Source organism: Macrotis lagotis, chromosome 1, assembly GCF_037893015.1.
Source record: "Macrotis lagotis isolate mMagLag1 chromosome 1, bilby.v1.9.chrom.fasta, whole genome shotgun sequence".
Taxonomy (NCBI): domain Eukaryota; kingdom Metazoa; phylum Chordata; class Mammalia; order Peramelemorphia; family Peramelidae; genus Macrotis; species Macrotis lagotis.
In genome coordinates, this window is record NC_133658.1 from 252,506,972 (window position 1) to 252,560,736 (window position 53,765).

Consider the following 53,765-nt stretch of genomic DNA (forward strand, 5'->3'; position numbering starts at 1 on the left):
TTTCTTCTCCAGCTCATTTTACAGATAAGGAAAAGAAGACAAACAGAGTTAAGTGACTTGCCGAGGGTCACACACTAGTAAGTATCTGAGGACAGATTTGAGTCTTCCTTTCTCCATGTCCAGAACCCTATCCACTTTGACATCAAGCTGTCCCTTGCAATTACTTTCTAAACACTTCAGTGATTGACTTGGGAGCTAGAAAGGAAGAGGAATATATTGAGAAAAATTAGTGTTGTAAAAATACTTTAAGACAAATGAATATAAAATGAAATAGATATTTTATTGATATTTTTTAAAATCTCAAAGACTTCCTTGTGATTCTTCTCTGCCCTTCTGGGGCTCTATACTGGACCTGGAGCTGTTGAATACAAATGCTTACACTGCTTTGGACCAGTAGAGGGCAATAAAGTATTACTAAGAATGTGAGTTCACCCCATAGAGAGAGACTGGGCAGTAGTCTGACCCTCACTTTGAAAAGCACCTGACTCCTTGATCACTAGTTCTGGGGATGCTTCAGGAGGGTATTATCATTGGAAGAACTGACATCTGGCCAGGCTGGACCAAGGTCAGAACTTACAAGTCAGTGGCCAATCTCCCCCTCCTCCCCCAGCTCTGGGAAGCAATTCATTTCCTGTCCTTGGACATCCACGCAAATGACCCACCCCCTCTAGTGGATTCACCTTGAAAGAAAGTCAAATGGCCCTTTCCTCTTTCCCAGGAAGTTGTGAACTAGGCCCATTGTTAGGGGCTACTTTACAAGTATTCAATCAAAAGAGGTAGGGGCTTAAGCTTTTTGCTCAGGTATCTAATCTTATCAGCCCCTAAGGTTACTTTACAAGCAGTCCACTCCCAGACCTAGGTCTTGTGAACTTCTGAGCATTTGGGGAGATAATTGGTTTTTCTATGATTCAATCAAAGGAGAATCTCCTGTTCCAGACTTCAAAGAGCTCCTAAGGTGGAGTGCTAGCCAGGAGGGTGGGGTGGGGGTAGGGGAGTACTTTCAGTTTGTTTTTAAAAGTTTGACTTTACACCTAACATTTGGTAACACCTGAGTTCTATTAGTCAGGGGTTCATGAATCTGGATCCCAAAGGGCCCTTCAAAAAACATCCAGTTCAACACCTGAATTTTACAAAGTGGAAACTGAGGTCCAGAGAAGCTGAGCGACTTGCTAAAGATTCCTTCCCCCAGCTAACCAGTGACCAAAATGGGATGGGGAAGGTGAATGAACTGTGGCAGAGTTATCAGATAATTTGAGGTGTGCTGATTTTACAACTCATTTGTAATCCCAAGGGCAGAAATGTCTTTGAAATCTGACCTACTACCTGAAATATGGTAGATAGCTCTAAAGACCTTACCCTGACCCACCCATCCACCTGTGTAGCCCTAAGAATATCATTCTTCTCTCTTGAATCTCTATTTTCCCCTCCGTAAAATATTCAAGAAGGTCCTTTCTAGCTAAAGAATTCAGAGACTTTAAGAATCACATGCTGTGGGGGCCAGTGGCTGATGGCTTAGGGAACCACTTGTCAGAGCTCACCCAAGTATTAATAGCCTCATGTTTATATAGTACTTTACTCAAGGCAACATGAGAAAAAAGTCGTTTAAGGATCATTACTCCCATATTACCTGTTGAAGAAACTGAAGATTAAGGGGGTAAAGGAATTTCCCTAAGCTTGCATAAAAAAGGGGAGGGCTTTATATGTTATCTTGATGTGACTGTGTAGATTCCAAATAAAATTTTGTTCTGCTTATGATTTAATTATGTTTAATATACCTCATACAATAGAATTCAGAAAATGCCTACTCATTTCCGTTGTCCTATCCTTGCTGTCCTATAGGAAATTCAACCTCTTTACTCCTAGGAGAGGGAAAAGTGAGAGAGAGAGAGAGAGAGAAGAGAGGAGAGAGCCAACCTTGCCCATAAGTGAATTCCTAGTATATAAGGCATATAGGATTCAGGAAGTGACCCTTGGAGAGCATTTTGTCCAGCTTTCCATTTAGAGGAATACTTAATCAACCTCTCTACCCACTCCATCCCACTTACACACACACACACACACACACACACACACACACACAGAGTCGTTTAGCCCAAAGAACTTCTTCCATCTTAGAGTGGGGAGAGTGGATGCTTCCCAATTTGGGTTCTTTCAGTACCTCATCTCCTTAGATCTTTCTCTATTTCCTTTTATGAAAGAAAAAAGGGTGTGTATATCCTGCTTGCAGGCTTCCTCGGTGTGTAGTGAAGATGAGGTGAGAGCAGGTGTGAGAGGCTATTGTAAACCTGAGAGGACTGTAGAAAACTCTCCCATTTAAGGTGAATGTGATGTTTTCCCTCCCAGGAGCCCTTGACAGTTGAGTGAAATTATCATCACCCCATTTTACAGACTGAAGCTCAGGAATGGGAAGCCACTTCTTCAGCGTCCGCAGCAGGCAAAACGAGAGTCACAGCTAAGACTACGAACCCAGGTTTCCCTTTTCCCTTCTTTTCACTACTGCGCTACGTGATGCATTCCCACTCAAGCGTTCGTTTAGGATTAGGATCAGCTACATGACTGTGGGTAGGTCATTGCCATTTTCGATGTCGGGTTGCCCCGCTCTCTACCACCCTCCTAATTAGCAGAGGAGCTTGGACTCTAGTGTTCGTTCCCAGGTTCTTTCTAGTCTCGACTTGGTCATTTGGATTCTGGGTGAGTGCTGTGTGCGTGTGTTTGGGCAAGGGCGTGATGGGGTGAGGGGAAGGAAGGTTTCCTGACACCTTCTGGGCTCCCCTTTCTCCTTCCCCTCCCAGGAGAAGATCAAAGGCCCAATTAAGGAGGTGCTAAGAGCAGAAGCCGGAATTTCAGGTGTCAGCCCCCCGGGCTGGGGGAGTGAGTCCCTGTGGATTGAGGAAGGGATGGGGGGGAGCGGGGTGGAAGCGGGGGGCTCTGGCTTGGTGTCCCGGCCCTAGCACTGACTATCTGGGGGACCCCGAAGATTCGTTTCCCCATCTGTAAAGCCGGGGTGGGCATCCTCTTGTTCGCTAGGATCCTGCCATGGGAGGGTTTAGCCAAACTCAGAGCCCTTGTGCTGGGCGTTGAAGGGAGCGCGGAGCCAGCCCCACCGGGGCCGCCAGAGGGCGCCCCCGAGCGGCCGAGAGGCGGGCACGGGCAGCGCCGGCGGGCACGGGCAGCGCCGGCGGGCACGGGCAGCGCCGGCTCTTCTGGGCCCCCGCACTTCATTAGGTCGCGGACACCCGAGGTCTCGAGGAGGGACAGACGGGACCCCAGAAGGCGCGGCCCCCGGCCCCGCGCCGGCCCGCGCCCCCGGCCCCGCCTGCACCTGCTCGGCCCAGGTGCAGAGGAGCGGGCGCTGGGGGGGAGGGGCGCGACCCCCAGTCGCCACGTGTCCCGGCCGGGGGAGCGGGGCGCTCTCGGGCCGCCCGTCCGACCGGGCCGAACCCCAGCGACGCAAGCGTCCCCCGGGCAGCCGGCCCGGCCCCCCGGTCCCCCTCCCCCCGCTCAGAGGCCCGGGCCGGGCGGGGCCGAGCGGGCCGGACCGCGCCACGCGGAGCCCGCGGCGCCCAGCTCAGCACCTGCCCCGCGGGGGCGGGGGCGGGGCCCGGGCCCGGGCCGGGCGCTGATTGGCCCGGAGGTGACAAGTGGGCGGGACGCCCCGCCTCCCGCCGGCCCGGGCCCGGAGCCCCTTTATTAGGAAGTGCCCGGAGCGGCGGGCTCAGAGCGGCGCCGGAGCAGCGGCCCGAGTCCCGCAGCCCGCAGCCCGGCCCCGCAGCCCGGCCCCGCAGCCCGGCCCCGCAGCCCGGCCCGCTCACCATGCCTCGCTCCTTTCTCGTCAAGAAGCACTTCTCCGCCAGCAAGAAGCCCAACTACAGCGAGCTGGAGAGCCAGACAGGTGCGGGGGCGCGGGGCGGGGGCGGCGGCCCGCCAGGTGGGCGGAGAGGCGGCGGGGGGAGGGGGCCCCGGGCTGAGCTGGGGGGCAGGAACGAGGGGGCCTTGGGAGAGAAGCGTTTGGAGGCCAGGATGCCGAGTGGAAAAGGCCCCCCCGAAGTGTGTGCAGCTTGGGGACTCCGTTTCCGAGAAGCCCAGGACTGGGGCGGGCCGGGCCGGTAGCCCTGGGAGAGCGCCCTATTTAGCTCTTCTCCCCTGTTCTTCCTTACACTCGCAGTGATCGTGTCTCCCCAGCTGTATGACCAGTCCTACCCGATGCTGGCCATCCCGGCGCCAGAGGTCCTCAGCCCGGCTATCTGCTACCCTCCCCTGGTCTGGGACAGTGGGTTGCTCTCTAGCTTCTTTACTCCCATGCCAGCGACTGCCCCTGGACCCCCAGAAGAGCCCAAGGCCCTGGACCTGACTTCTCTATCCAGTGATGATTATGATAGCGGCAAAGGATCAGATCCCCCAAGCCCAGTCTCCCCAGAAGAGGAGGCGGAGAAGTTCCCTTGTGGTCAGTGCCCCGAATCCTACACCACCTTGCCCAGCCCCTCCAAACACCAGCAGCTCCCGCACAGTGAAGATACCCAGCCTAGGAAGTCCTTCATCTGCAAGGTCTGTGAGAAGGAGTACGTGAGCCTCGGCGCCCTCAAAATGCACATCCGAAGCCACACGCTTCCCTGCGTCTGCAAGATTTGCGGGAAGGCCTTCTCCCGACCCTGGCTGTTGCAGGGTCACATCAGGACCCATACAGGTAAACTAAGGGACCCACAGAGTGTTTTCTATCCCATCCTCTTTCGTTTTGGGTCTTTTTTTAGTTTTTTTCAAGGCAAACGGGGTTAAGTGGCTTGCCCAAGGCCACACAGCTAGGTAATTATTAAGTGTCTGAGACCAGATTTGAACCCAGGTACTCCTGACTCCAAGGCCGTGCTTTATCCACTACACCACCTAGCTGCCCCTAGCCCATCCTCTTTCTTCACATGTTTTTGGATTATAGCATTTCAAGTGGGACCTTAAAAACAACTAGGGAATAGGAGGACGCTTAGAGATCCATTAACCCAGCTTTTACTCATGGGCAAGCAGTTCCCCCTCGAGTTTTTGCGGTGTAAAGTGGAACTGGTGATGGTAGTTCTCATTCGTGGGTGAGGGGTGGGGAGGATGGCTTGGCTAAGGTCACCAGACTTAATGCTTTTCTCCTATAGGCTTAGTTAAGCATGCTCATTTCATTAATTTTTGAAAGAACAATGTGTCAAGTACCCAGGCTGGAAATAGGCTTGATACTATTCACCACAGTAAACCCTTATGAGGTCCTGCTGTATACAGAATTTCATGCTAGTGGCTAGGGGGGTAGAAAGTGGTCTTTATTGTGTCTTTGCATCTTGTTTTAATTTGCCATTTTGCTCTGGGAGAGGCCTCCTTTGGATAAACAAGGGCTCTCCTGTCTCAACCAAATGGAAAATGAAGCTTTGAATATGTGAGAGTACCTTTTAGAAAGGGAGACAGAGACATTAGCCATCCACCTGGCCCAAACGTGGATTTAGGTGGAAGACCAGGAAGTTTCCCCCTCCTCATTGTTCTAGGTTCTCCCTTCTCTCACCCATCCCCCTCACTAGTGCTTTTATATGCAAAGAGGCCTCACCCCTTCCAGCATCTGGCTACTTAATTTAGTGAAAAGAACTAATTGATGGGATACAATCCAATATTAGACCTGTAACCTTTTTAGCAGAGTGACCTTGGGTAAGTAATTCTCCTCCCCCCCCCCCCCCCCCCCCCGTCTCAATTAAAATGTAAAATGTGGGGTTTGGACCAGATGACTATTTGGTTCCCCTAAAATCTGAAGATCACACTGTCTACCTGATGAAGTCTTAGGTAGTAGGGAGTCTTATCAACTCTTATGGAGCCTACTCATCCCCCCCTCCCCAGATTTCCCCTACATATATATTTTTAAAGGGATATTAATTTGGGCTGAAGCCAAAAAACCTACTACAAAAGCTGCTTGTGAAACAAATTTCAAACCTTGATTTTCATTGTCTGTTTTGATGGCAGCTTTAGGGTGTTGGTGGGAGGGGGGTTAGACCATGAGGGCTGGTGGAAGGAAGGGTGAGCAGGTGCTGTGATGGAGCTATGTCTGTGCACCTGTTACTGTGGGCCGGGCAGCTGCTGGGCCCAGGGTGCCTTCCCCTTTTAATCCAAGAAGTATCACATATACAATGCAGCCTTCCCCTGCCTTTATACTCCACACAGTTCCAGGGCAGCCTTGCCGGTGCTGATTTCACACTTGCTTAGCATGGTATAAAGATGTCTGAAGGAAGTTGGTTCGAGAGGCGGAGACAATCCACTGGGGCATAAGGCTTGAAGGCCTCCGGAAAAAAAGCCTTCATTCCCTCCCCCTAAACACCCCCCCCCCCAGCCTTTTCTTTTTTAAAGTCTCTTTCTGAATGAAGTTTGCTTAGGAAAGTCCATGGCATCAATAGTGATTCAAGAGCCCCTTGGAGATTCCTGTTATGAACCCTCAATTATGATCTCCTCTTATTCCATTTATATCCCTCCTTGCTTGTTCCCCCAGAGAGTTCCCTACTATCCTAAGATTTATAGAAGGGACCTTAGAGATAATTTTATCTAACCCTTTCATTTGCTAGAGGTGGAAAATGATCCTCAGAGTTTGTGACTCCAAGTAGTCAACTCTGCTAGGATCCATTCATTCATTCGTTTAACAAGCCTATATTAAGTACAAGTACCTGTATTTGGCACTGAATATCAAAGAAATTACCTTTTACTTGGGGGGGGGCAGTGTGGAGGTATAAGTGCCTACATACAAAGATCAGTACAATTGAAAGCAGGGGGTGGGGGTTGGGCATGGGGCAAAGGAGACATTCAAAACAAAGATGTCCTGGAGGAGAAAGAACACTTTCAGAGGGAAGAGATTAGAAAAGATTTTTAAGATGGAAGATGGCATTTGACTCCAGGACAGGAAGATGGAAATGTATAAAAATGCACTGAGGAAGTGGATATAGCAGCTGGAAAAGGCATGGAGTTTATCTTTTTCTTAAGGACAGAAGGGAGCCCCTGAAGGCTTTTGAGCAGGAGGAACATTATTAGACTTCTTCCCTAGTAGAATTCTCCCTTGAAGGTGGCTAAGCAAGTTCCTTGGTATAGAGTTGGTACTTTATAAATATTTGTCAGGGAGATTATTTGAAAAGACTGGAAGAGACCCAGACTTTAGGCAATGAAACCAATGAGGAGGAGGCCATTATAGTCATCCAAGAAAGTGGTGAGGAGAGGCCTAAAACAGGTGGAGTAACTTGAATCCAGGACCTTTGACTTCACCTCTCAGACTCTTTCATCTAAATCATGCCTGCCCTTCCCTGGGTGGCTAGCTCAGCTTTCTCTGGGCTACAATTTTTTTTCCATTGGGTTTTACTTGTTTTGAATTCCCTGATAGTGTATAACAACATTTTCTTTAAAGCTTTGAGGTTTATAAAGTACTTAGCTTACTGTAGTCTGGTGAAAGGAGTAGTACCATTTTAAGGATGAGGGAAACTAACTCACCTGCCTTTATAAAGTTATCAAGAGGTAGAGTCTTGCCATTCAGGTGTTACAGTGCAAAAAAGATCCAGGATGCTAAAGTCAGAACATTTCATTTCAAATTTTAGTTCTTCCATTCATTATCTCTTCCTTTCTCTGTAAAATAGGGGGACTCCTAGAGTTTACTAGAAGGGGCCTTCATTGTCATTTGTTCCAATCCCCTCTCATTTCAATAGATTGAAAAGTTTGGTCCCAGAAGTTGTGGCCCTGCCTAAAGTTACACAAGTAGGATTTGAACCTATGTCTTTCTGACATAGCACATTCTTTCCCCTGTACCACAATGGTAGGCTTGATGAGCTCCAAAGTCCCTCCAGTCCCAAATTTTGTAAAACCATGATGAGTTTAATCAGTACTTTTCTAATATCTGAAGAGATAATAGAGACAGGCACAACAGTCCAGATTCCTGGGCTTTTACTGGTCATGCCCAGGTTATCTAGACTGCAGTGAAGGGTGGTGGTGGGATGATCCTTTAAGCCTTAAGAAGAGGAGTGGTTCCTCTGGTGTCTCACTCTGCCTTGTCTCTCCACAGGGGAAAAGCCCTTCTCCTGCACACACTGCAGCCGAGCTTTTGCTGACCGCTCCAACCTCAGGGCCCACCTGCAGACCCACTCCGATGTTAAGAAGTACCAGTGTAAAAGCTGTTCCCGGACTTTCTCTCGAATGTCCCTGCTCCATAAGCACGAGGAGACGGGCTGCTCAGGCTCCCGCTAAAGACTGGGATATGCACAGGGTGCCCCCATGCTGTCTGGATTCTCCTTTCTCCCCTGCCAGGAACCCTTCCAATGTTGTGAAAGAGCCAAGTGAATATTTGCTATTTTGATTTTCAAGGAGAGAAAAAAAAAAGTTTCTATAGGAAATAGCTCCCTCTGTGTTAACTCCAGTTGTGGAGCAACATTCCCCTCATAGTCCCCCCACCTCTTCACGACCCCCCCTCCCCACTTGCTGCTTCAGTCCTTACTGAAAGGAACTGGTGACAATTTTCATTGCATCCACCCCCTTTTTGGACTCTGCCTTTTTTTTTTTTTAAAGGCCTGTTCGGCATTTCCTGACTGTAGTTTACAATTTGAACCGTGACAGTTGCAGCTGGTGCCTGAAATGGTTGCTTGCAGTCAGTTTTGTGGGGGGGTGTTGTCAACCTCCTCCAGTAAGTGGGGTGTGGAGGTGGGGGGTTGTTATTTTTTTCTTTTTTCCTCTTTTGGTGCTTTTAAACCAAGTCTGGTCACTATTCCTATTGAGTCCTGCGAATTTCAACTCCACATCCCCTTCTTCCCACCCCCATCTTTCACCAGGATGAAAGACAAAAAAAATCAATCAGGGGGTGTCCCAATGAACCTTTCCCAGTGGGTTCTAAGGGGCTGTCTGCTTCTATCTGGAGGAAGTCATTGAATGATGTCAACTATGCACTTGGCCGGCCATGGTCCAGCTGCCAGTCACAATAATGGACCCTTGGGATGCCTGGGCCATTGACAACCTCCCTAAGAAGCATGAGGAGCCATTTCAAGTCTGAATCTCTATTTCTAGGGTAGTTCTGAGCTGGAGCACCTGTTAATATGACTCTTAACTGCTTTTCAAGAGAACTGTGACTAATAGTAAGCACTTGTCAAGCCATACAATAAGGGGGCTGTGCAGGGCCTGGCCCACTGACAGGTGTGTCCTCAGCTATTTATGGTGCCAGACAGGTGCACCAAATAGGCATCTCTGCCTGTTTCTTTTTTTTTCCACATACTCAGAAGATGTTTACATTTCAAAGGTACACTGGTATTTGTATTTTTATGCCACATTTTGTACTGATGAAACATTTTTATAATTATATACACACAATTTATTGATATTCAATAAAGTGCTTAATTTATAAAAATAAGTAATCATGTGGATGATCTGGCTTTAATTTCGAAATATGTTGGCAAGGGTTAAAAAGGCAAGTGAGTGGTTTGTTGGGAAGGAGACAGCTGGTAGGAGAGGTCTTTTCCTCGAGGTCCTCTCCTATCCTCTCTTTTTGGTTTGGAAATGATCAGTTGAGCTTTAAGGAAAGAACCAAAAACTTGGTTATAGTATGACCTTATTCAAGTTGCTTCTCTGATCAAGGACTCTAACTATTAGCTTTCAATCATTCATATTTTATCAGCTTCTAGTCCTAGTCCCCTAAGTAGGCAGGGGAGTGAGGGTAGTATAGTAGGAGCTTTGTGCTGGCCTGTTTCCCAAATATGCTACAATGAATCCATTCCTCCCCAACCCCCTTTACTCCAGAATCACAGGCCTAGGAAGCTCTAATCTATACTTCGAAAGGAAAACACACTGTTGACTTTTGACTTTTGGTGGATACAGGAAAGGTTTCCCTTCTCCAACCCCCACTCACATCTCATTCAGGGCCTCCTGGAATTTGTCTTTAGAAGGCATGGAGTTGGGGGTGGGATGGGAAGAGAAAGGTCTATTATTCCCTGAAATCCAGTTCAAGTATGTGGTCTTCAAGGAAGACTGAAAGCTTTCTTTGCAGGTCTCCCTCTTTCTACACAGAAAGAGCTCCTTGTGGGATAGACTGGCTGACCCACCTCCTGGGTGATGATAAGCATGAAATGTATTTTGATGGGAGGAAACTGGATGGGATCTTGCATTGGAGGAAGTAAGGTTGAGTTACAGAGGCTAGGGTCTCTCGGCTTCCTGTCTTCGGGTCAAGAGAAAAGAGTTATCTCTACCAACAGAATGTAATTTTTTTTCTTTTTATATCTTCAATACTTTAAAAGCACATGTGAATTAGCATCTATTAAGCACCATTATGTACAAAGAACTGTACGAGGGATACACAAAAAACAAATATTCCCTGTTCTTAAGGAGTTCACATTTCAACAACAAAGAAACACTTAGAAGAGCTCCAAGTCAGATGAAAAAAATCTTGCCATCTTTAGGGTACAGTAGCAAAGCAGATGATAATACCTCTTTGCAATTTTCATTGATGAATCCACATATCCATTTCTGATGCTGAACAATTTAATGCCACGGACTTTGATTTGACAAATTTCTTTTCTAGGTCTTTCAAAACTGCCTACAGCCTTCTCAGAAGAAATTGCCAGGCAACATTTCTACAGGGTCTGCTTTCTTTGTTTTGGGGACTGGGGTAGAATCGAAATTATTAATCTAGGGATTTATCAGGTTCAGGGATAATGGATTTGCCAATTGGTGGCAATTGGTCATCAGTTGAAGGTAATGATGGCCAGAAAGTGAGCCTCCTAGCCACAGTAATTGCTCCCTTCAATGATAGCTGTTAATTATTCTAGGATAGGAAACAATACCAGGGGACTGAAGGGAATTGTTATTCCCAAGGCTCTTGGATGCTGCTATCTCCATTGGGATCTAAAGGGTTGAGATCTGAGTGGTAGTTATTCTGACTCTTGATTTGGGGCATTTTCACTGGCTAGTTCCCCATGACTGGAATGCCTTTCTTCCTCATCTCAGGCTCCTAGCTTGCTTCAGGTTCCAGTCAAATTCCTATCTTTTATAGGAAACCTTTCCCTATCCCTCTTAAATCTCATTCCCTCCTTCTCATTCATCCAGAGTGACTCGTGTTTACACTTCTTGTATACTAGTGCCTGTTGTTTACATATCTTCTCCCCATCAGATTGTAAGCTCCTTGAGGGTAAGAATTGCCTTTCTCCTTTCTTTGTTTCGCCCAGCACTTAGTGCAATGCTTAGCACCTAGATGATAGATGATATCATAGGTTGCCTCACTTGAAGGTACTTAATACATGATTATTGAATCAAATAGAAATATTCAACAGTAGCAGAATTTGGTGGGGAGAACATTGGATTTGGGGTCAGAAGACCTCCATTTGATCCTGACTGACACTTACCTTGTATAAACTATTTCATCTCTTACCTCAGTTTCCTCATCTGTAAAATGGAGATGATAATTCTTGAACTACCTAGCTCATGGGGGTGTTGGAACCAAAAAGTGTTATTCTGTTAGCTACTGTCAATGGAAAACAACTCTAGAGATAGCTTGTGTCCTCACCTTGAGACCTGCTGTTTCTTGTAGTCAAAAGGAAGGGCTTCTTGAAGCATTATTTTGGAACATTTTTTTCAATGGCTTCATTGCTCAGTCTCCCGTTTCCATTTCTCCTAGTCTACCTTTAATGGACTTGAGCCTTCTTTTTTTTTTAGGTTTTTGCAAGGCAAATGGGGTTAAGTGGCTTGCCCAAGGCCACACAGCTAGGTAATTATTAAGTGTCTGAGACCAGATTTGAACCCAGGTACTCCTGACTCCAAGGCCGGTGCTTTATCCACTGCACCACCTAGCCACCCTGAGCCTTCTTATTTTCATAGATTTTTAAGATTTTGAGCTAGAAAAGATTAGCAACTCAAACTCCTTTATTTTATGGATGAATAGAGGCCTAGAGAGATCCAGTGACTTGTCCAAAGTCACACTAAGTAGCATAATCAGGATTAAGATGCTTTTATTTAGTTATGTCATTCTTCTTGACCCCTTGTGGAGATTTTCCTGGTGGAGATACTGGAGAATTTTGCTGTTTCTTTCTTTAGCTCATTTTACAGCTGAGGAAACTAAGGCAAACAGGATTAAGTGACTTGCCCGGGGTCACAGTATCTGAGATTAGATTTGAACTCAGGAAGATGAATCTTCTTCATGCCAGACCTAGCACTCTATCCATTATATCTCCCAGCTGCCTTTCAAGTACTCAAGATTCAAGTACCTTATTACAAATCCAGTGCTTCTTTCTTTACATCATGGTGACTGCCATCTGGACATTGGGTGAATCTAGATAGAGGATTTTTTTTTAACAACTGAAAGTTACAATTCTAACAACTGTTAGAAGCCATCTAAACTAACTCCCCCATTCTACAGAGGAAGAAACTGAGGCCCTGAGAGAGAGGAAGAGACTTGTCAGATGTTATATAATGATTCAATGGCAAAGAGAGGAATACAAGCAATATGTTATAGGGGAAGGATTGGGAATTAGAGGATATGAGTTCAAATCTCAGATCTCCTATTTACCATTTGTGTGATCTTAGGTAAGTCATTTAGTCCCAGATTCTATTTTTTTCTCCTGTGTAAAATGAGTTGGAAAAGATCAGGGGCTCCTAACTTGGGGTTCATGAATTTGTTTCTAAAAAATATTTTGGGGGCAGCTAGGTGGTTCAGTGGTTAGTTAGAGCACTGGTCCTGAAGTCAGGAAGACCTAAATTCAAATCTGTCCTAGACATTTACTATGTGACCCTGGGCAAATCATTAATCTTGATTGCACCCCCTACAAATAAAAAAAAATATTTTGATACCTGAATTTCAGTATGTTTAGTTTCCTTTGCAATCCTATGTGCATTTTATTATATGAATGTAAAAACATTATCTTGAGAAGGGGTTCACAAGGTTTCATTAGAATGCTAGAGGGGTCCAATTACACACAAGATGAAGAGCTGGGGTTCTACTCTAGGAGCTCCTACTTCTGTGATCTTATATTCACTAATGTCTGTTTCAGCCATAGAACTGTGAAACCCAGGTCTGATGTCCTTTCAGTTCAGTTCTCTGCACCAATGAAACCAATACTTCTGATTGAAGGACCCACCCAGTTCAAACCAATCCTCCCCTGGGAGTCTTCTCTTCCTTTCCCCCCAACCTTTAGTGTTTAGGAAGGGGTGGGTAGATGTGTATGTGTGTATGTGTGTGTTTTTTTTCTCTTAAAACAGGAAATGGTGAAACACAGGCAAGAAGTAGATCTTAATGACTAGCACATTTCATCCATAAAAGCCCCCAGATTCCCAAGCTTTGGCAACTATCCTCAAAGGAGGGGTCACCCTAGGGAGGAGAGAAAAGTGAGATGGACCTGACTGATGCTTTTACCTAGTGGCACAGGACCTCAGGTGACTTCCTCCAACCTGGGCATTGAACCTAATTGGTCCAACAGGATCCTATCCCTGCTTTCTAGGAGCTTTGTTTCATGATAGAAGGTCATAGATAGAAGGTAGAAGGTCAAAGCTAAGAGAGATCTTAGAATAGAGAGTATCAGAACTGGAGTAATTGGTGTTTGGTCTCATTGTCAGAGACATTCTTGCAGTCTTTTCTTATCAATATGAAGAGTACTTCTCTTCTCAGACATTCATACATAGTGGATCTGCTTACATATTCTACAGAAAGGAAGCTCTTTGACTTCAGGAACTGTTTTTGTATTTGTCCTTTATTTCTAGTGCCTGGAAATGCATAGCAACTAGGCAGGTACTTAATAAGAATTGATTGGGGGCGGCTAGGTGGCACAGTGGATAAAGCACCAGCCCTGGAGTCAGGAGTACCTGAGTTCAAATCCAGCATCAGACACTTAATAATTACCTAGCTGTGTGGCCTTGGGCAAGCCACTTAACCCCATTTGCCTTGCAAAAACCTAAAAGAAAAAAAAAAGAATTGATTGGATTGAATTAAAATGCATTATTGGGCTTCTTTGACTAGAGAATAGCAGAGCTTTCAAGGACCTTTTTTTTTTGGATCATGTCCAACTCTTTATGACACTATTTAGGATTTTGTTGTCAAAGATGTAGGAGTAGTTTGCCATTCCCTTCTCCAGCTCATTTTATAGATGAGAAAACTGAGACAAATAGAATTAAATGACTTAACAAGGGTTACATTACTAATAAGTGTCTGAGGCTTATTTGGACTCAGGAAGATGAGCTCTTTGCACTGTGTCACCTAGCTGCCCTTCAAAGACCTTAGGGATCAACTAGGGCAAGCCCCTCATTTTACAGAAGAAATGTCTTACTAGTAAAGGTCAGTCAGTATTTGAAATCATGTGCTCTAACTCCTAATGCTCTTAAAAAACTAATGAGTGCAAATCTATTTTCTCTGCCATCCTTCGCCTAATTTGAAAAAAGAAACAAAATCCTTGAAACATATATATGTCTATATACATATATATATAAATATAGACATATATATGCATGTGTGTGTGTGTTTGTATCAAGCAAAATAAATTTCTCCATTGACCAGGTACAAAAAAAAACCCTACATTACATTTTATACTCTGAATCCATGACCTCCCTCTTAGGAAATATACATATTATGTTTTATCATCAATACTCTGGAATCATGGGATGGTCATTGTATTAATCAAAGTTCTTACAGTTTTCAAAGTTGTTTGTTTTTTCATTACTGTTGTAAAAATTGTTCTGATTCTATTTACTTCGTTCTGCATCAGTTTATATATATATCTTTCCATATTTCATTAAAATCATTCATTTACCCATTTTTATATCATAATAATATTCTATCACTCAATTTATTGGTGGGCATTTATCTTAGTTTCCTTTTTTTTTCCACCATAAAAAAAGTTGCTATTGATTTTTGGGCAAGGCAATGGGGTTACATGACTTGCCCAAGGTCACATAGCCAGGTATTATTTAAGTGTCTGAGGCTAGATTTGAACTCAGGTCTTCCTGACTCCAGGGCTGATACTCTATCCACTGCACCACCTAGCTGTCCCAAGAGCTGCTGTTGATAATTGTGGACACACAGGAACTTTTCCTCTTTCTTTGGGTATAGATCAAGTACTAAAGGGTTGGGTCAAAGGGCATGTACTGTTTATCAACTTGTTGTGTATGCAGCAATTCTAAATTGCTTTCCATAATGGTTGGACCCATTCATCACTTCAAGAGTGCATTAATACTTCTGTTTTCCCATGTTCCCTCTCACTTTTATGATTTAGAAATAAATGGTCACCTCAAAACCAAATTAGATAAATAAGCAAAAAAAAAGCCTCTCAGATTTGTAAATTGAAAAAACAAATTGTGACAGAACAAGGGATAGAAAAGATTGCAGAAGATAAATTTCAGTTACTCAAAATTAGAGAGGATTTATATGAATAAATCCAATAAACTAAGATTAGGGTGGCTAGGTGGCGTAGTGGATAAAGCACTGGCCCTGGAGTCAGGAGTACCTGGGTTCAAATCTGGTCTCAGATACTTAATAATTACCTAGCTGTGTGGCCTTAGGCAAGCCACTTAACCCCACTGCCTTGCAAAAACAAAACAAAACACCAAAAACAAAAAACTAAGATTAAAAGGAAACAATAACCTAAAGGAAAAAATCTTTGCAGCAAATTTTTCCTGTTAGTGGTCTCATTTCCAAGATGTACAATGTGTCTTATAGGTATTAAAGTTTAGCAGATTTAAACTGCAGTAAGACTTTTGAGAATACTGTATTTAAAGAACTGATTCAGATTTTTAAGAATAAGAGCCATTTCCCAATTGATAAATGACTTAAGGACACAAATTAGCAATTCTCAAGAGAAGAAGCACAGTTTATCTATAACCATATGAAAAAATGCCCCAAATAATTTATAATTAGAGAAATGCTTTTCATTTTATCATCTATCCAAATCTAAGTAAGTAGTACTGATTTCTACTGCTGATTCTATCAATAACTCCCTGTGATCTGCTACTTGTCCATCTCTGGGCAGACTTCAAAATAAAATATTTGAACTAGATGATACCTAAGGTCCCTACCATCTCCAAAATTGTATGATCCAAAGTCCTATCCAGTTCACTCCAAAACAATTCAATCAACATTTATCCATCAATAAGTATTTACTAAGTGCCAGAGCCTGTTCTGAGGGCTCGGCATATAAAGACAAAAATGAAAGTATCTACTTCATCTACTTCAGACCATGTTAGGGGCTGAAAATATGGAGATGAACTAAAAAAACAGTTCTTGCTCTCAAGGAACTTAACATTCCACTGAAGGGATTGGACACATAAACAGATAAGTAAATACATGGTGGGTAGCTAGGTAGCACCAGGCCTGGAGTCAGGAAGACTCATCTTCCTGTGTATTTAAATATGGCCCTAAATACTTACTAGCTATGTGTGACCCTGGTCAAGTCACTTACCCCTGTTTAACCTCAGTTACTTCAGCTATAAAATGGGCTGGAGAAGGAAATGGCAAACCATTCCAGTATCTTGGCTGAGAAAATCCTGAAATGGGAGTCACAAAAAAATTGAACATATTTGAAATGACAACATACATAAACATGCTAATTTGAGGAGAGAGACAGAGAGAGAGATAGAGAGAGATGGAGAGGGAGAGAAAGAAAAAGAGAGAACATTGATAAAAGGACAATCTGCTCCATAAAGTGTAGAACTTGGAAATTATAAGAGGCAAAGGTGAGAAGTGAACAAAGAAGTGAAAAATGTGGGAATTCTAAGAGGCAAAGGTGAGAAATGAGCAAAAGCATAGAGATAGGAAATAGAGAACATCAAGTATGGGGAGCAATAAGTGGGATGGTTTGGTTGGAATACAATGTGCCTGAAAGGGAGGTTAAAATCAGACAGTGGAACTGTCTAACTAGAGTTTGATTGGGTTATTGAAAGTTCTTGGCAGAGGATTGCAGGATAAATAGCAGAATAGAAAGATACTTCGGCAGATTTGTGGAGAACTAGAGAGGAGAGGGCCTGGAAGTGGGAGGATCAAGGAGAAGACTGATGGAATAGTCTGCCAAGAAATGATAAGGGTCTAAATGGAGGGATAGACCCTATGATCTGAAAGAAGAGAATGGATGTGATATATGTTGGAAAAGTATAATTGACAAAACTAGGCAGCTGATTGGATATAGAAGATGAAGGAGAGGAAAGATTTGAAGACTTCAAGGCTGTGGACTTGGGTTCATACAAAGGAAGATGATGCATTCTGTTTTGGACAGATTGGATTGAGAAATCTGTAGAACATCTTATGGGAAATGTTCAACAAGGTCATGTTCATCAGTGGGAACAAGAGATTAAAGCTCGGGTGGGAGGTTAAAGGTGGATAAATATATTAGGGAGTTATGTGTAAAAGAGATCATAACTGAACCAACAGGAATCAATGAGTGTAGTGAAAGAGAAGATAGGTCTCAGGGCATAATCTTGGGGGATGATCATGGTTAGGAACCAGCAAATGTATGATGATCCAGTAAAGGAGAATGAGATGGAGTAATCACATAGGTAGGAAGAGAACTAGGAAAATATCTTGTCTTGCTATGAGCAGGTTGAATTTATACCTGAAAGGCAGGGTTCCCTCAGTTTAGGAAAATTATCAACCATAATAGACTATATTGATAAGAAAACCAACCAAAAAAAATCCTATGATTATATATAGTAATAGATGCCAAAGTTGTTGACAAGATACAACATTCATTCATACTAAAAACCCTAGAAAACATAGGAACAAGTGGACCTTAATATAAGCCAAATTAATATTATATGTAATCAAAATAAACTAGAGCCCCTTTTAATAAGATAAAGGGTAAAATGAAAATGTTCACTATCATCACTACTATTTATTATAAAAAGTACTAACTAGAAATACCATAAGAAAAAGAAATTGAGGGGAAAATAATAAGCAGAGAAAACTAAATGATCACTTTTTGCAGATTAAAAGATAGTTTAGTTAGAGAAACCTAGAATGCCAACTAAAAAATTAATTGAAAAAATTAACCTCAGGAAAGTTGCAGGCTATAAATTAAGCTATGTAAATCATCAACACTCCTTTTGTATTATCTATAAAATCTAGCGCAAAGAGAAATTCCATTTAAAATAACAAAATTATGAAATACTTGGTGTCTATCTACCAAGATACACATAGGAAATGTACAGGTATAACAAAATATTCTTTACACAAATGTTAAAAACTTAACTAACTGAAGAAATATTAATTGCTTGTAGGCCAAGCCAATGTAATAAAATGACAATACTATTTAATTTACTTATTTAGTACTCTACTAATCAAACTATTAAAGGATTACTTTATTGGGCTAGGAAAAAAAATGAAACTTACCTTGATGAATTAAAAGTCAGGAATCTCAGAGAATGATGGGAAAAAAAAGAAACCCCATATTTCAAAGCAATAATTATCCAAGTGATTTGAAACTGGTTAAGAAATAAGAGAGATCTGTTAGGGGAACATATTAAATTCATAATATTAAGGAGTAAATTATTACAGTACTGTAGTGTTTGGGGTAAGAGCTCATTATTTAACCAAATCTTCAGAGAAAACTGGAAATTCATATGGCAGAAACTAGACAAACAGCTCACACCTTCTATGAAGATAATGTCCAAATAGGTATGTGTGACTTTGATCTAAAGGCAGCTAGGTGACTCAGTGGTTAGAGCAGTGGCCCTGGAGTCAAGAGGACCTGAGTTCAAATCCAGCCTCAGACACTTAATAATTGCCTACTGTGTGACCTTGGGCAAGTCACTTAACCTCATTGCCTTAAATAAAAAAAATATTTAAGAAAGACTAACACATCTGACTTTAAAAAAAAGGGGAGGTATCACAAACAAATTTAGAGGAGCAAGGAAGAAATTACCTATTGACTGAAAGGATAGGAGAAAAGTTCTTGCCCAAATAAGTAATAAAAGGAAGCTAAATGGACCATTTGATAATAAAAAAATTATGAGGTTTTTGTATAAATTAAAACAATAGAGTTAAAATTAGGAGGAAAGAAAGTATTTTTAAACACTATGCTAAGTACTTTAAAGATTTTATCTCATTTGCTCCTTACAACAGCCCAGAGAGATTATTATTCTCATTTTACAGTCTAGGAAACTAAGATTAAGTCACTTGCCTAGGGCTACACAGCTAGTAAGTATCTGTGTTGGATTTGAATTCCAGGCTTCCTGATTCTAGGCCCAGAGCTTTATCTACTGTGCTGCCCAATTGGCTGGTAGTCACTTAAAAAAGAAACAAGTAGCCAGGTAAAAACCTTTAGAGCAAATCTTTCAAAAAGATCTCATTTCCAAGATATGTGTTAGGAACTGATTCAAATGAATAAAAATAAGAGCTATTTTCCAGTTGATAAGTAAATATGAATAAATATATGAATAGGTAACTTCCAAAGGAAGAATTCCAAATAATCTTTAGCCATATGAAAAAAAATTCAAATCCCTATTAGAAAAATACAAATAACATTTTTTCTGAGTCTCTTCTTCACACTTTTCATATTAGAAAAAAGGGAAAATAACAAATTTTGGAGGGACTAGGGGAAAGCATGCACATTACTATCACACTAATTGTTGATCTTTAAAATGTTCTGGCCAGTCTGGGAAGCACTTTGGAATTATGCCTAAAAAGATGCTAAACTGTGATTAATATTTGACCCAATGATAATACAATTAGGGCTATGCCTTAAAGAAATCAAAGAAAGAGGAAAAGATTCATATGTACAATAGTATTTATAGCACTGTGTGTGTGTGTGTGTGTGTGTGTGTGTGTGTGTGTAAAAACTGGAAACTAAAGGAATACTCATCATATGGGGAATAACTGAACAAATTATGGTATATTAATGGTATGAATGATTTTTAGAGAAACCTGAGAAGACTGTATTAACTGAAATTTAGTGAAGAGAGTAGAAGTAGGAGAACAATTTATTCAAGAATAACAATATGTAAACATAAATAATAAGTAACTTTGAAAGAATTAAGACCTAATCAACACAATGATCAATTATGATTTCAGAGGACTGACAATTAAGCATGGCACCTACCTTCTGACAGAGAGGTGATGGACTTAGAATACAGAGTGAGATAATTTTTTTGAATATGACCAATGGGATAATTATTTTCCCTGATTATACATATTTGTCACAAGGATTTTTTTTCTTTGTGTGTGTGGGAAATGGAGAGGTGTTGAATATATTGGAAAGAATATAGAATTTTGCTGATAAAAAATTAATTTTTTTCTAAAAAAAAAATGAAGCACGCTTTCATAAAAATAAAGGGAGGAGAGAATATCCAGGAGGAAAAGATGATCAAGAGTTATATCAGATGCTTCCTTCACTTCAAGAAGGATGCAGGTTGAGAAAAGTTTGTTGAATTTAGCAATTAAGAGTACCTTGGTTACTTTGGAGAAAGCAATTTCTGTTTCAGCTCTAAAGTTCTATGATCTGTGTTCTTTTGCTTTTTTGCTTTTACTTCTGTTATATAGAATACCAAAAAGTCAAATATGAAAAGGACTATGGAATACAAAACATGAAATGTTATAGCTGGAAGCATTGTAGAGATTATTTGGTTCAATCCTTTCATGTTACAGATAGGAAATAAAAGGTCTACCAAGTAGAAAAGTCCTAGATAAGATCACACAACTGATAAACAGTTATTTAGAACTGAGGGTTCTTGACTGCTATAGAATGAAAAAGTATTAGAGTTGAAGGAATTTCTGCAACCATCAATTTTAATTCATGCCTGAAAAAATAATCTCCATCAAGATGTATTCAACAGGTGTGGCTAGGTGGCTCAGTGGATAAAGCACCGGCCTTGGAGTCAGGAGTACCTGGGTTCAAATCCGGTCTCAGACACTTATTAATTACCTAGCTGTGTGGCCTTGGGCAAGCCACTTAACCCCATTTGCCTTGCAAAAAAACCTAAAAAAAATAATAAAAAGATGTATTCAACAAGTGGTTATTTGGATCTACTGGAAGGCCTCCATTGAGGGGGCTCCCACCATCTTCCAAGGTAGACTTTTCACTTTGGGACAGCATTAGTTGATAAGAAATTTTTCCTGAGATCAAGCCTAAAATCTGTCTCTTTGTAACTTCTTCCCATTGCTCCTGGTTCTGAACCAAACTGAGGAAGTCTAATCTATCTTTCATCTGGACTGTCTTTCAAGTACTTGCAGTCATCTATTATGTTCTTCTTGGTCTTCTCTAGGGTAAACATGTCCAATTCTTTCAATAACTACAGTCCAGGATTCTCTGCCATGGAATTAATAAAGTATTCTCTCTGACCCCAGGATTCAGTTTTTTAAAATTCAATTAGACTGCAATCTCTTAATATTACTTGAAAGGTGAAGTTTATTAAAGAGACTTTCATAGCTAAGGTCTCACTATGGTCTTGGTGAGGGATCTAGGGAGAGGTTAGGGGTCTGGGAGAGACCACTAAATACCTTCTCCTCCCTTCCCCTCCCTTCTTTTTCTTTTAAAAAATGCAGGAAATAAACAGATTGTAAAGCATATCCTTGGGTGTTCCAGGCAGGTAGAGTTGTGAGCAGAAAAGAGAGAAGGGGTAATTCTGCCTTACTGGATTAATGTACCACCTCTGGGAACATCTGTAACAGATTAGCTGGGCCCCACTAATCACTAGTCCTCATTCAATCAGCTGGACTCCAGGGAGAGGGAGGGGTCCTGGACCCTAAGAGGAGGAGGGGAATAGATCCTGTGACCTTAGGGACACATCATTGCTTTGTTTCATCTTGCCCAAGTCAATCCTTCTAGCAACTCCCTAAATCTAAAGGGGCTGGAGGAGGAAGACAGACCTGAGCCTCCCAAAGTCTGTCTGGCTAAGCAAAACATCTCTCCTCCAGGGCAGCTATGACCAATGAAAAAAGGCATTTCCTCCATCCTTCCTCTTTCCTCAAGCCCTAATTTTACCCCACCCCCCACCTTTCTCTGGCCCCATGGAAGCATTTCATTAAAGTGACTAGTCAGCCCCAGAGGCTGCTGCTAGTCCTTGGAGAGGGAACAAAGGGGATCTCAGGAGAAGGATCAGGATAAAAATAGATTCATGGAATGCCCCAGTTGGAAGAGACTGAGAACATGAAATATCAATGCTATGAAGAATCGAGGAACAAAGAAAGACCTTAGAAACCATCTAGTCCCCTAAACAACTGATAACTCTACTTTTTAAAGCCTTAGGTATTTGGTAGTAAGAGCATTACAACTATCAGAGGCTTATCATCAGATCCACAAAAATGGAGTGGGCAGGTTTAGATCTTGGTTGAATTCTGTTCTCTCTCAAAGATGAGGTTCTTCAAATGGCTCCCTAGAGAATATGCTTGATGAACCTAGGGACAGAACACTGCATCCGCATAGTAATCATGGGAGGTGGTTACTATTATTATTTATATTTTATAGTTAAGAAAACTGAAGCAAATATAGGTTAAATAACTTCCTCAGTCACACAGTTAGTATATGTCTGAAGTCAAATTTGAACTCAGTTCTTTCTAATTCCAGGCCCAATGCTAACTGCCTTAGAATGCTAAAGACTTGGGCATAGTGTGTTGAGAAACAGAGATATAATGGAAATATAACTTTTCTTCAAGCAAGAGTTTCTCAGGACCTATAAATTTTCTCCAAACTCTGGGGTGGGGTGGGGGGAACAGGACTAGAAGATGGAATTTCCCATTCCCAGCTCAGATCTGTCTGTAGCCCCTCCTTCTTATTTTTTAAATTAATATTTTATTTGTTTTCCAATTATATACAATAGTAGTTTCTACCCATCATTTTCTGTAAAATTTTGAATTTTTCAATCTTTCCTCCAACCTCCCTTCCCTTCCCCATCCCTCCACAGAAGGCAGTCTAGCAATCTTTACATTATTTCCATACTATACATTGTTAGAAATTGAATGTATTGGGAGAGAAATTATATCTTTGGGGAGAAAATAAAATATTAGAGATAGCAAAATTATGCAGTACATAAGATACTTTTTTATAAAAAATTAGGAGGGCGGCTAGGTGGCCCAGTGGATACAGCCCTGGAGTCAGGAGTACCTGGGTTCAAATCCAGCCTGAGACACTTAATAATTACCTAGCTGTGTGGCCTTGGGCAAGCCACTTAACCCCATTTGCCCTGCAAAAACCTAAAACAAAAAAATTGAAGGTAATAGACTTTGGTCTTTGTTTAAACTCCACAGTTCTTTCTCTGGGTACAGATGGCATTCTCCATCCCAGGTGCTCTAAAATTGTCCCTGATTATTTGTAGCTCCTTCTTCTTAGAAGACACTGATCTCAGGACTGTTAAACTGGTAACTTGGCTAATTTATCTTAAGTCTAGCCTTTGGAAATCACTTATTAGCATTTAATTCAGGACATGACCCTTTCATTCTCTGACCACGTGACCTCTTGCTTACTGCCCTGATGCTACCCTGCTCAACCTCTGATCTCTGCCTTCCCATTTTCCATTCTGGAAGCATGATCAAATCAACTGTTATTACTTCTAGAAAGGGTCCTCGGCAATCATTTATTAAGCTCCTACTATGTGACAGACACTGTACTTAAGCCTGAGGATACAAAGAAAGGCAAAAAAAGGTGTCTAATAGAGCCTAATAGAGAAGATAAGCAAACAAATACATATAAACAAATACAGAGCAAGGGCACCAGAATTTTAAAAGGCTTCCTGTAGGAGGAGGTACAGGAGTAAGGAGAAGAAGACTCTTGTTTGCAGAAGGATAAGGAAGGCAGTATCATTGGATCAAAGAATACATTAAAGGAGGTGGGATATAAAGTATAAAAAGATTAGAAAGGTGGGGAGTGGGAGGGAAGGGTTATGAAGGGTTTGGAAAGTCTAACAGTGGATTCTATAATTGATCCTGGAATAGGGATAGAGAGTCACTGGGGGTTGAATAGGTAGTTGGGATGTTTGGACCTAAGTTTCAGGAAAATCATTGAGTTGAGAGGATGGACTGGAATGAGAATAGACTTGTGGCAGGCAGATCAAATAGTAGACTATTGTATTAGTCCAGACATGTTGGGATCAAAGTAGTAGCAGTATCAGAGAAAAGCAGCCAGCTTAGGAGAGATATTGAAGAGGTGAAGTCAACAAACAATAGCAATCAATTGAGCAGTGGGGAGGAAGTGAGGATGACACTTAGGTTGTGGGCACTGTGAAGATGGTGGTGCTCTTCACAGTAACTGCAAATTGCAATTGGAAGGGTAGAGGATTTATGAGAAAAGAAAATTAAGATTTGGACATGCAAAGGTTGAGATATCTACTGGACATCTAGTCTGAGGAGGTAGTTGGAGATTTTGCTTTGCCTTAAGGTCAGCAAAGAGGCAATTTGAGAGTCATCAGCATAGAGATGATAACCAAATTCATGGGAACTGATGAGCACCAAGTAAAACTGTCCTTTGTTTTTTGAAGACCATTGACATCACAGAGTCTTGTTGGTGATGACTTGGATGTAAGCGAGGCAGCCTTATTCTCTCCTTCTGAGTCAACAAAGTCCAGTGGCAGGACAAAAGTCAGGACCAAATGCAACAGATGACTTTGGCATCTTCTTACAAATTGTTCTCATCTGCCTGTTTCCCTGGGAAAAGGTCTTCACATGCTTGGGATAGACATCCCCCAAGTCACCATTCTGTTTAAGGTCTGTCATTTACCCTCAACCTGGTTTAGCCCATCTGTCAATATAGTTTTTATCAGGGTATGGCCATTGTACATGCTACAGCTTCTTGCAACTACAGGTGAGGGTTGGATGGCAGGTGGAAATCAAAGGTGGATGATCAGCCCTGAAAAGGATTCAACAAACCATCACTCAAACAAAACCTCAGGGAGCTGCTAGTCCTCCCAGAACAAGTCATGTACCCTCACCAAGTAGTACACTGGGTGGGGAAGAGAATAAAATGCAGAACAGAAACTGATTGTAATGCTAAATTCTAATTCAGCAGGTGTAACTTGAAGATCCAGCAAAGGAGACTGAGATGGAGTAGTCAGATAGGAGAAAGTGATGTCCTGAAAACCAAGAGAAAAAAGAATAGTAAGGAAGAGAGGGTGATTGACAGTGACAGAGTCAAAGATTCCACCCATCCTCCCCACCCAATATCCCTCCCTGACCATCCTTCCTCTATAAGAGAGGTCTGCAACCAAAAATCAGTTTTTTGAGGACAGGGATTATCTATGTTTTAGTGTTTATATTTTCAACATTTAGTACAATGCTAGATCTAGTAAGTGCCTAATACACTCATGCATGTAACTAATTTTCTTTGGTTCAACATCCTCCTTTATAAACCTTTCTTATCCAACCTCAAATCTTGTCAGTCCTTCCCTGAAATCTATCCACCCCTCTAATTTCCATTGCCATTCCATTAGCTCAACTCTCATTGCCACCTGCCTGAATGATTGCTATAGAGAAGGGGAAGGGAACAGGTGTACATGAAGCCATCCATATATTAGGCATTGTGCTAAGTATTTTACAGATTTCGATTCGTTTTGATCTTCCTGAGAAATAATTTTTTTGAGTTGTTTGAGTTATGTTCCACTTTTCATGATCCTATTTTGTGTTTTCTTGGCAGATATCCTGAAATGGTTTGCCATTTCCTTCTCTAGATCAATTTATAGATGAGAAAACTGAGGCAAATAGCTCCAAAGCCACAGAGCTAGTAAGTGAGGATTTGAACTCTGTTCTTCCTGACCACAAGGCTAGTACTTTATCTACCCCTGCCATTCACTGTTTTCAAGATCTTTTATAATCAATCTCATGAATCTTAGTTTTCTCTATCAAATTTATATCTTATCTAGGGAATTCTTGCCTTGCTGGAAAGTTCTGTAGATTTGGAGATGAGAGAGAATATAGACTTCCTGAGGTTTCACCCTAGTTTTATCAGAAACTGAATTATCAGAGATTGAATTATGCAGGGTTATAGTTAGTTAATAGAATCAAGATTTGAATTTAGGATTCTGATTCCAAATCCCATTAGTATGTAAACTCTCTGAAAGCAGGCATTGTTTTTTCTTTCTTTGCATTCCTAGGGTTTAGCACCCTGCTTAGCACAATATAGGAACTTGTTGGTTAATTGAAAATCTAATGGACTTATTATTTTTGTTCTGTCTTTTTGTTTTTGTCTTTGCCAGGCAGTGGAGTTAAGTGGCTTGCCTAGGGCTACACAGCTAGTGTCTGAGGCAGAATTTGAACTCAGGTACTCCTGACTCCAAGTCCAGTGCTCTATCTATTGCGCCACCTAGCCACCCCCTTCTCATTGTTTTTTGATAGAGTTTAGATAGAAATATCCCAGGGATAAGTTGCTATCTTTCTATTCTTATTATTTTTACATTTGATGTTCAGTGAATAATTGCACAGATGGATAAAGTGTTTTTTTGTAAATAAAAACAGTATTTGAGATGCAAGAGCTCATTGCAAAGCATCTTTTGGACATTTCCATAGCAGACAGAATTAAGGGGGTGAAATGTACCTTATCTAGCTGCCATAATGATGTTGATTTCTTCTTTCAGAACATCTAATGTTAGATAGGTTCCAAATATATACACAACCCAAATATAAGGTTGTATGGTAAACAAATTAGAGAAACAAGGAAGAAATTTCCTTTCAGGGCTATGTACAGGAGAAGATATACGATCAAACAAGAAAAGGAATCATATAAAACAAAATAGACGATATTAATTATATAAAATTAAAGAGTTTTTGCACAAACAAATCAAATATAACTAAAGTAGAAGGGAAAAAGTTAACTAGGAAAACAAATTTTTTAGTACATTTTTCTGATATAGATCCCATTTCTTCTTTTTTTTTTCCCTTTTGCAAAGCAATGGAGTTAAGTGACTTGCCTAAGGTCACACAGCTAAATAAGTATTAAGTGTCTAAGACTGGATTTAAACTCAGGTCCTCCTGATTCTAGGGTTGGTGCTCTATCTACTGTACCACCTAGTTGCCCCCCAGATCTCATTTCATATATATATGGTAACTTGTTCAGATTTATAAGAAAAAGAGCCATTCCCTAATTGACAAGTGATTTAAGGCTATAAACAGTCAGTTCTCTGGGGAAGAAGCCCTGACTATAAATAACTATATGAAAAAATGCTTCAAATGCAAGAAATGTAAATTAAAGTCATGTTAAAGTTGAACTCCCTGCCTGTTATCTTGGCAAAGATGGCAAAACAACATATACCCTCTGTCCCTTTACCAATAATATACCTAGACTTCAAAGAGTACAAAGAAAGGAAAAAGTCCTATATATGTACAAAAATATTTATAGCAGTTCTTTTTTTGTCATGGTAAAAAACTGGAAACCAAGGGAGTGCTCATCAAAGAAGGAATGACTGATTAAATTGTATATGAAAGAAAGGGAACATTGATTAAGTGACTATGATATTCTAAACATTGTGTTAAGCCCTTTATAAATATTATCACCTCTGATCCACCTAACAATCCTGGGATGTAAATGCTATTATTAATCCCATTTTACAGATTTGGAAGTTGAGGCTGATGGAGGCTGAGCTGAGGCTGTAATTTATCAGTGTGGTTGCCCACTAAGTGAGGTCACATTTGAACTCAGATCTTCCTGACTCCATGCTCAGCAGTCTATCCACCTAGCTGCCTCCATATGAATGTGTTGCAATTCTATTATGCTGTTAGAAATGAGGAAATAAAAATATTTCAAAGAGAAGTGGAAAGACTGGGATGAATTAAGCATAGTGAGGTGAGCAGGAACAGAAGAACAATTTATACTATAACATCAATATTGGGAAAAAAAGAACAATTCTGAAAAACTTAAGAATTAAATGATCAATTATATGATCAACCATTATTCTAGAGGGCTGATTAAAAAGAAAACTGTTCACCTCATGATGGAGGGGTGATAGAACTAGCATGCAGAGTATGAACACATTTAACCAAGGTAAGAATTTGATTTTGTCTAACTGTGCTTATAGGGTTTGATAATAATTATAGAAATTAATTTAATTATCTTTTTTTCCAGGGGAGAGGGAGAAAAAATGAAGGCTTAATAATGATTGCTTTTACTGTATTTTTTTCTTTTCTTTTAAATATTGGTTATAAATTATCTGGGCAAAGGAGGAGGAAGTGATGTCTTACAAATGAATAATATAAAAAACAAGAGATCAGTAAAGATGTATTATGAAACATCCTGTCTTGTTTTAAAAGTTGTATGTTTTTTAGGAGGAAAAATATTTATTTCAACTTCTTTCATAAACTTGTTTAGGGAACACAGTCTTGCATAATTAGAGCTACATTTAAAACAATTTATAGTCAGCCATACATCCTGTTTCAAAACAAAGCAAATCTGATCATCTTAGTAGAGTTACCAATTTGGATGGTCTTGCTTCCTGTAATGCCTTTTCCTAAAATGCTGATTGTAAAAAAAGAAACTTTTTATTCCATACTTTAATTGCATATAAAAATTTTTCTTAAAAATGAAAAAAATTTCCCTAAGAAATAAGGGTTGATTTTACATGAATGACATGTCTTTGTGGAAAAAATAGTTGTGTTAGGTAAGCTTACCTCTTAAATGGCACCAAGAAAATTTCTTTCAAAGATAGAATAAATTTTTTGTATTTTCATCAGATCTTGTCATTGTATATTGATTGATATGTTGAGTTTGAGATAGTTATCATCTAGTTCATGGTATCAAACACAGATACAGTTTTTCTATGCTTTTTCCTGAGGGACAAGTTCAACCTTTGAAACATTATTAAAAGAAGAAAATTCAATTTTTCTTCATTTCTTCACAAAAAATATGCTGGGGGGGGTGGCTAGGTGGCACAATGGGGTGGCTAGATAGCACAGTGGATAGAGCACCGGCCCTGGAGTCAAGAGGGATCTGAGTTCAAATCTAGCATCAGACACATAATAATTACCTAGCTGTGTGGCCTTGGGCAAGCCACTTAACCCCATTGCCTTGCAAAAAAAAAAAGTGGTACAGAGGTAGTTAGGAGGACCTGAGTTCAAATAGGATCTCAGGCACTTGACTCTAATTGTGTGACCCTGGGAAAGTCACTTAATCCCAATAGCCCTGGGGGGGTGGGGGGGGAAGACAGTAACTTGATTTTCTCTAGCCCAGAAGAAACTCAACAAAACACAGATAAAACTCATGAATAGAAGAAGAAATTTATTGAGCTTAGGAATGTTTGGTGCATTCAATCAAACTTGGATTACGAAATCTAAACCTCCCATTGTAATTGGGAAGCTGAATGCCATTCCTTCCTGATTATATTGTCAGTGATATGCAAGAAAACCAGTGGTCTTCCTGGCCCTTCTAAAGGGCCTTGAGATTATGTTCTATGAAGATCTTTAGAAGACAAAGTTCAGCCTAGATTTAGAAGAATTAAGTTGAGGTACAAGATAACATTCAAACCTTGTCAAAGAGTTGACCTTGTCCAAAGCTGTTCATATTCTGTTTATAAATCATAAAGGCTACTTTCTTCTAGTGTATGCCTGTTGTATTTCAGTTATGACAGAGTCATGGTCCAATGGAGTTTTCTTGGTAAAGATACTGGACTGGTTTGCCATTTTTCTCCAGTGGGTTAAGGCAAACAGATGTTAAATGGCCTGCTCAGTATCATATAGCTAGAAAGTGTTGGAGGCAGGATTTCAACTCAGGTCTTCCTGATTCTAGGCCCAGAGCTCTATTCACTAAGTTATTTAGGGTATAGCCAGGTACCCATTTATTTATGTTTCTGAAATTCCAACACAAAGACCTAAATTTATCTAATCCTTATGCTCTGCATACAGTAAGCACAGAATAAATGAGGGATCAAATGAAACAGTGATTAAGCACCTACTATGGGCAAAGAGTTAGTGATTAGCCTTGGGAGAAGGATTATAGAACACACATATTTAAAAAGTTTACAGTATTACTGGTGGGTGTGGCAAAGGAGATATTGAAAGGGAATAGTTTTTATTAAGCTCCTACAATGAACCAAACACTTTACTAATGGTTGTCACAAATATAATCTCATTTAATCATCACTATATCCCTGACCATAGGTACTATTATTGTTCCTATTATACAATTGAAGAAACCAGCAAAGGTGGGTTAAATAACTTGCTTGTGGTCATACAGCTATAAATTTGAGGCCAGATTTGACTTCATATTTTCCTGACTTCAGGCCTTGTCTTTATTTTTAGTTTTTATTTTTTTAAGTTTTTGCAAGGCAAATGGGATTAAGTGGCTTACCCAAGGCCACACAGCTAGGTAATTATTAAGTGTCTGAGACCAGATTTGAACCCAGGTACTCCTGACTCCAAGGCCAGTGCTTTATCCACTGTGCCACCTAGCCACCCCTGGCGTTGTCTTTAATAAGACATTCATATGATTAAGATATAAGGAAGAAAATGATGAGAGCAGAGAAGGAACCCAGGATAAGTGCTATGAGAAATTCAGAGGTACATAGAGTTAATCTTCATGCTATGAGCCCCACTCTGTTCCTAAGGAAAGAAAGTACATAGAGAAATAAAAGAGACCCCTTGTCCTATAGGCCAGCTAAGTAGTACAGTGTCAGACCTGAATTCAAGGAAGACTCCTCTTCCTAATGCAAATCCAGACACAGACACTGATAAACTGTTTGACCCTAGGCAAGATACTTCACTGTTTGTCTCAGTTTCTTCATTTATAAGATGATCTGGAGAAGAAAATGGCAAACCACTCCAGTATCTCTGCCAAGAAAACTCCAACTATGGTCATAGAGAGTCAGAAGAGTCAGAGTGGGACTCAAATGAATAAAAAGGACCTCAAAGGAGATAAGAATTACCCAGGAAATAGAATAACAAAAAAGTGCTGTTATTCATCAGATTCTAAATGATTAAGAGTCAGGTGAGCAATTCAAATAATTGCCAGAGGATAAGAAGATTTGATTTGAGAGATCATCTGGTCCAACATCTTCATTTGATAGTTAAGGAAACAGGTCCAGAGAGTCAGGGACTAGACTAAGTCATAGAGCCGATAAAATTGCAGTCTGGATTGAAACCCAGGTCTCTTAGCTCTATGTCCAACTTGCTTTCCTTTACATTACATTTTTTCTCCAAGACAGAATTTAGAGAGAGACCACTTGAAGGCTGGGATGGCCAATGAAGGTGGAGATGGTCCCTGAGAAGATATATGAGCTCTGTAGAATGACTAGGATTTAGAGACTCGGGAAAGAGAAAGGGGAAACTCTAAATGAGATAGGTGCTAACTAGGGGTGGGGAAGATTGAACAGAAACTGGCCAGATCACATTAAAATAGAGGATTAGGAGACTTGAGCAATCGATAGAACCAGTTGGAGGGCCTAGAATCCATGGGAATGTCTTAATGGTTTTTATAAGGTCACTAAAATTTAGGTCTCAACTCCCTACTGCATTGGGATACTTGCTTCATTACAAAATCTGAACTTGGAGACCTGACCTGCTTTGGATTGAAGAGAAGGCCAGAAGCTACCAGTCCACTATCATCAACCTTGAGGAAATGGGTTGTCCTCTTTGGTTAATACAGTCATTTACCTATTTGAGGGCTTGACACCTAAATCAATACAATTCAGTGAATCAAATATTAAAATTTTATTATATACTTACTGGTTCAAAACTGAGGAGAGATACAAAGTATAAAGTCAAGGTGCCCCCCAAACACACACACACAAACATACACACACACACACACACACACACACACACTACAGACAGTACACTACAGAGACTGACAATAGGCAATAATAAGTAATAAATGCTTCTGAGGAGAATGAAGTGTTATGTGATATCCGAGGAAGAAAAGTTAATTTCTAAATATATTAGGACAAGACTTTGAAGACCTCAAAGGTGACTTTCTACAAAGTTCTGTTTTGAAGCATAGGTAAGATTTCTCTGACTGGGGTTATGGAGTGATGCCTAGAAGATAAAAAGGCTATGTTTGTAGATATAGGAAAGTATGAATTATTCTGGTGGCAGTGTGTAGTCCAATTTGCCTTCAATATAATGCCTGTCCAGCACCTGCCCACAGTAAATAATAAAATCTCTGTGAGAAGTTTGTTCATTTTTAAAAATCACTTTATTCTCAGTTCTTTTCACTTTTTAATATCACTCCTACTTCCTAAAGACTACCCTCCTTTCTCTCCATTGTATTCTTTCTTGTTTTTTAAAATTAGATGAAAAAATATGAATGCAAATAGATCTTCCTTTCCTTCTCCCTGCCTTCCCTATTAGGGAAAAGAAAAGCAAAATCCTTTGAATAGAGCCCTTCCTTGTTACAAATAAGTGCAGGCAAGAATAATAAATGTGTACACTGACTGAAAATGTATGTTTTATTCCATACTTGTGACCGTAGTTGGGTTTTTCTTGGCAAAGATACTGGAGTGGTTTGCCATTTCCTTCTCCAGTTCCGTATTCATCAACTCTATGTTGGTAGGTAGGAAGCAGGCTTCACTATTAAGTGATCTCTGATTGTGTTGATGCTACATTAATCAACATTCTGATGTCTTTCATTGTTGTTTTCCTTTACCTTACTGTGGCCATTGTATACATTACTCTCCTGCTTCTCTGAATTCATTCATAGTCACTTTCTCTGTGGTGGTGGATAGAGGACTGGACCTGGAGTCAGGTAGACCTGACTTTAAATCTAGACTTTCTCAGATACTATGTGATAAGTGGGTTGGTGACAAGTCATTTTATTGCTATCTGCCTCAGTTTGCTCATCTGTAAAATGGAGATAATTTACTTAACTCACAGGAAGGTTGTGAGGGTCAATTGTGATATTTGTCAAGTGTTTTTCAAAACTTAAAAATACTATGTAAATGCTATTTGTTATTTCTCACAGCAGAATAATATTACGTTGCATTCATATACTTCAAATTGTTTAGTTGCTCCCCCAACAATAAATAACCTTGTTGATTCCAGTTCTTTGCCACCACAAAAAGAACTCCTCTAAACATTTTTATACATAAGAACCCCTTCACTTTATTGTTCCCCTCCATAGCAAATATATGTGATCTAGATATTGCTAGGTCAAATTAATTGACTTTTTATGTTGTAGCTCCCATGGTATACATACATTATCTATCCCCTGGAGGCATAATTATGGAGACATGGTAGTCCAGAAGAATCTCTCAGTTGGTTGTCAGATATTACAGAAGTCTCCAAGTTCTTGTGACTTTGAAAGACTTCCTCAGAGGAGTGATAGTCTTGAGGGACTGATGAGGAGTAAGAATAGTTCATCCTCAAGAACTCTATTCTGGACCATCTGAGAATGTTCCAGAATGATGGCCAATGTGGCAATTGCTGCTCTGATGGCTCTAAGCTAAGGACCAGATTGAGAAAAGAGGAGAGTTGTTGACCAGATGTGATAGGGAGGTGGATGAGCTGGGTCCAGCCAGAGGAATAGGAAGGAGATCAGGCCAAAACAACAGAGGGTGATGAGTGAGATAGCCTAACTCCTGTTCATAGTGCCATCTGCTATACTCCTTTATCCTTGAAGAGATGGACATGTTTCTTTGACCTGTCAGACTACTCACTTCCTGTTTCCTCCCCAATTTGGTAGGAGGAAGAATAGGAAAGAGAAAATTATTTGTTATCTCGACTATTTTTAAAGTTCTTATACTTTAATTACTCACTTTTGTTTTTATTACCATGAATTTGTTTGCTTACAAATGTGTGGAATGGGATTAATAAATAAATTTTAATCTAAAAAGGATGAAAGAAGCACAATCTAAATGGAGTTAGAGTTTAAGAGACTATGTTTACTATTAATAATAATGTCCCAGAATATATATGCATATTTATATATTCAGATAATATTCCTATTGGATCAAGAGAGACAGAAAGACTAATGGGAAGATGAGGTAGCCTGTAAGTATGCAGAGTCTAATGCTATTTTACTGAGGCTTGTTGAGGCTGTTAGTGTTGCCAGATGTTGAGGTCCCCCAACACACACACACACACACACATACACATTTACACACTCACCATAAGGTTCCTGTTTCTTATGGGTTCTGCTTTGCACTGTGGGGGTATTAGATTCTAATAATTCAAAGTTTATTTCCATAATAATTGGATCAATTCCCAGATGCACCAACATATTTGTACAAATATAGACATCTTTCCACAGTCCTTTCAACACATCATTTTTTTCTTTAGATATTTTTGCTCATATGATGCAGAGGTAAAACTGCAGAGTTATTTTAATTATGTTTCTTTTATTATTAGTAACTAACTGTTGATAGCTTATATATCATTGCTGAAAATTGTTTATCATATCCTTTGATCACATAACCAGTGGGGAATGGTTCTTGTGTATGTTCATATGTATATCAATATATACCATAGTTTCATATGTACTATAGTTTATACATATACTAAATATATGTAGGAACTATAGTTCATATGTAAAATGCATATGTTTATAATATATTACAAATATATATCAATATGTATGTGAATTCATTCCTTATATATCTTTGTTATCAATCTTTTATTTTTGGCAAAGATTTTTTTCCTCAATTGGTTGTTCCTCTTCTTATTCCAGCTGCATTGATTTTGTTCATAAAAAAATGTTGAACAGCTCCTGGTATGTATGGGAGGAAGAAATAGGCAATGACCTATGACTAAGGTCTAAACCACTTCTACTGAAAATCTTATTACCTAGAAGAAGTCTTCTCTGACTAATCACATCCAGATAAAATCACTTTATAGTATCCTAGACTCATAGACTATCTAGAATGGAAGGACATAAGAGGACATAGGTGTAGGATATAGAATGTGGGAATTGGAAGAGAGAGCACAAAACAGAATGTCAGTAGGAGAGTGTGCAGGATAGGGAATGTAAGGGCAGGTGTTCCTTAGACATAAAGACATTGACAGCTAGGTAGCTTAGTAGATAGAGTGCTTGGTTTCGAGGTCTGAGTTCAGATTTGACTTTAATATTTACTATGTGACTGAAACTTAACTTCTGTCTGCCTCAGTTTCTTCAACTCTCTCCTGGGGTGGTTGTATGGAGCAGATGAGATAATATTTGCAAAGCACAGCGCCTAGTATATATCTTTTAGCATGTTTTTCCCTCGCTTCCCTTAGAGACAATTTTGGCCAATTTCCTCATCTTACAAAGGGGAAAACTGAGGCCCAGAGAGGTTGAAAATGCTTTATTAAGCACTCTAGAAAGGTATTATTATTATTATTATTATTATTATTATTATTATTGTCATTATTATTACTTAAGGTACCACAGTAAGCTAATGGCTTAGGGGGACTAGAAACCATGTCTCCTGACATTCATTGCAGGGATTCTTTTACTGAATCATCTTGATTTTTGCTTCTTTTGTGCCTACTAATCAGGGCTTAGGGGAATTAGGTGATATAGTGGTGAGAACACTGGGCTTGAAATTAGGAAGACTCATCTTCATAAGCTCAAATTTGGCCTCAAAGGCTTAATAGCTGTGTGACTCTGGGCAAGTCACTTAATCCTCTTTGCCTCAGTTTCCTCCTCTGTAAAATGAGCTGGAGAAAGAAATGGCAATCACTCCAATATCTTTGCCAAGAAAATCCCAAATGAGGTCATGAAGAGTCAGACTTGACTGAAACAATCAAACAACCATCAGAACTTGGGAAAGTTTCCTAAATTTTATTCAGATTTATTTTATTGAACAATAAATCATTGAACTTTTCTGTTGCTCAATAATTTATTGTTCAATAAAATAAATTATCAAAATAGTTCAACAGAACTCAGGTTATGGTCCCTCAGCTATAGAAACTTCTTCAGACAGAAACTTATCTTTGTCTTACCCTCCTTCACTCATACCATTGCCCAAAAGAAAGGTGTCTAGGCAAACTCTATGCATACATTGGAGTTCTATGCCTAAAGGATTTCAAGGACTGAAGCTGCCCATCGACCATCCATAATCTGGAAGACTTCTAGGAATATTGAAGAAATTGTTCCCAGATAGTTCCCAGAGACCCCCCTTTAAACCTTTTCCAGTGATAGGATGCTGAGAGTAAATCTGGAAACTACCCCATCCTATCTTCATCTTGGCCAAGATTCTATGCACAGCACTGCAAGGGAATAGAGATAGTTTGGAGGTGGTCTTAGTTATCCTAGACTGGCATCCAAGGCTCTTAGCCATAGGGTTTAGTCCAATTTCATCAGCCTCTGCCACCTGTTTTAATAAACATCACCCCTCTAGAGAAAATGACTTGATCCTATCTTCTAATTTGTCATCTCCTCAAACCCCTTCTCTACTGCCCAAAGGATGAACAGTTATCTCTCTGATCATGAGTATCAGATGTCATTTATCTGGTTTCTCTGTTTTTCTAATCCTATTACACAGAATCATAGATTTGGAGCTGGTAGGAACCTTGGAAGAGATTGGGTTTTACAAATAAGGAAAATAAGACACAGAAGAGTTAAGTGACTTGACTTAGGGTTAACACAGGTGCTAAGAAATTCAAACCCATGTTTTCCTGACATCAGTTTCAGTGTCCTATCTGTCACAACTATGCTGTCTCAACACTATCCTAAGGTTTCTTTATGTCTCTATACTTCCCCCAGGGCAGATTGGTAGCACAATGAATAGAGCACTGGGTTTGGAATCAGTAAGACTCATCTTTCAGAATTCCACTCCAACCTCAGACCCTTACTAGCTGTGTGACTCTGGGCAAGTCACTTAACCCTGTTTGCTTCAGTTTCCTCATCTGTAAAATGAGCTGGAAAAGGAAATAGCAAACCACTCCAGTATCCCAACCAAGAAAATTCCAATTGAAGTCACAAAGTCTCAGACACAATTGAAAAGACTCAACACTTTCCTCACCCCGAGTCTTCAAAGTTTCCTGGTTGTCCAATGCTTTTGCTATCCCAAATACCTCAACAGCCCTGCTCTCCCCCTCCCAATACCCCAGTCCCCAAAGGGGTCTAGGTTTCACTTTCCAGATCATTCACCATTCCTGGATAGGGGTAGGGCAGGAGGGTGGGAAGGAACTGTATTCCTTGCCTTCATCCCCCAAAATCAGTAAGGCAGGGCCCCCCAGGTAACTGGCATGCTTCCTCTGGCCTGAGCATGGAGTGAGAGACTGCTTCACGTTAGTATCCTGCCCCCCAATATCCTCTGTACCCCCAAACCTCTTGCCTGGTAGGTCTTCAGTCACTCCAGGTAGAGGCTTCTCTAGAGGGACTCCCTGGAATAAGGTGTTTCTAACCTGGCTGCTATGTTAGGAAACAGGGCCTGGGGAATTAGCAAGGCCTCTGGCTGCCCCCTATGAAGCAGCTCACATTTCTGAGCTAGGCCCTGGCCTAATTATCCTGCCTCTCTTTCCACCTCCAAATTTTCCACGCAGGGTTAGCCCGGCGACATGCTGTCTGTACCCTCCATAAAGACGGCCGTGTTGAACATTCGTCTCGCTGGCTGACAGCATGCTTGGATGGAGGCAGGCAGGCGGCAGGCGGCAGGGGGCCCTGGAGGCTGAGCTGGGGGTGGGGGGGAGCTGGGCAAGGTCCTGGGCTATGTCATGACTCAATTAGCTTTCTGCTTCCTTCCAGGACCTCCCCCAAATCTCTGGACTTTTTGCCTCCACCCAATGATACTGATGCCCTTTTCTTCCTGGGAAAGTGCAATTTCCACCCATGTCTTTGGGAAAATTTCCACCCTCTGGAAGAGTCATTGAACCATAGAATTATTGCAAAGGACCATAGACCTTAGAATATAGAACATTAAAGCTGAAAGGGAATTAGAATGTCGGAGTTGGTATGGTTCTTAGAAATCCACTGGTTCAACACCATCTTTATAAATGAAGAAAATGAGGCACAGAAAAAGAAAGAGAGTGGCCTAGGGTCATTTTGAAGACTAGAGGAATTATGATCATTTCAGTTTCAAGAGCTCTTGAACTGTTTGATCCAGTTCCATGGTCCTTTAGGGTAGCAGGAAAGGGAAAGAAGATACTTACTTCCATTTTACAGAGAGAGAAACTGAAGCCTCATCCAAAAAAGTTGGGAGTTTGTGAGCTAGGGACTTGACTTGGGAAGAGAACCCAAGTTTCCTGAGGTCTGGTAGGGTAATTAAAGATGACTCAGTAGGCCTGGAAGAAATGAGTGGAAGCCAGGTATCCTGTCTTAGGTAGGAGGTCCTTTCTTATGGGCCAGTAGATCAATGCTCTTTCCTTGGAGAAGCTTTGGGCAATAGAGGAGAGGTGGGAAGGATTAGGGGGTGATAAGGGAAACCTAGGGGGACGTTGAGGGGGAAAAGCCAATATTATTTAAGGAATTGGATGGGATGGAGTGCTGTTAAAGTTTTGTTGGGGATAACAGGACTGGGGAGCAAAAGTAGGGGAGAAGTTAGCTGAGGGAAGGAAAGGGAAAGATGAAGCAATGAGAGGTCTCAGAAGCTAGTCCTTCTTTCCCCCCCCCCCCCCCATCTCAGGGCCTGGTGCTGTGGAAAGTTTATTTCCAATTTGATGGGAAAACCAAAGTTCTGCTTGGGGAGTGCAGGGAAATAGACCGGAGCCAAGTAGGAGCCAGGAGGGTGAGAAATCTCTCACATTGTAAAAGGCTGTGGCCCAGGGCCCTCAGTTTAAGCCCTGGGACTGGAGCCTGCAACTGCTCTCTGACTTCTGGGTTTGGGGGGAAGGGCTGGGAGTTTGGCTTTGCTTCTGTCTGGATTAGCCAGGAAGATCCCAGGACTAGGAGGAGGCCAAGTATCCCTCTGGGTGAGACTGTGTAGGGATGGAGGAGGTAGTGATGATGATGATGATGGAGGTGTTTGGTGGTTCTGATTCAGTTAGTGGAAAAAGAGGAATCCCGATTCACATAGTCCAGGGTTTCCTACATTCTACCACAGAGCTGCCATATTATATGTATAATCAATTTTGTTCTACAGATATCACTAATATCTTCTATGAAATCAGTTTCCAAGACAGATGATACTGATGCAGATACAATAAATGACATAAATAACATTTGATAATATAATAATTATATAATAATAACATAAATAACATTTGATACCCTTGGAAGATTATTTTTGATTTAATATTGCATAGTATGCAACTAAAAACTACTTCAATATGGAAAACTAAAAACAAAGTGTGTGTGTGTGTGTGTGTGTGTGTGTGTGTGTGTGTGTTTGTATGTATGTGTAACTGACCCATAGAGTTTTCAATACAGTAATTTATCATTTGTACTTGGAAGTTAATAATCTGGGCAAAGATGCTGGAATGGTTTGCCATTTTCTTTTCCGACTCATTTTACAGAGAAGGAAACTGAGATAAATAGGGGTAAGTGAATTGCTCAAAGAGGCTGAATTTGAACTCACTTCCTGACTTCCCGACCCTGACACTATCCACTGAACCACTTTACTGCACCATTGAATATCTACTATGTGTATTTAAGAGGCACAGAAACTATGTGAAAGGAAAAAGGATCTGAGTTCAGAGTAGGGCCACTTGGAAATCATAGGATGATAGAACTGGAAGGGACCTCTGAAGCCATCTAGTCCAATCTTATTTTATGGATGAGGAACAGAGGTGTTCAGGGAGATTAAATGATTTGCCTCAAATCACAAAAATAATTAGTCTCAAGTACAGGAGTTGAACCCATCTTCTTTGACTTCAGAGTTGGTGCTCGGTTTTTACACTATTTTGCCTCCCCAGTAGGGTAAGGTAGGGATTAAATTTTAGTGTTGTCAGAAAGGGCTGGAGTGAGAAAGGCAGGGATTAAAACTCTGCCTAGTTGGATGTTCCAAAATAATAACAATAATAATTGACAATGATGATAGCTTTAAAATTTGCAAAGCACTTTACATATCTTTTTGATTTAGAGTTTGAGCTTTAGGACAACTCTATGAACTAAGAGCTATTATTATTCCCATTTTATAAATGAGAAGACCAAGGTCAAAAGAGATTAGATGACTTGTCCAGAGTCACACACGTATGTGTCTGAGGCAGGTTTCAAACATGCCTTCCTGACTTTACATCAAGTGCTCTATCTACTGAACCTCAATAATAACAGCTGATGTTTTTATAAGTTTTTTTGATTCCCCACATTACCTCATCAGAACCCTATGAGTGAAGAAGGGCAGGGATTATTATCCCCATTTTATATGAATGAAATAAATTGAGGGGGGGAGTAGACTATAATCTCATTCAAGATTTCATAGCTAAGATGCAGCAGAGCCCCAATCCAGGTCATCTAATGCAGAGCCAAGGACCCTTTCCAAAAGATCACTTGGTTGGTCTCCTGACTTGTCCTCTAGGAGAAGACAAATTCCACTCCCCAGGTAGAAGTTATGAGAAAAATCCCTTGAGTCCCTGCCAGGAGGCTAAGGAGTTGCTAGGTGTCCAGGGATCATAGGTGAAAGCCAGGTGGCATCAATAGGCTGGTAGCTAGGTGCTGAGAAATGGGAAAAGGGAGAACCCCTGCCCAACTAATTTCCTATCACCCTCCTTGTAATCAGCCATTCTGTTCTCCCTAAGGCATCCCTTTGATCCACATTTCTGAGGTCATCAAAGTATTTTGCAACTAATCTGCTTTAGTAAGCAGTGTGCTGTTAGCCTCAAAAGATCTGGTTTTGATTTAGAGTTGTGTGACCTTGAGCTAGTCATTTCTCTTCCTCAAGGCCTCAGTTTCTCCATTTGCAAAAGAAAGAAGAGAGAGGGCCAGATTGGTTTCTAGGTTGCCTCTTCCAGCACAAAATCCTGGGAATGTACGTTATCAAATAAGTAGTTGGGAGAAGTTGGGGAGCTGAAGGAAGGGGGGAGCAGCAGGGAGGGGGAGAGGGAGGCATGCCGGCTCCAGGCTGGGGTATATAAAATTAACACCCTAGCAGGAGGGAGGCTGCCCAGGGAAACTGGCTTTTAAACATGGGAATGGAAAGCAGATGGTTTCTGATTGAGCCCATATGGGAGGGAGGGGGAAGGGAGGGGAGGGAAGAGAGGAGACATTCCTCTCTGCAAACAGGCCTTTCAGACTAACAGGAAGCAGGACTCTGCCTCCCCCTAAATCCCAACACCCCCCCCCTACCCCCCAGCCACAACCCCCAGCAGCAGCAGGAGCCAGAGGAGCTGGGAGACTTAACAGCAATAACAAATGTGCCCGCAGTCACCATGGAGCCAGGGAAAGAAAGGGCCCCCAACCCCCTCCTACCTCACAAGCTGGAGGGGGCTTCAAGGGAGGCAGGGTGGGCTGGTGGAAAGAGCACTGCTCCCAAGGAGTCTGACTGTGGAGGCCCTGCCATGAACACCTGCATGACCTTGGACAAGTCACTTCTTCCTGGGCCTCAGTTTTCCCGTATGTAAAAATCAAGGGATTATAGGTGAACCTCTAAGTTCCCTTCCAGCCTTGCATTCACTTAGTATGCCTTAGCCTATGTTCCCTTCTTGCAACAACATTCTATGATTCTCTAAGGGCTCTGCAAATACCAGACATCCAGGCAAATAGGATGCATTTGCCTAGCATGGCTGGCAGGGACCATATCCCAGTGAACACTGTGAACATAGAGCATTAGAAGGTCCCCCTGCATCTCTGCCAGAAGGGATGCTCAGATCACAAGTGATTGAATGTAGGTATCTCTGTGTATCAGAGTTGGATGGAAGGGGTCCATTACAAGTTTTCCATTTTAGTTGGGGAGTCTGGGGCTGAGAAGAGGCAGTGGGCTTGTCCAAGGAGCAGAGTCAAGGAGCTGCCCCTCGAACCTGTTATCACCTTAGATAGGTCACAGAATTCTAATGGTTCATATATGATCTTTCATTTCCAGGACTTGAATTTTAAGCCCTACTCTGTTATTTAGTAGTCCAATTCATTCTTTAATAAAAGGACCTGTGTGCAGCTAGTTCAGGTCTGAAATCCAAGAATAAGAGGTAACTTGAGGAGGGTGTATAATGGATTTTAACCTTCTAATGTCCTCTCCAGCATACATTTCCCATTTTAATCAGGCTGGGTTTCTCACTGTTTTCTTCAGCCTTGATTTCCATCTCCCTTCCTTTATGTTAACCCAAATTTTGGCCATTCCTTAAAATAGACCTCATGGTCCTTCTCCTCTAGGAAGTTTTCTTTGACCAAACCAGGTCTCCTGGGGATCTCTCTTCCCTCCAAGCTCCAGGGTCAAGGAGGGTCATGTACATAAATTTTCACACAGCATTTTTAAGATGAGGAAAACGAGGCCAAGATGAGAGCAATGGGTTGTCTACAGTCCCACAAGTAGGGAACAGAGGACTCAAGTTAAAGCCAAATCTTCAGATTCAAAATCCAGTACTGCACAAATTCCAGGTGTTATCTGGAATAACCAGGAAATGGAGAACCCCCAACCCTCTATCTTCCTATTTTACCAATTAGAAATTCTTGTAAAAAGTAGATAACCTCTGTTAAGGGCAAAGTCTAGGGGCAATTATAAATTTTATTGTTGATTCATTTTAGACAACTGACAATTAGAACACCCAAGCAAGATAAGCCTCACTGGAGGGGAGGTATATTGGTTTTTGTTTTTGTTTATTGTGTAGTGTGGTAGGATGCAGGAGGAAAAAGACCTTGAATCCTAACTATTTGTACTTTTTTCTGTATTCAATGCTTCCTGGCTTTGTGAGTAATAATAATAGCTAGCATTTTTATCTTGGCAAAGTACTGTACAAATACTATCTCACTTGAATCTTTTAGCAACCTTGGGAGATAAGTGCTTTCAAAATCATCTCCATTTTAGAGATGAAGAAACTAAGGCAGATGTGTGTGGTGAAGCAACTTGTTCAAGGTTGCTTACTATAGCATTGGTACTTTGTTAAACACTGGAGTTACACATAGAGAAAAAAAGGAAAATAGTTCCTGCCTTTCAAGGAACATACTTTTTTTGATTGACATTTTATTTTATTTTTCCAATTATATGTTATGAAAGTTTTTCAACATTCATCCACATACATATGCATATTTTTAACAAATTTTTTTTTGGTTTTTGCAAGGAAGTAGGGTTAAGAGACTTGCCCAAGGTCACATAACTAGGTAATTATTAGATGTCTGAGGTCAAATTTGAACTCAGGGCTGGTGCTCTATCCACTGTGCCACCTAGCCACCCCCAACATATTTTAAAGTTACATAATTTCCTTCCACCCTTTCCTTCCCACTCTCCTTCCCTCAGTAGTAATCAGTCAGGGGAATAATAGACATTTGTGTTTAACATGTTTACAGATTAGTCATTTTTGGTATGAGGAATTAGGAATAAGGGAAAAGAAAGAAAACTATGAGATAGGAAAGAAATTTCTAAGAGAAATTTTTAAAAAGTGAGTGTAGTGTTCATTCAGATTCTAATGGGTTTTTGTTTTTGTTTTTCTTCCTCTGGATTGTCCAAGCTGGTCTATCTCAAGCTCAACATTCCTAGTTCCTTTAGTTGATCCTTATATGATATAACCTACTCTTTCTCTCTCTCTCTAAATGATTTGAGGCCATACAACAAAGTATCTGAGGCTGAATTTGAACTCAGACCCTCATAACTCTGGGGGCCTAATCTCTATCCACTGTGCAACCTTTGCTGCCCCCATATGATATGATATCTGAGGCAACTGGTAGCACAGAGAATAGTGTTATAGTTCTGGATTCAAGAAGATCCAAGTTTAAAATCAGCCTCAGATACTTACCTTCCCCGACTTTGGGCAAGTCACCTAACAACTATGCCTCAGTTTCCTCAACTGTTGGGAAGAGTATCAAATGATACAGTATTTTCCATAGTTGGTACTCAATGTTTATTTTGTCAATTGTTGTTCAATTGTTTTTCAGTTGGGTCTGACTCTCCTTGACCCCATTTGGGGATTTAATTAGCAAAGATCTGGAATGGTTTGGCATTTCCTTCACTAGCTTGTTTTATGGAGGAGAAAACTGAAGCAACTTGTAAAAAAACTGAAAACTGAAGTGACTTGTCCAGAGTCCCATAGTAAGTTTAGGAGACTAGACTTGAACTTGGAAGATGATCCTTCCTGGTGCTATCCCCTGTGTCTCCTTCCTAAAGTGTTGCTCCCAGAAAACAATCCTCTAAAAGAGGTGCATACAGAGCAGAGGAGAGTGGAACTAGCCTGTTCTCATTCTGGACGTTAGACTTCTAAGCCTCTCTCTTGCCCTGAGTGTTATCTTCCTAACTGAAATGCTAATACTTTTGGACCAGGGTCTTCTTTGTCCTTTCCACCTATGGCACCTTGGACACCATCTTTAAAACTCCACTTCCCTGCTCCCTGTCCACCTTCCATTTCCTTTCCTTCCCTTGGAGAGAGTCCCTCTGTTTCTTCTCAAACACCCACTCCCAGGACTTTGGTGGGAATTGTCAGGGGAGAGAGATAAGGAACAGGATGGATGGTTCTCACAGGAAGTTGCACCAAGAGTCTGGACCTGTTTTAATAAGTAAGAATAAAGCCTTAGAGGGAGAAGGAAGGAGGGAAGAAAAAAGGGGGATGGGAGGTGGAGATGAACCCACAAGCATGATTTATCAGGAACAGAGAAAAATCTTCTTCCACCACAAGTCTGGCAGTGGCACCTTGAGCCCCACACCCCTAATTCCTTCTGCCCAGGGCTTTATCTGAGGCAGGAAACGAGATGGCTTGCCAGGATTCCTTCTCCTGCTCAGCCTGCACTCTCTGAATGCAAAGAGCTGTTAGGATGTCAGAGCTGAGAGAATCTGAAGGAGGATTTAGATTCTAGAATGTGAGAGTCCCTGGAGGCCTCCCACTTGATCCCCTTCATTTCCAGAAAGGAGGAAACTACATCCTGGAGAGTGGATGGATCTATTGTTGGTCTCAGACAGATCCAGGACTAGACACAGCTCTCCTGTCCCCCTGCTTCCACTACATGAGCCTGAACCCAGGTCATCCTGGCTCTTTGGTATCCACCCTGAAGCTGTGCTTTCCTTTGAAAAAGACCCTTCCTAGTAAAGATCTCACTCCGCTCTGTCTTTTGTTTCTGCCCCCTTCCCCTCCAGGTCCCACTGCCTTCCTCAACAGTAGTCAGAAGAGTCAGAATGAGAAAATTAAAAAAGGAGGGAGCAGCCAGACCCAGGGACAAGCTCTCCAGGGCTCTTGGAGTGCCTTTCTCCTTCCCAAATTGTTCCTCTCTAGTATCTGAAGGCTTTGATAGTTCTGGCCTTCCTCCAGGGACAACGTCACTCGAAGGACATATGGAATGTTTCCTGCCTTCCACAGCAGGGCCGTAGACTGTCAGCCAGAGGGAAAAAAGCCCAGGGCCCCCCAAAGAAGGGTTTACATCTTTGCTTTGTTTTTACATGCCGAATGTGTGTGTGTGTGTGTGTGTGTGTGTGTGTGTGTGTGTGTGAGAGAGAGAGAGAGAGAGAGAGAGAGAGAAAGAGAGAGAGAGAGGGATTCCAGCTTGTGACCAGAGGTGATAATGGAAAAAAATGAAAAAGAAAGAAAAGAAACTTGCTTTAATTGCAGCCAAACTTCCTCCCTGTGTTTATACTCTTGGCTCTGCCTTGGAGTTATTTCAACAGGCCCTGCTCCCACCAGTTCTGTCTCATTTCATCGGCTGGCCTCAGCATAATGTCTTATAAACTGGGATGCTTTTAAGCCTGGACCAGCCTTCTTCCAGGAGAGCCAGAACACTCCCCTCCAACCCTGTCTTGGCTCCTTTCTCCACTCCTATGGTAGAGGGCCTCTTTCTAAGACATCAAGTCCTCTCCACGAGAAACTCTAGTTCTAGTTCCTCAGTCAAAGACCAGGAAAACCTAGAAACCATGTCAAATGACAGAGTTGGGGGGGGGGGACTTTAGAACATAGAACATTGGCTGCTGGGAAACCATGACTTAGCACAGAATTGTTAAGCATGTGGCCTTCAACACACCTGGAGTGTAACCCACACCAGATAATTTGGGAATATTTAACAAAATAAGTAAAAAATACAGTAAAACATAGATAATGTTGCGATATATGGTTTTCTAAGTCAATAACAGTCAAAATTCTTTATGCAAAATTTATTGATAGCTTTGACTAAGAACATAGAATGTCAGTCTTAGAAGTGACTTTAGAAATCATCTTCAAAGTTACCAATGATCTTTTAATTGCCAGAACTAATGGCATTTTCCTCAGTCTTGATCCTTAACATATTTGCAACATTGTTGACCAGCTTCTTTTCATCCTGGCTTTCTTATCTATTCTAAATGTTGTTATCTATCTATTATTATCTTATCTCATTTTAAGCTCCTTCTTAGCTAACTTAACTGATTCTTCATCCATGCTAATCATGCCCACTCACTATGAATCTCCTTATAGGGTCTCTTTTACCTCTGTACTATCTCCAGTGGTGATCCCATCAGCTCCCCTGGATTCAATTATCTCTATACAGATGATTCCTGGATATATATATCCAGTCATAGTCTCCATTCTGAGTAGCAATCTCACATTACCAGTTGACTTGGACCATTTTGAACTTGATGTCTTATATGAAATTCAAAGTATCCCAAACTATATTCATTATCTGTTCCCCATCAATCTCTCCCTTTCCTATTACTATTGAGGGTATTATAGATATCTCATTTGTACTCATTCCTCCTCCACCCAATTCACTGTCAACTCAATCATTCAATGAATATTTATTAAGTGCCTGCTGTGTGCCAGGATAGTTCCTTCCCCCCAGAAGCTTACAATCTTTATTTATTTGTTTGTTTGTTTGTTTATTTATTGCTTTTTGTGGGACTATGAGGGTAGGTGACTTGTCCAAGGTAAGTATCAAGTGTCTGAGATCAGATTTGAACTCAGGTCCTCCTGACCCCAGGGCTGGTGCTCTGTGCATTGCATTACCTAGCTACCCCAAGGAGTTTATAATCTAATAAGAGGGAACAAATATATACAAAGCAAAATATATATAGGATAAATAGGAAAGAATTAACAGGGAGAAAGGCACTAGAATTAATGAGAATTAATCTTGCCATTCTTACCTTCACAGCATCCCTCAGAAATTGTTATTTGTCTCCACTCACAGAACCTCCATCCTAGCTCAGGCCCTCCTCATCTGAACTACTGTAATCGTTTTCTAAAGTATTTCTCTACTCCAGTCCCATCCTCCATTTGTCAGAGAAGGTGATATTTTTATAGCATAGGTTTGTCCATGTCATCATCCTGTTCAGCGAGTGCCAGTGGCTCCCTATTGCCTCCAGGATTAAAACCAAAGTTCTTTATCTGGCATTTAAAGCTCTTTTTAAGATGGGCCCTTCCTTTATTTGGTAATGAGGTAGTACAGTATATAGAACTGAACCTGGAGTCCAGGAAGACCTGAGTTCAAACTTACTAGCTGTCTGACTCTGGAAAAATCACTTAACTCTGTTTACCTTAGTTTCCTTGACTGTAAAATGGGGATAAGATCACTAACAAATATGAAATGAGACCATATTTGTAAAGTGGTTAGTCCAGTGCCTTGCATAATAAGCACTATATAAATATTATTATTATTTCTTTTCCAGTCTTAATTACACTTCACATTCCTTAGTTACACTATCCTTCTTGCAAAAGGCAGCTAGATGAAGCAGTGGGTAGAGTGCCAGCCCTGAAGTCAAGAGGACTTGAGTTCAATTCTGATCTCAGATACTTATTAGCTGTGTGACCTTGGGCAAGTCACTTAATCCTGATTACCTCACATGTCCAGTCTTCCTAATTCATATCTGGCCATTGGACCCAAATGGTTCTGGAGAAGAAAGTGAGTCTGGTGACAGCACAGCATTCCCCTCACTCAAATCCAATTCAAATTTTTGTCATGGCTTTCCTGATACCACGGGTTGTCTTCTTTGAGAGATCAAAAGGCAAACATCATCCTACTGCTGTTTTCCCAAATATGACACTCTATTTCCCTATCTCCCTTTTCCAGAATTTTTCATTGTCTGTCTCTTGAAAGAGTGGGATAGAAATCATTCCCCTTTTGTTTGGTGCCTTGATTAGGTACAGACCTTTTTAAAAATTAAGTCAATTAGAACTGAGTGTGAACAGAACCTGTATCATCTCTTTGAATCAATCAAATCCATCGTATGATCAACTGGATCTCTCCCTTATTACTTTTTTTCTTCTCTAATTACTACGTCTCACATTTTTTTTTTTAGTTTTTTTTTTTTTTTTTTGCAAAGCAATGGGGTTAAGTGGCTTGCCCAAGGCCACACAGCTAGGTAATTATTAAGTGTCTGAGACTGGATTTGAACCCAGGTACTCCTGACTCCAGGGCTAGTGCTCTATCCACTGCCCCACCTAGCCCACCCCCCCAATTACTTTGTAATGGAAGGGAGAAGATCACTCAGAATTTGGAAAGAAGAGATTTTTAAGCAACTAGATTTGAGAGATTGGAGCCAGCATGAAGTAAAGAGAAGATTGATAAGTGGCAGAGAGAGATGTCAAGGGAAGTCCTTGGTTCTAAGGACATCCTGAAGAGGAAGAGTCAGGTTGAGTGAAGCTCCAACTTCTCCTGATGCTTATTCATCCAACAGATACAATAATATGATCTGCTACTTCATTACCCAAATATTTCCAGCAAACTGAATTTTGCTTTGACTAGAGAGTTATAAATGAAGGATTAGGCAGAAAACCAAGTCACTGTTTAAGTGTTAGGAATTTTTTTCTGAGGGAATCTGAGTTACTGTGACTGAACTCAGAACTTTTCATTTCAAGTAAACTACCCAAGACCAAGTAGAAGGAAAGCAAATGGGTTCTAGAGACTATGATATTGCTCCAAGACTTAAGATGAGCTAGTCCTGGTTTCTCCTGTTTCCTGATGTTTCCCTGTCTCCCTGAGATTCCTTCAAGACTGAATTCAAAAGACACCTTCTCTGCAAGGAAGCTTTTCCTAGGCTTCCCAGCTATAAATACCTTCCCTTCTCAGACTGCTTCCATCTTTTCTGCATGTCTTTTATTTACCTAGTTACCTGTTGTCTCTCCCGTTAGATAGAAGCTTCATAAGGGCAAGAACCTTTCTTTGTGCCCCCAGCCTTTAGCATAATATCCCCAACCCAAACCCACAGTATAGTTTTAGTAAGTGCTTGTTGATGAACTGACCTACTAAACCTAGAATGTCCATTAGACCTGGAAGGGACTTCAGAATATGGAGCATGGTATGGTAGAGCTCATTCAATCCATTTAGGCAGGCATTTAGTAAATACCACTAGGGAGATAAGGACAACCACGAAACAGTGATGTCAGATAGCTTACCTACCTAGATAAATAAGGACAATGAATAAAGCACTGGATTTGGAGTCAGGAAAACATGAATATAAAATCCTGCCTTAGTCACTGTTCAGTTGTGTGACCATGAACAAGTCATTCTATCTCTATCTGCCTTGGTTTCCTCATCTTAAAATAGGGATAATAACAACACCTACCTCCCAGGGTTGTAGTGAGGATAAAATGAGATGATATTTGTAAAGTATTTTCTACACTATATAAATGTTAACTATAAATACAAAAGTTTGACATAGTAAAATTTCGTTTTAAGGGAGGAGAGGAAGGACCACCAAGTGAAGGAATCAGATAGGAACTCTTATAGGAGGCATTAGGAAGGAACAATGGGATTCCAAAGGCAGAGGTGAGGAGGGAGAACATTCCAGACATGGTAGATAGAGGTAGAATACTTTGATTGAGGAATAGCAGATAGAGGATAGTTTGGTTGGGACAAAGAATATGTGTAGAGAAGTAATCTGTAATCAGACAGGAAATATACTTTGAGGTCATAGGGTTTTTAAATGCCTAAAAGGGTTTTACACTTGATCCTAAAGGTCATAGAGTGCCAAAGAAACTTTTTGAGCAGAGGAGTGACATCCTTAGATCTGTGCTTTCACACTATCAGATCTGAAAGGAGTCTTTCAACCATGTAGAATGTTAGTTGACAAGAACCTTAGAACATAGGACAATTCCAGTTAAAGTTCAGGAATCTAGAACCCAGAAGGTCAGAACTTCAAAGGACCTTAGAGTTTGGAACATGGAATGACAAGCTTCCGGGTTGCTTCATTACTGCCTCTCCCTATTGTATCTTGCACAATATACCTGTCACCCACACTGACACAACTGCCAAAGAGGAGCAAGGAGTTTCCACATCTGCTCTACATTGAGGGGAGGCGGGAAGCAACATCACTTACCATTTCCTGCTAGGGAATGTGGGGACTCTAACTGGGCAAGAGGCAATGAGGAATTTCCTTTAAGTCAAGTTCCATCTTTCAATGCTGTCTCTTCTTCCTCTTCCTCCTTCTTTTCTTCCTCCTTGACTACTTGCCTGAAGGCTGAATAGATGGCTGGGAAGAGTAGAGGGAGGATTGTTAATTGTGGGACCTTGGCTGGGTCATCTCCTTCCTCTGGGTGCTAAAAATGAGGATGTATAAAATTCATAATTCTCACCTAACAAGATTGTAAGGAGAGCACTTTTTATACCTTGAATCACTGTATCAAATGGTGGTAGTAATTATTTTTAGTGATGGTAGTAGAGTTGAATCCATAATTTAAAATTTTTTTTATTTATTTAAGGCAATGGGGTTAAGTGACTTGCCCAAGGTCACACAGCTAGGCAAATTAATAAGTGTCTGAGGCTGGATTTGAACTCAGGTCCTCCCAACTTCAGGGCCGGTTCTCTATCCACTGTGCTACCTAACTGCCCTGAATCCATAATTTTTTTGAGGTGGAAAGAGGACTGACTTTGGGATCAAAAAACCCTAGCTTGGTTACTTATTATTTTGGATGAGTCTCTCCCTGATCTGAGTTTCAATTTCCTTATATGCAAAATCAGGGCTCTGGGATGGATGCTTTCCAAAGTCTCCATCTTTTAATTCTGAGACACTGTGACTCTTTGAAAGGGTCCATTAGTAGAAATACTAGGAAAAACTTAAGATTGTCCCAAGAGATTGGTCCTTTTCTCCCTGGGGTAAGACATCAAAAAGGCCATATTAGAATGAACTTCCCTGTTCTATAGTTGGGAATCTGGGTCCAAGAAAGAGCAGGATTTTTGTTTGTTTTGCTTCAGGTCCCACCATTTATTTAGAGTATGCTGGATAGGGTACCTGGGCATCTTGGCTTGGGAAGATAAATAACAGTTCAGAGGATCTAGGCCACAAAAGGTCTTTCTTGATCTTTATTTTGTCCAGTGTCATTTCTTGCTCCTCTTCCTTTGTTCAAGTGGTCTCCAACACCTGGAATGTGTTCTCCCCTCTTATCTCCCTAAATTGTGCTGTTTTCCTCAGAAAAGAATCATTTACATAACACAGTAGACAGTGGCTCGGTGGATAGAGCACTGAAACTGTCCTCAGGAAGACCTGAGTACAAATTTGAACTCAGTTCCTCCTGACTCTTGGGCTAGTGCTCCATTTACTGTGCCACCTAGCTGCCCCAAATTTGACCTCCAACACTCACTAGCTATAAGACCCTGGGCTAGTCACTTAACCTCTGTTTGCCTTAATCCACTAGAGTCAAGAAGTATAGTTTGAAGTCAGAGGGGCTTTAAATGCCAAAAAGGGTTTTACATTTTATCCTACAGGTCATAGGGAGCCAAAGAATCTTTTTGAGTAGAGGAGTGACATCGTCAGATCAGTGCTTTCACACTATCAGATCTGAAAGGAGTCCTCAACCAAGTAGAATGTTAGCTGGCAAGAACTCCAGTATCTTTGCCAAGAAAACCCCAAATGGGGTCATGAAGACATGACCAAAAAAGAAAATATACTTCTCTGGATTCAGTTCCAGCTCTGTCATTTACTATGTGGGTAACTCAGGGAAGGTCATTTAATCCTCTTGGCTTCAATTTCTTCATCTTTAAAATGAGGGCATTGGGCTGGGTGGCCTCTACTGTTCTTTCCAGCCCAAATCTTTGAACCCATGTTCCTATATTGTATTCCATGAATAAGAGTGATGATCATTGTTATACAAATACTTAGACTGGAACTCCCTATGGATAATGGTGGTCAGGGACATGGAGTCATTAATAGTCAATGAATTATTGTTCATTGTGCGTCTTCTTTGTGTCTACTCTGTCTAGTTCTGAGGATATATAAAAAAAAGACAAAGGGAAGTCCTTGATCTCAAGGAACTCACAATCTTAAGAGGGAAGTACAGTACTTGTAAAGAGGATGAGAGGAAGTAGTGGTATTGCCAGCATGGGGCATGAAGTACAAAGGATAGTCAGGATAAGAAATGATGAGATGTCTTCCCTAGAAGTCCCCTGAAATGGAAGGTCTGGGAGAAGCTGTCCAATGTCCACCCTTTGCCCTTTGTTGAGGGTGAAGTCCCAGAGGCAAAAGGTGCTGGTGAGATGTATCAGAGCTGATGTGTTCTTGAAGAATGAATAATGAAGTCAAGGAGTATGGGTGGGTGGGAAATCCTCTAGAAGGGTCAGGACATAAACAAGGGCTTGAAGCACAAATAGAGTCAAATTGGCGTAAGGTCAATAATTCTAAACTATGAGTTACATGACCTGGGTTCTGATTCCTGGTTCTATTACTAGTCAGTTATACATCCTTGATCAGGTCCCTTTTATTTTCAGGACCCTATTTGCTCCTCTGTAAGCAGAGTGGGTTGCACCAGATGTTCCTTAAAGTCCCTTCCAGGATTAATATAAAATATTAATATTTTATATTAATCCTTATATATTTCTAGCTCTGACATTCTATAGTTTATGTTTGAAGACTTCTTCTAGCTCTGATTTTCTATGTTCTGTATTCTAAAGGCTCCTTTTATTTTGATCATTCTACATTTTGTATTCTGGGTCCTTTTCCAATTTAGATATTTTATATTCTGAGGTGTTTCCTAACTCTCAAGAAACTGTACCATATTCATCAGCCATATCCACCTAGGCAAATGGGCTAAATCAGGATGAGGTTAACGGAGGGAATTCAAACTCATGTCTTGCCACTGGACACTTTGATGACTCTGAAAAAGAGAATGGGGCTGATGACTTTGTTCACCTTTCCCTAAATTAAATTCAATTCACTCCCAAGTCAGGACACTTAGTCTTCTTTGAAAACAAAGGATGAACAACAACAACTGTTTGGAGCATGAATTGACCTTGGAGTCAAAGGATAAGGTTTCAAATCCAGCTTTTGATGTTTATTATCTTGGGGAGGTCAAGTCATAACCTCCCTGGACTTAGGTTCCTAATCTATTTTTTTCAAATGAAGCAATTGAGGTAGATGGTCTCTAAGATTCCTTCTAGCTCTAAATTTTTGTGATCATGATTCTGTGATTCTGATTCAAGAGTATGATTTGATAAGGCAGAGAATTAGGAAGAAAGAAAGAGTAAGTGATGTTTATATGGGTTAAAGGACCTGAAGAAGGGAATCTGCTAAGTGTGTGTGTTGGGGGTTGGTCATTGAGAACCAGTCTGACTTGGATGGAAGGTCTACATATGGAAATTATTTATAGTTGATTCCAACCCCTGACATTTCTGTTTCTTCCTGTCACCTCCCAGTTCTAACTCATTCTCCTGGTATTCCCCAGCTGAGTCCCAGGACCAAAGTTTGGCAGAACTTGGACAGTTTCAGTAAAGCTAGGTGAACACCCAGTTGCCTTCCCCACCTTTCTCCTACCTGAATGCTCTTTTCTGGGAAAATCCCTGTGTGGGAGCCCAAAGCCCTGGGCACTACCAGGGAGACAGATGAGGGCATTTTCCAAGTAGCTGATGCAGAGGTATGGCCAGGTCCTCTACAATCATCAGACAAGGAGAAAGCAGGGTTCCTCCCACTCCTGTCCATCAGGCACAGTGGGGAGAGGGGCTCTCAGAAAAGAATCTTAAAAGGTCAGAGCCATTACAGAAAATATAAAATGTGTGATCTGAAAGCAACCTTAGGACACAGAATGTCAAAGTTGAAAGAAAACTCAGATACAAAAATCAGAC

At 40.9% G+C, this 53,765-nt stretch overlaps 1 protein-coding gene across 1 annotated transcript; it reads left to right on the forward strand.

Annotated features, from left to right (window-relative positions):
- The first annotated feature begins 3,773 nt into the window (after positions 1–3,773).
- Positions 3,774–11,649, forward strand: SNAI1 (snail family transcriptional repressor 1). The gene is made up of 3 exons (XM_074210236.1): positions 3,774–3,892; positions 4,166–4,684; positions 8,045–11,649. The coding sequence occupies exons 1-3, from the start codon at positions 3,814–3,816 to the stop codon at positions 8,224–8,226; spliced, it is 780 nt and encodes a 259-aa protein (XP_074066337.1). The 5' UTR covers positions 3,774–3,813; the 3' UTR covers positions 8,227–11,649.
- Positions 11,650–53,765: the final 42,116 nt, after the last annotated feature.

Coding starts and splice junctions, on each gene's coding strand:
- SNAI1 (XM_074210236.1), top strand. CDS start 3,814: ATGCCTCGCTCCTTTCTCGTCAAGAAGCACTTCTCCGCCAGCAAGAAG. Junction 3,893..4,165: donor CGAGCTGGAGAGCCAGACAG/GTGCGGGGGCGC, acceptor TTACACTCGCAG/TGATCGTGTCTCCCCAGCTG. Junction 4,685..8,044: donor TCACATCAGGACCCATACAG/GTAAACTAAGGG, acceptor GTCTCTCCACAG/GGGAAAAGCCCTTCTCCTGC.